This window comes from Nelumbo lutea, chromosome 1 (assembly GCF_056320005.1).
Source record: "Nelumbo lutea isolate HS-2025 chromosome 1, American lotus-T2T, whole genome shotgun sequence".
Classification (NCBI taxonomy): domain Eukaryota; kingdom Viridiplantae; phylum Streptophyta; class Magnoliopsida; order Proteales; family Nelumbonaceae; genus Nelumbo; species Nelumbo lutea.
In genome coordinates, this window is record NC_142684.1 from 94,505,682 (window position 1) to 94,566,629 (window position 60,948).

Consider the following 60,948-nt stretch of genomic DNA (forward strand, 5'->3'; position numbering starts at 1 on the left):
TGTACTACTTTGCAATGAAACGAGCAAGAGAAAAGATAAAAGTAAATTTTGGTAGGATAGATAGAAAATATATGTCAATTTTGAAAAATTTTGACAAGCATTGGAATAATATGATGCAACATCCCTTTGCACCTTGTCAGTTTTTTCCTCAATCTAGCCCTCTTTTATAAAGTTAAAGCTGAAGATAAAACATTAGTTGGTGAGTAACATTGAAATTCAAAGATAAGATCTCCTATCAAATGGAAGAATATAAGCATGTTCATGGTGGATTTTGTAAGGAAATGGAAATTAGACAACATGAAACAAAAAAACCATGTAATATCTACATTTAGAATCTTATTGTTAACTCATTATTGTTATCTTTGAATTTGTATTCTCTAATTTAATTTTTTCTCTATTTGTCATGTGTACTTTGTAGTTGATTGGTGGCATGCTTAATGATATTTCACACTAAACCTTAGGCGTATTGCATTATGCATTTTAGGTTTTATGTGCACACCTTTTGATTATGAGTATAACTGGAGTACCTTTGAGATTGTAAGTAACTTTATTATTAATTGATTTATAATTATAAAAGTTAACATATTTTATTTTTGTTTGTTATGAATGTAGATTCATACCAAATAAAAAGAGGCTTAATGATATTGTCTTTGTTTAATATAATCAAAGTCTTTGTGAGAAGCTCTTGACAAGACGTACAAACCCAGACAATTTGATCCCATTTGCTTCGATGATATTGATGAGAATAGTGAATGGTTGACTAGAAGAGAGCCATCAAATGAGTTAGTTCATAAAAGTGGTAGTTTCACATGAAATGAAGTGGATGAAGCATTAGGAGCAACTGAAGCCATTGAGGGATCAAATAGGCCAAGGAGAAGTGCATATACAATTTATACACATGCAAGTAGAAGTGGAGCTAGAAGTGGTCGTGGGAGAAGCGATGGTAGGAGGAAGCCACTGAGGGATGATTTCACATGGAAGAAAGTGGATGAAGCATTAGGAGCAACTAAAGCCATTAAGGGATCAAATAGGTTGAGGAGAAGAGCATATACAGTTTATACAGATGCAAGTAGAAGCGGGGATAGAGGTGGTCGTGCAAGAAGCGATGGTAGGGGACAAGACAAAGGAAAATGTGTTGAGCAAGAAGAATAAGATGAAGGCTCAATGTGGGATAGAAACATTGAGGATAATGAAGATGAAGTTGTATAACTTGATGGGGAAGGTGATGAAGATAATAGGGATGAGTTTGATGTTTGTGTTATTGATCATGATTTTGGTGGATTTAGTGGAGGGGTTGTGGGTTCTATCTTGTTACCTAGATACTCAAATTAGTTAGATACTTTTCTTTATTGATCATCTATAAACTTCATGTTTTGTTATCCTTTTGTGGAGAATTGGATAAGTGCCATATTTTTTTTTGTTATGGTTTTATTCATTGCTTGATTTGGTTCCTACTTCCTATTTACTTCCTTTTGAATTCTTAGAATAGATAAATTTCAGTTAAGGTATGTGTTTGATTTGATTCCTACATAATTCCTTTTATTCTTTGTTCATTTGTTGTAAATTTGCAATGCTTTTTGTTTAATTTATTGTTGATTTTTTCGGTGTTAAAGGCAAAGTGAGAAAAGAGAGCACTCAACAAGGACACTACTCAACTTTCACCTCAAATTCAAAGGTATGTCTTTATGAATTAAAAAAATATATATATTTTTAGTATTTATTAGTTTAGTTGTTTAGTGTAGTTGGTTTGGACTCCTTTTTATTGAAAATAATATATTTAAATGTTGAACATGAAGTCATAAATACATGCTAAATTAATAATATTTTATGTTTTTAGCTTTTTATATGAGATTTATACTTGTTTGAATGATTTATAGTGTTAATAGTTAGTGTACATGCATTCTAGTTAGCACACAAAACCAATAAAATAGCTTAGAAAAACATAGGAAAAGTAAAAACTCAAGAAAATTAACATTTTAAAATTCCTGGCCTAGGCGACACCTGGGCGCCTTGTGGTCACCTAGGCTAGGCGCCTTGACAACTCTATTTTTTCACTACAAGTATTTATGTATATGCATATTTATTTATCTATTTATCAATTTATACGTGTATGCACATATATTTTATGTCAAAATTTTTTATTTGATGGACAATTTTTTCTAGAACATGATAATTATGTTCTTTTACACATGATGATGTTAATATTAAACTAGCATGAACCCTTATGATGTGTTTGATTTGAATGATATATATCTCCCTACTTTTCTCTTCCTTTCCTTACATTTTCCTTCAAACCAAACATAGCCTTAGAGTCTAGGAAATAATTGCATTTGAAAAAAAAAAATATTAAAGTTAGGCTAACCCGAGACTAACCCCAATCTAACCTGAGCCTGACCTGAACCCAACCCAAAGTTTTGGTGTTGGATTAAGGTTAGAGTTGGGGATACAACAACTTGGATTGGGCCAGTTAAAGTTGATCACCCCAATGCAACCTAACCCGGACGGACATGCACCCCAATAAATATACTTCGGGCACTATCATTCAATTTGAGCATTTAGACTTTTTAATTCTTTAAAAAGGTTTTATCAGAACTTTGTATAATACTTAAGTTGTCCTCATTTTCACTTCAAAAAATGTCAACTTTCAACTTTAAGGGATATTTTTATCCAAATAACTCAGTTACCAACTTACCATTCAATACAGGTTGAATAATTGCACTTGCTGTCATTTAATTTCAATATTTAAAGAGATTTGTATCAAATATGTGTAGTTTTCAAATATGCATGTGCCTATTTAAAACCTACAATATTTCCAATCAAGGATGTTTAGTTAATTTCACTCATTGAATAATACACAGAACAGATATAATTCTAAACCATATTGAAAAATTCTACCTTTTCACTCATTGAATATACTCTAAAGGGGGTTCTTAATCTAAATTCGAGTTATTCTCAAAAAAAAAAAAAAACGAAAGATCGAAATTCGAGTTCAAACCTCAGAGCGTAAAAGATACGAAACAATATTATTTAGATGTTCAAACCTCAAAGAGAAAAGGAGAACGCTAAACCAAACTGGGTAACAACCAAAGTAACCACTGATGAGCTGAGAGCGGATACTCAGGACACTTAAATTTCCTACAAAATTTCAAGAAGCGCAGCTTCGACAGCCCAATTAAAACGATCGAACTCTTAACTGAAACATACGGAAAGGGCATCCGCCGTGTAGTAGCTCCAATTAAGAAGACACAGATTATTTCGATAAGTCGAATAGTGTTGGGGTGTTTGACAGTGGACAGGAAGTTGAGCTCGCAATTCAGGCAGTCCTTAAGGTGTCTGGTGAGTTTGGAGAGGTAGACCTGTTTCAACGCCACTTCTTCGCCGGTGAATCGGTGCTGGGCTTTCCAAACGATGGACAGAGGCCCTTCTCCAATTCTGCCTCTCACAATATAATCTTCAACTGCCACGATTTCAGACAGGTTTGCTGAAATTTCATCCTCCATTCTTCATTCTTCAGCTTCACAACATAGCTCGAAACGGTGGACACTGCAACTGCTGGGCATGATCTGTTGGTAGGTCCCCACTCCCCACTCCTCTTCAGTGGGTCCACTTGATGTCTATAGTTCTAGACTTTTAGTTCTTTCTCGTGGATACTGTTTGGGTGATGATAGGGACACCGGGGTCTAGAATATTGTCACGGTCGACCCAACGATCCATATGGGTTTAGAGGTCGGAGGGTCCGAGTGTGTAAGATGTTGAACCCAACGATCCACATGGTTCAAAGTGTTACTTAGATACACACGGAAATCATTTTTTTTTTCAAAATTTGATTTTTGAGAAATTAAAAAAGGATGGGGTTTCAGGGCCCAAAACATACAATACAATACGTCCAATATGAAACATATCATATCGATTTTTTTGAACCTTGCCAATATAATCCAAACCGGCCATCGGCATGGGTTGAGGACCTGAGCCCTGAGGTAATCTTCATTGCCTCAGCTTGGGCTTTTTTCCCTCCTTTTTGATGGGCACCCGTTGGAGATCAAGGATGGCTTACCCAACTTCAACTGTTCCCGTGTAATGGACTAACCTTTCAATTAGCCATGTTTCACAGAATTAGATCAGGCAATTGGGTCGGGTCAGGTCAAGGTAATTTCTTGGGTAAAGTCGGGTCATATCACTTCTTAGTTTGACTCGGTAGATAAAGGACCCTAACCCTTTATTTATTGATTTATTTATTTTGGGTCGGATCTCATTGGATTGGTTGGTTAGGTTTGTACAAAACTAGTTAGGACCCAGGTGATGGAAGGGATTTATTAATAAGTAGAAGATGGAGTTATATGACATTTTCAATTAAATAGTAAACTCAATTCAAGTATTGTTTTTTGGGGTTATGTCTAGTTTATCCAATTACAATTTAAGTTGTTCTTATTAGTGAGAGTGGTCAATTTCCTATTCTCTAAATAAATTTGTATTATTTTAGGTAAAATTATAAATAACTCCTCTTATAACAACTCTATAAACCACTTTTGTGTTTTGACCCTAATAAAAGCTTCTCCTATGGTTTTGAGGAAAAAAAAAGTGCTATCTTCTTTCCCTTGGCTTTTCGGTAATGAAGAAATTGAAGTTAACAAAGTACCATTACCATCGTTAATGCATTATCATACATAATTTAAACTTTCAGCTTTACCCATTACTGATTTATTTTGCCAAACAACTATTTCAAGGAATAATTCTCCTTACTTTTCTTGGACAAAGTAAGATAAAAAGGCTGAAGTGAAGTAAAATTAATGCATTACATCAACATTGTTTACTTGGAATGTTGGCGAAAGGAAGGTATTTGCACTTTTTTTCAAAACAACATGGGAGGTTTTTGTTAAGGTCAAAACACCAGGGAATTTCATAGGATTGTTAGAAAACTCAACGTGGTTTTTATAATTTTCCTTATTTTTAAATGAAATTTAAATTGATTTTAAAATAATTAAGCTATATTTAAAATTAATATTTTTATTAATTTTTAAATTAGTAAAAATTGAATTTATTTAAGTATATTAAGTTTGTATTAAATTTAAATTCCTCATGAAATTTAATTAACTATATAAATATTTATTTTTAGTGGAACTTAAGTTGGTTTTAAATTAATAAAATGTAATTATAAAACTAATAATTGTTTGATAATTTTGTATTAGTTTTATATTAATTTTAAATTGTCATTAGTTTTTAATTTATCTCAATCATTTTATTGATTAAATTCTTTTTATTATATTAGTAAAAATATTTTTTTTGATAACAATAATTATACTGAATTATTTTTATTTTGGTTAATTAATTTTTATTATTTTTCAAATGGAATATAAATGGATTATATTTTTAAATGGAAGTAGATTATTTAGCACAATAATATATCATTGAATATCTCAATTTCAATAGAATTAATCTTTATTAATAATTTTAGTTTAATGCAAGTATATCTAATATATATAAAATTAGAGTTAAATTAAAATGGATATATATAAAATTATAGTTAAATATATCTAATGTGTTTTATGCAATTTAATGAAGTAATGGAGATGAGAGAGAATTAGTGGCATGAGTTATTGGAGAGAGTTCGTGGCATAATTAATGAGGATAGATTATTAAAAGAGTTAATGGAAAAGAGGAGAGAGAGAGAGAGAGAGAGAGAGAGTTAATGGTGTATTAATGATTAGGGTTGTTCATAAGAAGACCCAACCCGACCAAACTGACCAATCTGGACTGACCCAACCTGAATCGGCCGGATTTTCTTCAGCACCGGTCGGTTTCGGATTGTAAAAAATCATAAACCAATGGTTCAGGTCGGTTTTGGTTTTCATTTGTAAAAACCGAAACTGACCCAAACTGAACTGACTTAGTAGTTAGTTCCTAGTTAGTATTTACAACCTACCTAGTTCCTACTTAACTAAGTTGTCTCTGTCCTAATTACAACCTAACTTAATTTCTAGTCTTCTAGTTAGGAATGACATTAATGGCAAGTATTGTAAGACAATTAGACAATGATTGTTTTTGGAAAAGTTTAAAGAAAAGAATCAAAGGATCATAGTTTTTATGGTCTTTTACACCAAATAGGCAACTAATTACAATTAGAATTAGGTTTCCTTTTTTACTTAGATTAGAAGGTTTCTTAAAATATACAAATTTCAGTCTTCTTTCTCTAATACAGTTTGACTTTCTATTTTCTTGATAACTTATATTCTAACTTGGTCCACCCCCTACCAATTTCAGTCTTTTTTCTCTAATAGAATTAGGTGTCATTTTTTACATCAAATTTTAGTCTTCTTTCTCCAATCTACCAATTTATTACCATGGTTGAACTTAGAGCCGAAACCGACCCAAACCAACCCAACCCAACTCAAACCGACTAGGTTGGTTTTGCTTAACACGGGGTTGGTTTCGATTTCAAATTCAGGTAACCCGACCAGGTCGGGTCGATTGAAAAAATCTCAGTAAACCGACCCAACCCGACCCGTGAACAACCCTATTAATGATGAGTGTTAAAAGTCTTAAAGGTGATTGATCACTTGAGTTATTTTGTTCCATTTTTGAATTAGAAAATTCGAAAATGTTAGCTTGGCAAATTCCATTTTAATACATAGATATAGATTACCCTACAATTTATCAAACTTTCCTCAAGTGATGTTACCCATCCTGGCATAGTCTTTTTTTTTTCCTTTCTTTTACATTAGATAGTACATATCATGTTTTAAAAAACCAGACCAGAAATGAAACCATTTTGGCCACTGATTTTCGGGTCAAATTGTCTGGCCATCCGGTCCAAAGCTCGGATGGAGGGTTTTGGGGTCCAAAACTGGACCTAGAGTCATGACCGGTGTACTCAGGTCAACCAGTCCGACTGTCTGGTCTGATCCGGTTTCTAAAACCATGGCACAGATGATGAAGGACTCATGGTTGGGGATCCATCGAGCAGGATGCACTTGAGATTCACTAGCCAAACAAAGAGTATGTAGTTCTGCAGGTGATCCTTTTGGAAGTATACCAAATGACCATTTCAACTAATGGGCCAATATTGGCAACGATTCCCGGTCCAATCTTTCAACCTTTCAATTCAGAACATATAAGAATGACTTTTGGGCTGAAACAATTGGGCCAGAATAGGGCTCTTGGTGAAGAGAACACTTTAGACCCAGACTAGGGCTCTTGGTCCAATAGTTTGGACTTCCTACTAACCTCTTCCTCCTCTCCTCTCCACTAACCCACTCAAATCAGGCCACCTGTCCCTATTTGTCCAATCTCTCAACAAATGTCCAACAAACGTTAACTAAATTATTTTTTAGTTCCCTAATTATTACAATTGCAGAAAAGCTTCAATGCATGCTGATTATTACAAAAACAAACTAGCAGAGGGACAAAAGCATACCTGGAATGAAATTGTTGACCTGTTGACCCATTGACTTAGTTCCTGGCCAAAAACGGTTGAACTGGTCAATGATCCATTGACCTAAGTGGTTGAATCATCGATTCGTTGACCTGTTCAATGGTTTTGGCTGTTTTTTCTAATTGGAAACCATCCAGGCAATTAGTTCTGTTTTATCCTAATCTCGGTCCTTTATATATAAGATTGCCAGCTCCAATATCTCATCCCTGGCAAACACTACCAATCCACGAAATGCATTAATTGTTAACTTTAAGACTGGAATTATATCGAAAATATACTGAAGTTTAGGTCTGTATTCAATTAATCCACTTCTGCCACCCCAATAGCTCGGATCAATATTGAGCAATGACTCTTCAACATCCTAAAATGCATCTTGAGGATGCGATAATGTGGTACATAATCTTGTATAATTTGCTACCTATAGTTGAGTTTCCATTGATTTGGGCCCGGGCTTTTGGGATGGATGCCTATTCAAATTTTGACAAGTAGTCTAACTTGAGGTCCTGAACTCGCCCAAATTGCATCCTTATTCTTCATCATCTGATCTTTGTAACTCTAATGATGAATAGAACCTTGGCGCAACCCAGAAATAAAAACTTTTTGATGATATGGTGGGTTCAAAGGATGGTTTTAAAAAATGATTAGGAAACGAAACTGTTCTGGCCACTAGTTTTTGGGTTGACGGTTCAACCATATGGTTTTAACAGATGGCCCATTCTAACAATAAAAAAAAGCAGCAAAAAATCGTTGAATGAGTCAATGGGTTGATGGTTCGACTACCCGGGTCAATGGGTCATTGATCGATTCAACGGTTTTTGGTCATGAACCAGATTTGGGGTAAAACGGAACCCATTGCCTCGACAGTTCCTGGGCCAAGTGGTCTAACCGTCTAGGTCAACGATGGTTCGAAAACCATGGTTCAAAGTATTTATACCTAGAATGCAAATTTTGTGTTTCATGCATTTTCAGTGCACAATATATCAAGTTTTTTCATATTTTTCTCTTTATAATGTGTCAAAATTAGGTAAGATAGGATAAAAACTAATTATTAAACATTTAATTTACTTGGGAAAAAATCCACTTGAATAGCCTAATGGAAGGCTTAGAAATTGATAATTTGAACCATGATTTTTAAAAACTGAACCGGAAATGAAACCGTTTTAACCACTGGTTCCCTTACAGAAAAATGGCCAAAGGTGGCAGTTTAGAGCCGGTGGTCTTTTTGACCGCCACTATAAACATATCTAAGGCACCTACATTCGTTTTAAAAATTGGCGCGACGGTTTTATTAGTTTACAATCGATGAATTTTTTTATAAACTAGAATTAAATCGGTTTAACCTTGGACTGGTATGGAGAAACACAGGGAGGGAAAATTTTCTTTCTCCCCCGCACGAATTTCCCCTCCCTCTTTGACCAAAAAAAAAGAATTCCCATTCTTCACGAGCAAGACATAAGTTCTCAGTCCATAGAGAACCTTATATGATTTTCTGGTCATTCGTTCGAGCAACAGAAGAGAAGAGAAGAGAAGAGAAGAAAAAAGAGAAGAGAAAGTAACATTCATTCGAGCAAGAGAAGAGGCGACCTCTGTTAGTTCGAGTTAGGGTTTCCCTTTGTGCTTGAGAACAGGGAAATTTCTGGATGCTATCTGATGGTGCACATTTCGGTAGCTCCCGGCTGGCAGGTGACTCGGATGCCTGGCTGAATGGTTCCTACCTGGAAGGTGGCTTGGACGCCTAGCTGAATGGTGATGAGCTGGAGAGGTGGCTCTGATGCCTAACTGAATGGTGACGAGCTGGAGAGGTGGCTCTGATGTCTAGCTGAGTGGTGACGAGCTAGAGAGGTGGCTCTGATGTCTAGCTGAGTGGTGACGAGCTGGAGAGGTGGCTTTGATGTGACCTGCAAGGACACAGTGTCAGAGTGCCCGGGTTGCTTTACCCGGGGTGGGCACTCCATTGCTTAAGTTAGCGAATTAGAGATTTTAAGATAGCTAAATGTGAAAGAGTTGAAGAGTTGCGAGAACTAAATTGCGCATCTCTCCCCTAGAGTTGGAGGTAAGGCATTTATATAGGCATTGTTTGGCGTGAGCATCATGCAACATGAAGGAAGATTTGGCCCGACCTCTCTATTACGTGACACATGGCAGAAACAACAGCTCGGAAAAAGGGGCCAAGCCTAGGCGGGAACAAGGGGACACAAGCGGACTGAACTCCCTACCGGGGGCCCGAACTGACCCACCTTGTAACAGCTCGGGATACACTTCGCCGAACTGACCCACCTTGTAACAGCTCGGGATACACTTTGCCGAACTGACCCACCTTGTAACAGCTCGGGATACACTTCGCTGAACTGACCCCCCTTGTAACAGCTCGGGATACACTTCGCCGAACTGACCCACCTTGTAACAGCTCGGGATACACTTCGCCGAACTGACCCACCTTGTAACAGCTCGGGATACACTTCGCCGAACTGACCTGTCCTATGGATACCTCCGAGCTCAAGACCACCTCGCTCAGCACTTCGCATCACTTGGCACCAAAACCAAACAAGTCGTACCACGCCTGACTTGGGATCTGACGTTTGGCGGCAGCACCCTAAACGGCCACCTACCACCGCCACTGACACCGCCATCTCCAGTTAGATCACGGTTAGGTAGTGACAGCTCTGTCTCAGCAAAAAGGACGACGGCCGAATTGACAAGCACAAGGGTAATCATACTTGACCTGACAAGGGCCCCGGGACGAGTGCACGAAGTGACTATAAGAGACCCTGCCCCCCGACAACAGAGGGATGCAAACTTTGCGCTATCTGGTATTACCTTGCTTTTGAAGGATTCTAACTTGAGCTTCGGAGCCTCTACACCAGGTTCCCCCGGGAGCTTCTCCATCTCTGTTTCAGGTTCCCTGCTACCCCGTTCGGAAGCAAGGCAGCAGACAGCTAAGACCGGCCAGATCGCGCTCCATCAATTGGCGTCGCCTGTGGGAACCGCTTCAAAAAGCCTCCCTCCAAACTTCGATAACCCCTTTTCTTCAAAAAAAAAAAACCTAACACTCATGGCCTCCTCCAGCAACACCGGACGTGGCACGAAGACAAACGCCACCGGGGAGCAACTTCAAGTCCCCGTAGTGTGCGTTGGACAGTTCACCATCCCCCTTTCGGCGGATGGGATCCCCAGCTTGAACGCGCCACAAGCAATGGCACCCGTAAGCCCTCCTACCACAAGCATCCCCTTTCCTCTCCCCATTGAGACAACCTTCACTGAACTGACTGCCGTCCCCCTGGCAGCTAGCCAAAACCGGTTGGAGGACCTGATGCAGTGCATGCGGGCAATGTAAGCCCAAATGCAATAGTTCCAGCAGCACCTGCTTCACCAGCACCAAGTGCTGCACAACATCTCCCAGTATCACTATCAACAGCAGTTCCCCCAACTGCCACTGAACCAACCACTACTTCCGCCTCGCCACCCCGCTCCGAGGCCGGTCAAGGCCTCCCTGCAGGATGGGCGCCCCCACCAGGCGAAGGCCTCCCAGCCCCAGAACCACCCCAACAGCCAAGCCTCATCCCCAGGCCGAAGAGAGAAAAATGTCATCCCCGCCTCGCAACCCGCGGGCGGGTCGGGAACCTCGCTCGCGAGGTCGGCACCCCGACGCTCCAAGCCCGAGCTCCCGCTCACCAAAAACCAATTCAGCGCCCTGGCGGCAGACTACCAGCATTCCAGGCCCATCGAGCTCGGTAACACGGAGGCCAGCAGCGCCAGTACAAGGCCCGCTCAACGGCAAAGGCGCCGGCGAAGTCACCGAACCACCACGTGTGCCTTGTCGGAATTCAGAGGCAAAGACATGAGCTCGGACGAGGTAGGGGCTGCCCCGGCTCTCTCCGTTCCTTCCCCCCTCGCATCGGAACTCCTGGCGGTCCCCTTACCCAGAGACTTCAAGCTCCCACCTCTAGACAAGTACGACGGGTCCTTCGACCCCAACGACCACGTTGACGCCTTTCAGTCCCAAATGCACCTCGCCAGGGCCAGCGAATCGTGCATGTGCGTGGCCTTTACCACCACCCTCAGGGGGGTAGCCCGCACTTGGTACAGGAACCTAGCCCCCGGGTCGATAAAGTGTTGGGCCCAGTTCGTGCAAGTCTTCACCACACACTTCGTCACTAGCCAACGGTGCCCCAGAACAGAGGAAAGCATCTTCGTCACTAGCCAACCCGGTGAATAGAAAAAACCCGACCCGGGAGCCGAAGCCGAACCAGTCATTCTGGGCCCCATAGCAGTTCGGACGGATTACACGCCATTAAACACGAGGCGGACGGAGATCTTAATGACGATCAAAGACGCCCCGTACGTTAAGTGGCCACCTCGCCTAAAGGGAAATCCGAACGAGAGAAATAAGAATTTGTATTGTAGTTTCCATAGAGACCATGGTCATAGCACCGAATAGTGTAATAACCTCTGGGACGAGATAGAGGGGCTCATCCGTCACTGATACTTGAGAAACTTTGTACAACACAACAATAACAATAAAGCAGGTCGACAAGGGGAGCACGAAAAGGATGCCCCCGAGTCTAGCAATAGACCTGCCGAACCGTTGCAGAAGCAGCCTCCGGAAGAGAGGCCAGTTCGGGGAACCATCCATGTAATAGTGGGAGGTTCGGTGGTAGCGGGGTGTACCTCGGCAGTAGCCCGGACTTCAGTTCGTGAAGCGGCCCTCGAAGAACGAAACCCCCCAAAGAGACCAAAGACCGAAGAACCAATCTTTTTCACGGAGGACGACGCTCGAGGAGTCCACTACCCCCATGATGACGCGCTTGTCATTAAACTAAGGATCAGCGACTTCGAGGTCAGGTGCGTACTCGTAGATTCGGGCAGCTCAGCGGACATCCTCTTCAAATCAGCATTTGACCAACTGCAGTTACAGAGGAGCGAGCTGAAGCCCGCGAACACTCCCCTGGTGGGTTTCAGCGGAGAGGAAGTCAGGCCCCTTGGAAAAGTAACTGTCCCTGTGGAAGTCGGCACATGGCCTTGTGCGGTCAGACTCAACCATGATTTCCTGGTAGTCACGACCCCCTCCCCATACAATGCCATAATAGGGCAGCCGATTACGCATATCCTACGGGCGGCGGTCTCCACCTACTATTTGGCCATGAAGTTCCCTATGGACTTCGGTGTAGGGGTAGCGCGGGGCGACCAGCTCGAGTCCCGCAAGTGCTATGTTGCCGCCCTGAAGGGAAAAACCAAGGCGGCCGACGACCTCGAACTAGAGTGGCTTGCAGAGCAAGGTGAGGAACGAGCTTCGCCCACGGAGGAAACTATTGCAATCCCGACTTTAGCTACGGACCCAACTCGCACACTAAGCATCGGAGCTTCCATCGAAGACCCCCTACGAGCCGAACTGGTGAGTTTTTTACTTCAAAATTTAGATATTTTTGCCTGGTTCGCGGCCGACATGCCCGACATTAGCCCCGGACTGATAACTCACAAACTTAATACTGACCCTGTAGTCAGACCCGTTAGACAGAAGAAACGCAACTTAGCCCCAGAACACTGGAGAGCGGTCGACGAGGAGGTCGAGAAGCTCATCGCAGCAAACTTCGGCGCGGTATTGAGGCCAACCCGGACAAAATAAAAGCCATTCTAGATATGAAACCACCTCGGAAAGTAAAAGAGGTTCAGAGGCTAAACGGCCGCATAGCCGCTCTAAGCTGCTTCTTGTCTAAGTCAGCAGACCACTGCCTACCCTTCTTCAAGGCAATCAAAGGCAAAGGGTTCGAGTGGACCCAGGACTGCCAGTTCGCGTTCGACGAACTAAAAGGTTACCTCGCTAGTGTGCCAACCTTAGCCCGGCCCGAGGTGGGCGAGGTCTTAGAACTGTACCTCTCGGCGAGCGACGAGGCAGTCAGTTCGGTACTGATAAAAGAAACCAACCGGGTCCAACGACCCATCTATTATGTTAGTAAAATTTTGCAGGGAGCAGAGGCAAGGTACCCGGAGATAGAAAAACTAGCATACGCCCTAGTAATAGCAGCTCAGAAACTCTGCCCATACTTCCAGGCTCACATCGTCATCGTCCTAACTGACAAACCTCTTAGACAAGTTTTACTCAAACCTGAGGTTCCTGGTCGACTGACGAAATGGGCCATCGAACTCAGCGAGTATGACCTCCAGTACAAACCGAGAACCGCTATCAAGGCCCAAGCTTTGGCAGATTTTATCGCCGAGTGCACTTTCAGCCACGAAGCCCCACAGGTCGAGCCCGAGGTCCCCAGTTCGGGCGAACCCGGAGCTCCTGAGCCCATAGAGTCCGAACCCCATGAAGTAGCAGCCAGTGTGGCATCTCTCCTGGTCAGGCGAAGCGCGAACTGGGATGAGGAGCCCTGGATCCTTCACGTGGACGGTTCCTCGAACTGGCAAGGCAGCGGAGCTGGAATAGTATTGTGCGGCCCGGGTGGCACAAAATTATAATACGCACTACGCTTTGAGTTCACGGCATCCAACAACGAGGCAGAGTACGAAGCACTGATCGCCGGGCTGGACCTAGCGCGAAAGGTAAAGGCAAGACACTTGGTCATCTGCAGTGATTCTCTGCTCATGGTGAACCAAGTTTCCGGTGAGTACGAAGCACGCGATCTCTCCATGATCGCATATTTGGCCAAAGTAAAAGAAGCCCTGCTCAACTTCCGGTCACACATCATTAGGCAAATCCCGAGGTCAGAAAACATTGAGGCCGACGCCCTGTCCCGGTTAGCCAGTACAAGTCACAACAATATGAGAATTGTGTACATAGAGGACTTACCTCGGCCTAGTATTCTCGGGGGGACAGAGGAGGTCGCTCCCGTCTTAGAGGCAGAGTCGAGCTGGATCGATCCACTCGCGAGCTTCTTGATAGACGAAACCCTCCCTGCAGAACGCAATGCGGCCAAGAGGGTGCAGCGCCAGGCGGCCAAATATGTCATAATAGACGAACGGTTATACCGACGGTCGTACACGCTCCCCTATTTGCGTTGCCTGCGACCTGCCAAAGCCGAGTTCATACTTCGTGACACTCATGAAGGCCTGTGCGGCGGACACTTGGGGGGCAGAGCACTCGCCCAAAAGGCACTTCGACAAGGATACTACTGGCCAACGATGAAGGAAAAAGCTGTCGAGCTCGTCAGAAAATGCGACAAGTGTCAGAAGCACGCTAATATCCAGCATCAACCTGCCTCCGACCTCAAATACCTCGCCAGCCTGTGGCCCTTTGCACAATGGGGCATCGACCTCCTAGGGCCATTCCCACCAGCAACAGGCGGAAGAAAATTCTTAGTTGTTGCAATAGATTACTTTACGAAGTGGATAGAAGCTGAACCTCTAGCAACTGTTACGGCTCGAAACATATAGAACTTCTTTTGGAAGAACATAGTATGTCGGTTCGGGTTACCTCGGGTACTAATCTCCGACAACGGCAAACAGTTCGAGGATATCAAGTTCCAAGAGTGGTGCTAGAACATGGGGATTCGGCAAAATTTCACGTCAGTCGCGCACCCGCAAGCAAATGGTCAGACGGAAGTAATGAACAGAGCCATCTTGCGCGGACTGAAAGCACGTCTGGATCGAGCTAAGGGATTGTGGACCGAAGAGCTACCAAGTGTCTTATGGGCTCACCGAACTACCAAAAAAGCAGACACGGGAGAAACCCCCTTCAACCTCACCTACGGCACTGAAGCAGTGATCCCGACGGAAATCGAAATACCAACGTTGCGATTAGAAACATACGACGATTGGACGAACGGAGACGAGTTACGTACCAACCTTGACCTACTGGACGAGGTAAGGGACCTCACGCACATCCGAACAGCGGCATACCAGCAGCAGGTAGCTCGCTACTACAATAGCAGAGTAAAGCAACGAAGCTTCCGAGTCGGCGACCTGGTCCTTCGTAAGATTATGGTGCCCGAACCCGGCATGGGCAAGCTTGGACCTAATTGAGAAGGGCCCTATAAAGTAAAAAGAGCGCTCGAGGGTGCATACGAACTCGAAACCTTGGAAGGCAAACGAGTACCTCGAGCGTGGAACATCGTGAACTTAAGGCGATACTACCTATAAACCACCAAGCGAAGTGGACGAAATCAGGCCCTATGTGCCACGAGGCAAGCCAAGAGGAACTTCGGGGTAGACAAACAAAGAAGAGAATATTATCAGCTTGGCAAAAAATCAGTTCGCGGCATAAAAGACTGCGGAAATTTAATAACCCGGACAATGGCAGACAAAGAAACAGTTTGGGGAAGATGAGCAAGGGGAAAAAGACATACTCCATTGCAAGAAACAGTACATTGGCAAAAAAAAATAAAAATTTACATGCCCGGAGCCCCTTCTTCGCCATCGGAAGGCACTTCAACAACACCCGAAGGCCCTGCCTCTCCTTCAGAGTCCGGCTCGCCATCGACAGCATTGGCCATCTCCTGAGTTATATGCGAAGTGGATATGGCACTTACATTGAAGTCGGGGTACGTATTCCGGATCATCCACCGACTCAACTTGAACTCTCTCCTGTAAGAGTCCACCATCAGATCATCAAAACGCGGAGAGGCAATGTAGTCTTCAACTGCCTTCTTCTTGGCGTCTTCAATGCCTTGGGAAAAAATCTGTGCTCTCTCCCTAATGTCCTCTTGAAGATATTCGACTTGATGCTGCAAATCCAACTTCAAGTCCTCCATATGCTTGACAACTACCCCCATGGCCTTGGCGTCACGCTGAGACCTCGCCTGCCTGGCCATTGCGACGCGAGCAGCCTCTTCAGCAGCGTAAGCAGCCGCCTCAGCAGCCCGGGTATTTGCCTTTGCAGCATGGAAAGCTTCTTCAGCAGCATGAGCGGTAGCCTCAGCAGCCGCCAAGGCATGAATTGAAGAATTCACCTACCAAAAGAAACAAGTGAGCAAATAACAGCAGAAGCGACAGAATAAAAAAGGAAGACAGAATCTAACTTACCACCATGGCATGTGTTACGGCGCGGCAAGCAACCTGATTCAAGGGAAGATCGGTCCATGCCGCGACCTCCTTAGGGAAAGTAGTGTCCCTACTCTTCTGAAGAGCGTAGTTCGGCGACAACACACTCCTAAACTCCCCTTGAGCTCCCGAGCCCGAGGGCCCAACCCGCGTATGAGCAGACCCAGAGTGAGCAGGAGCACTTGAGTATGCAGGAGCGCCCGTATGAGTGGTCTCAGCGTAAGGCGCCCTGGCAGTTTCGTGCACCGGTGGAGTCACTTTGGGCTCCCTGGGCAGATCCTCCGGCGTATGGTCTGGGGCTTGGGGCTCCTCATCTAGGGGCAGCTCGGTACGAGTTCGCTTGGCGACCCGCTTCCTCCTTTTCATACCTTGGAACAAACGCCCCCCACGAGTTCTCTCCGCGTCCATGACACCTGTAGAAACGAATTCGACATCAGAAAAAATGAAAAGAACAGAGCAAGCAAGAACCGCATAGCTAGAAACCTACCCGAACTCAAGCCGGCTGCAATAAGCTTGGCCTCCGTTAAGTAGTGGTGGCACTTTAAGCCTTGCCGCGCCCATTGCCGGAGGCCCTTAACCGTCTCTTTATCGAGAGTCATGCCTAAATCGGGAGCGGCCTCACCCCACCCGGTCTGAAAAGGCCATCCTTGTGCACTTTGCACACCGAAGCAGTCCCGCTTCCACGCCGGGACCTTGTTAGGAAGATCGTGCAGAAGCTTAAAACCCTGGCGAGGGGTAAGGTAATACGCCCGTCTCCCCCCAGGAAGAGAACCCGCCTGTCTCTTGAGCATCAAGATAGAGGAGAATATCTCTAAGTCCAAGGGGAAGTTCTGCTCGCAAAAAAGGGAAACTGTCCCCACCAGGTTCCTAATAGAGTTTGGATGAAGCTGGCCAATTGTGACACCGAAGTGGTTTATGACTTCGACGAGAAGGGGATGGAAAGGAAGTCGCAACCCTGCAGCGAGCTGCTCTCGAAAAATCACGATCTCGTCAGGACCGTGTTCCCAAGGAAAGCTACCCGAAGGAATAAAATATGTGTACCCCCCAAGGAAGATTGTAAGACAAAAGTATGGATTGAAGCCCCTCAGGCGTCAAGGTCGAAGGACCAAACCTGTCTAGCATCTGACCTCGGCGGGAGGTAGACGCCAAACTGCCCAAAGCGACTCGGCCTATTGGTTCATAGTCCTCAAGCTCCACCTCAGGATCACTGAGGGAGTCTGGGGACATAGCTCGGTTGGTGGAACCTACGTCGGCCCTACTTGAAGAATCGTCTGAGCTATCAAAGCTAGACATTGGGGAAAAGATGGATTCAAGAAAGTACTCACCGAAAAGTTTGAAGAACAAGCCAAAGAACCGTGAAGACTGTATAACCAGCCTTGACACGAGCTGGAAAAGACTTGGACGCGAGCTGAAATGTTGGACGCGAACTCAGTAGACAAACCGCAGAAGTGACAAACCAACCGGGGTCCCCCACTATTTATAGCTACAGTAACCAAGAATCGACCGTGCAGACCGAAGACGATCTGACGGCCCACGTTCTTACCGACCGCACAACCCTTTAAGGTCGAGACGTGATTGGCGTACGTCTTTCCGAAAAAAGCGAAACATCAGCGCACGTCTTTTTGAAACCGACGTCACTTCGACACACGTCTTTTCCAAAACTGACGCGCCACACGTCTCCCTGACAGTCGCCCGCGCACGTACAGCAGTGGCGCGCCTTTTTGAAATGACCCGCTGTCACGTCCCAACGGCACAAATTGGTTTGAAATTTAAAACGCACGCTGTCACAACCACCAGCGTTCTTGAGTAAGCACATTTCTAGCCTTCTCGGAAACCGAAAGAACCCTAGCAAAAGCATCTCGTGCAGTGAAGGTTCGAAGGATGGGACAAATCCACTTGCTACCTCGCGAAAACTCCCTGCACCATGGCAAGACCCCCGGCGCAAGGAGTCGGGGGCAATTGATGAAGGAAGATTTGGCCCGACCTCTCTATTACGTGACACGTGGCAGAAACAACAGCTTGGCAAAAGGGGCCAAGCCTAGGCGGGAACAAGGGGACACGAGTGGACTGAACTCCCTATCGGGGGCCCGAACTGACCCATCTTGTAACAGCTCGGGATACACTTCGCCGAACTGACCTTGTAACAGCTCGGGTTATACTTCGCCAAACTAACCTTGTAACGGCTCGGGATACACTTCGCCGAACTGACCCACCTCCTAATTGTTAGACAGTTTTTGTATGCCCTTAGCTTCAATCTGATTTGATGTGCTTTTGTTATTTAGTGGAAATAAATAAAGTGCATGTTTGATTCATGTTGTTTGGTTTAATTCTGTGTAAAACCCTAAAACTGGACCTTTATAGAGACTCGTGTTAGTTTTAAATGTTCACAGCCGTTGGATAAGTCTAGGGAGATTTATCCCGCCAAGGCTGATACTGGTGTGCCACCAAGTGTTGGGATGGCCTGTCTCAGCCACCAGGGTAAGACCCGAGGCACATGCAGTATGGGATTACTTGAATCCTTGAACCGGACCAGATTTCCAGTATTGCCCTGGACCTTGGAGATAGATGGGCAAAACTGGAAAGTTACACCTAACCCCTAGACTCGATTATGACATTTCACTAGGTGTTGGATCAGGCTGCCTTTGATATGCCAATCAGTGAGATCCTTAGCGGGGATCAAAACCTGGGTATGTTGGGGCAGTTTGAGAATTCATCTGAGTGGGTGATCATAGTGACAGAATCAGCCACTTTGTCGGACAAAGGGTAATGATCGGGAATGCACTCTCTTTGATGGAAACCAAACTGCCGGCAGTTGATTTCAATCGTTGGAATTTTGTTTTGCAAAATTAATATATTTATATATATATGTACGGTTTCAAATTGTTTGCAAATGGTTTTAATTACCGGGATCCATGTGAGAGGAGAGTGCGGCACTGTTCCTTGCATCCGAGGGAGAGGTCCTCTCTTGTCGGGCAGTGCTTGATCATTAAGGGCTGAGAGGTTAAGTGTAAGACCAATGAGGATAATACCTGATGGGCTAATCTTGCACCTGCCCACAGTCCCTGGGTTTTTATAAGATGGCTTGGCCCAGGGACCACTTAATGTAAGTGTTGGGCCCATAGGGTCCATATGATGCACTCAAGGGGTTCATTTAGTTTTTCAGTGAATTCGGCTGGGCCTTGTATTAAAGGCTGGGCCGAACCCATGTGGCTGGTGTGTAGATCAATGCTTGGGTCCCACGCCATACAAAGAAGCCCAACTGGGCAGCAGATTGGAAAGTAATTAGACACTGAACACTTAATGGGCCAGAAGGCCATTTTGAGGTGGGCTAATATGATCACCCATCCTTGGGGCGAATCTGAGATTAATGTTAGTAAAAGGATTGGGCCTTTAGCCTTATCCACTCTTGGAGACCAAATTCAAATTAGATTTGAATCTGGTAACCTTTTGATAAGATCAGGAGTAAGCTAACTTTATCTGCAGATAGGACTAAGATTATCCCCTATCCAAATACTGATTTGGATTGAGATAACTCCTAATTAGGAGGATTCTTAATCAAGAAGAAAGGAGGAGAAACCCTAACCAAGAAGGAAAAATATCAGATTTCGAACCACCTTGAAGAGATATAGGATATCTCCGGCGAATTGAGATAGTCTCTCAATCTCATTCATACTCCAGAAAAAGAAAAAAAGGCAGTTTACCCTTTTCGCCTTTTAGAGTTCTCCTCCTACCGTCGCCATCTGTTTTTGCAACATTAGATCTTTGCAGAAAAAGAAAGTCTAGAAATCTGTTCTTGACATTAGTCTTGCAACAAAGACTAAAAGGTTCAGTGTTTAGTGTTTCCAAAGGATTCTTGTGAAGGATCCAGTGTGTAGGGCGCACCCTACTGGTTCTGTTCCATCCACAGCTGTGTCATCTTCAGTAGGAACGGATCTTGGCGCATTCTTTGGGCGTGAACACTAACTTTGGGAGATACTGCTTCTCCGGATCAGGTATATTCCTCCCATTTATCTTTTGGTACAGATCTGGTTTGATTATGGTTCAAGTAGGATCCTTGAATATTGTGTTCTAAACTTAGGGAATATGATTCTCAGTTGGGAGAAGGTAGGAAAATTTTTGAAATTCTTCCACCCATTCCGCAACCTTTATGGTGTCCATTAGATGGATCCTACCATTCTTTCAGTGGTATCAGAGCCACAGGTTCGAATCTTGAACCAAAGGAAAATCAGATCTGACCCTGTGCAGATGGATAGAAGGTGTTCTTTCAAGATTTGCGCAGATTGTTTTCTTTATTTCAAGAAACTGTTTTTTGTTAAGGGCGATTAATCTGAAATTAATTTTTATTAAATCCAAAATTTATTTAGAATTGTTCTTTATTTATTTTGGTTTAATGGACTGTTCGAACCTGGAGATCACAGTGCAGATTTGGCGCAGATAGTCTGTGCACCCTTTTTCTTTCTATTTATTTACATTCGGTTTGTAAATAATTTTTTTTATTTTAGACTGAATGTATAGGATTTGATCAAGAATGTAATTAATAGAGATAGGATTTCTGTTATTTTTCTTGATTAAAGAAGAAGGAAGAAGAAGGCGGCGCTGGAGATTTGTAGTTGGAGAAATCGCTTTCTGCGATTTGCAGTTTGTGAAACTGCAACCCTTGTGTTTAACCTCTGTTTTGCAGGTGGTGCGAACAGTCCATAGTTTGATTTGTGATTGTTTGAAATCAAAATTATTAATTTCAGATCTTTCATGAATTAATTCTTGAGTTGAAAATCAGTTTTGGATCCTCTCGGACTAGATTGGACCAAAACTGTTTGGACCGAATCTGGGGTTCGATAGGGACTGTTTTTCAGTCTGTATTTCTCACACTTGCTGTTCCAAATCTGATGTTCAATTACAAGGATTAATTCGGCCCACCTGTAAAGCCCAGTTTTAAAGGGTTAAAACTGCAAAAGACCCATTACTGTGAGATAAGCTGTATGGGCCAAACTGCTATCTGCGATTCAGCCCATACACCTAGTAGTCATTAATTGTTAATGACTTAGATTTTAAATGGGCTATTCAATGGGCTTTACAGCAGTTAATTGATTGGATCAATTTCTCCTTTACATGTGATGTTTGGATGTTTGATGTGCTGCGACCATGGGCCATAAGTACTTGGCCCATGAAGACTCGTTAGTGGCTCTTGCGCACACCATGGCTAAATGCACATCATTGCCATAGTGTCCTTCAAGGTCATTGGATGACCCTTCTTTGCTTGGTGGGCCCCACAACCCTGAAAAGGGATGCGTACGGAACCCCTAGCCGATTAAGGCCCACTAGAAATCTGACTTTATGAAAGTCAGTGGGAGCCACTCTGGTTTGACCTAAATTAAAACTAGGGCGTTTTTGTTCCCTCTAGCAAATATGAATGCATGTGATAGGGAGACCCATATGATGGACTCTCTAAAGGCCTTCCGTCATTAGCACAATGATGGGTCCTTCAGTAATGAGGAAACGCACCATAAAATTGGGCTATCCATTTGCTGTTGGATCTATTAGAGTGTTTCATAAGATGATAGGGGCGTCATAGACCGATGTGGGAGGGGCTTCACCAGAAAATGGGAACTCTCTCACGGTACCTTGGTGTAACCTGAATATGATGGGTGTGCACTCACTGGACAGAAAGGTTTACCAGAAAATGGCTCTGAACCTTGTCTGACAGAGGCCAAAAGGAAACTCATTTGATGAGTGGATATGATCCGTCACAGAAAGGTGGTGGGGTTATGCAGCTGAAACAGTTGGCTTCACGCACCCCATGTGATTTCCCACATTTCCAGAGACATTTCGTCGTCTCCGTCACTGAGAAAGGAGGGAAATCTCAGAGATGAACAAATGGGAATGGAACATAGATTAAAAGCCATATCTATGTAGGTAACATGAATCAAACTAAGGTTGTGGACTAATGATTTTGCTATTTTATCAGAAAATGGAAAACGGTCAATTTGCTAAGCTTCTAGACGATAACAAGCTTAAGGGCCCAAACTATGCCGACTGGTACAAAAATCTTATGCTGGTCCTAACTTCTGAAAAGTTAGACAAGGTGGTGAAAAATCCTGCCCCGGAACGTCCGGGTGATAGGGCTTCTGAGGCCCGTAGGAGGGACTACCAAGAGTGGGAGGATAAGAACTCCCTAGCCCGCTGCTTTGTCATTGCCTCATTAGACAACTCAATACAGAGGCAGTTCGATCAGATCGAACTAGCCAAGGACATATTGGACAGTCTAAGAACAATGTATGAAGAGCAGAACCGTTCTACTCGACAGAAGGTCCTGAAATTGTTCATGACCGCGCAGATGACCAAAGGGCAGAAAGTTCATGACCATTGTCTTCGGATGATGGGATACATTAACGAACTTGAAGCTCTTGGATCCGGGCTAGATCTTGGCATGCAAGTGGATGCCATCCTCAATTCTTGGCCCTCTTCCTTCAATGCGTTCACAATGAACTACAATATGAATAAGCTGAATGTCAGCGTCCAGGAACTCAGCAATATATTGTAGAGAGCCGAGGATCTACTCATGAAGGATGAGCCTATGGTTATGCTTGCTGAAGCTAACAAATCGGGCAAGAAAAAGAGAAAGGCAAAGAAGCCTCAGAAGAAGGCTGCCAAACCTAAGAAGCAGAAGAAGAACAAGGCATCTGATGTCTGTCACTTCTGCAAGCAGACCGGCCACTGGAAGAGGAATTGTCCTGCCTACCTGGAATCTAAGAAAGGTAACATCGAAACTTGTGTCATAGAAACTAACATGTTAGTTACTTCTGTGTCCTGGTGTGTTGACTCCGGGGCTTCAACTCATGCGTGTAACTCACTGCAGGGGTTCAAAGTTAGTAGAAGGTTGAGTGAAGGTGAAGTGACATTATTCTTGGGAACAACTGCAAGTGTTGCAGCAGCGGCAATAGGAACCGTAGAATTAGTTTTTAAAGAAGGAATGCTTGTACTTAAAGATTGTCTTTATGTACAGAACTTGAGAAGAAATTTAATTTCTGTTTCAAAACTGTGTGCTGATGGTTATTCTGTCTTCTTTAGTAATATGATTACTATTAAACGGAATAATAAATTCATCGCATGCGGGGAACAAGAGAACGGTCTCTATGTTCTACATCCTTCTCTGGAAACTAACTTAACCGAAACTACGTTGGTCAAAAATCCCAAGAAAATGAATCGTGATACAGTAAGTCCCACGTGCCTCTGGCATTACCGACTTGGCCATATCGGTATTGACTGAATCACAAGGCTGGTAAAGGATGGTCCTTTGGATTTTCTAACTGTAGAAAATCTTCCCACTTGTGAACCTTGCCTTCAAGGTAAGATGTCTAAGCGGCCATTTGACGGTAAGCCTGAAAGATCTGAAGGCACACTTGACCTAATACATACTGATGTATGTGGTCCCCTGAGTGTTAGGACAATCAACACGTGTACTTCATCACCTTTACAAATGATTTTTCATGATATGGTTACGTGTACCTAATGAGACATAAGTCTGAATCATTTGAAAAGTTCAAAGAGTTCAGACAGGAAGTCGAGAAACAGTTAGGGAGAGAAATTAAGGCCCTTCGATCAGATTGAGGTGGCGAGTATCTCTCTGACGAATTCAGGGACTACTTAAAGGCCAATGGGATAGTGTCACAATTAGCTCCTCCTGCTACACCTCAACTCAACGGTGTTTCAGAGAGGAGGAATAGGACCTTGTTAGACATGGTCCGGTCACTTCTCGTACGCTCACAATTACCCACATCCTTTTGGGGATACGCATTAGAGACTGCTATCTATGTGCTGAATCGGGTTCCAACCAAATCAGTTCCGAAAACTCCATATGAACTTTGGATCGGAAGGAAGCCAAGTGTAAGACACTTGAAGATTTGGGGTTGTCCTGTACACGTTAAAAGAACAAGTGCGGACAAGTTGGAATCTAAAACCAGTCGTTGCCTGTTTATAGGCTACCCAAAGGATTCGGTGGGTTATCTATTCTATGACCTGAGTGAGCAGAAAGTGTTCTGCAGTCGAAACGCCCAATTCTTAGAATCCGATTACATCCTGGACACCCATCGTCAGGAAATAGTTCTTGATGAGGAGAGCTCAGGAGCAGTGGGAGATGTCCCACAAATTCCAGGTAATGACCAACCTAGAAGAACCACCCGGGTATCCAGACCACTAGTCCGATATGGTTATGACCAGGATAGTTACCTGGTGGAAACCTTGACTAGTGAAGAGGATCCCGTGACTTACGCGGAAGCTATGTTAGACATAGACTCCCAGAAGTGGGTGGAGGCCATGAGAGCTGAAATGGACTCAATGGAGACCAATGGAGTCTGGACTCTAGTGGATCCGCCCCCTGGGGTAAAAGCAATTGGTTGCAAATGGATCTACAAGAGGAAGAAGGGCCCCGATGGCAGGATTGAGACCTTTAAAGCTCGCTTGGTGGCGAAAGGGTATACTCAGAAAGAAGGCATCGACTATGAGGAAACCTTTTCGCCCGTGGCCATGCTTAAATCCATTAGGATCCTGCTAGCTGTAGCAGCGTACCATGACTACGAGATTTGGCAAATGGATGTCAAAACCGCGTTCCTGAATGGAGATCTTAGTGAAGATATCTACATGCAGCAGCCGCAAGGCTTCATTGCTGCTGGTCAGGAACACATGGTATGTAAACTTAATAGATCCATATATGGACTTAAGCAGGCTTCTAGGAGTTGGAACATCCGTTTTGATTCTGCAGTCAAAACGTTTGATTTTGAGCAGAATCCAGATGAGCCCTGTGTTTACAGGAAGTCCAGTGGGGATAAGATCACCTTTTTGGTGTTGTACGTGGATGATATCCTACTCATTGGGAATGATGTAGGAATGTTGACTTCGGTCAAGGTATGGCTATCACAACAGTTCTCCATGAAAGATCTTGGAGAAGCTTCATACATACTGGGTCTTCGACTCTATAGAGATAGATCGAAGCGGATAATTGGATTATCCCAGGCTGCTTATATTGACAAAATTGTCAAGAGGTACGGCATGGAGAACTCCAAGAAAGGAAACTTTCCTTTCAGGCACGGAGTCACTCTCTCCAAGAAGATGTCTCCCAAGACTTCTGAGGAGATTGAGAGCATGAGAGACGTTCCCTATGCCTCAGCCGTAGGGAGCATCATGTATGCCATGCTGTGCACTCGCCTGGACATTGCTCAGGCGGTGAGTGTGGTAAGCAGATTCCAGGCAAACCCAGGGCAGGAGCATTGGATTGTTGTGTAGAATATACTCAAATACCTTCGAAGGACAAAAGAGTTTTGTCTGGTATTCGATGGTAGTTCACTGCAAGTTCTAGGGTATACCGATGTCGATTTCCAGTCGGATCCAGATGATAGAAAGTCTACATCTGGGTATGTTTTCACGATAGGATCGTGTGCTGTTTGCTGGAAAAGCAGCAAACAGGGGTCCACTGCAGACTCCACAACCGATGCCGAGTACATTGCCGCAAGTGAAGCTGCCAAGGAAGCCATGTCGATGAAGAAGTTCATACACGAATTGGGAGCGATTCCATCCAGCACATCTCCCATCCCGTTGTTGTGTGACAACAATGGAACGATCGCCCAGGCTAAAGAGCCTCGGGCTCACTCGAAGTCAAAGCACATCGAGAGAAAGTACCATGTACTGCGGGAGATCGTTGGTAGAGGGGACGTCCTGATTCAGAAGGTAGCATCAGCGGATAATGTGGCAGACCCATTGACTAAGCCACTGACACAGAAGGTGTTTGAGAAACACGTGGAAAGTATGGGACTCCGGCTTGTACCAGATTGGACCTAAGTGCAAGTGGGAGCTGTTAGACAGTTTTTGTATGCCCTTAGCTTCAATCTGATTTGATGTGCTTTTGTTATTTAGTGGAAATAAATAAAGTGCATGTTTGATTCATGTTGTTTGGTTTAATTCTGTGTAAAACCCTAAAACTGGACCTTTATAGAGACTCGTGTTAGTTTTAAATGTTCACAGCCGTTGGATAAGTCTGGGGAGATTTATCCTGCCAAGGCTGATACTGTGTGCCACCAAGTGTTGGGATGGCCTGTCTCAGCCACCAGGGTAAGACCCGAGGCACATGCAGTATGGGATTACTTGAATCCTTGAACCGGACCAGATTTCCAGTATTGCCCTGGACCTTGGAGATAGATGGGCAAAACTGGAACGTTACACCTGAACCCTAGACTCGATTATGACATTTCACTAGGTGTTGGATCAGGCTGCCTTTGATATGCCAATCAGTGAGATCCTTAGCGGGGATCAAAACCTGGGTATGTTGGGGCAGTTTGAGAATTCATCTGAGTGGGTGATCATAGTGATAGAATCAGCCACTTTGTCGGACAAAGGGTAATGATCGGGAATGCACTCTCTCTGATGGAAACCAAACTGTCGGCAGTTGATTTCAATCGTTGGAATTTTGTTTTGCAAAATTAATATATTTATATATATATGTACGGTTTCAAATTGTTTGCAAATGGTTTTAATTCTCGGGATCCATGTGAGAGGAGAGTGCGGCACTGTTCCTTGCAGCCGAGGGAGAGGTCCTCTATTGTTGGGCAGTGCTTGATCATTAAGGGCTGAGAGGTTAAGTGTAAGACCAATGAGGATAATACCTGATGGGCTAATCTTGCACTTGCCCACAGTCCCTGGGTTTTTATAAGATGGCTTGGCCCAGGGACCACTTAATGTAAGTGTTGGGTCCATAGGGTCCATATGATGGACTCAAGGGGTTCATTGAGTTTTTCAGTGAATTCGGCTGGGCCTTGTATTAAAGGCTGGGCCGAACCCATGTGGCTGGTGTGTAGATCAATGCTTGGGTCCCACGCCATACAAAGAAGCCCAACTGGGCAGCAGATTGGAAAGTAATTAGACACTGAACACTTGATGGGCCAGAAGCCCATTTCGAGGTGGGCTGATATGATCACCCATCCTTGGGGCGAATCTGAGATTAATGTTAGTAAAAGGATTGGGCCTTTAGCCTTATCCACTCTTGGAGACCAAATTCAAAATTAGATTTGAATCTGGTAACCTCCTGATAAGATCAGGAGTAAGCTAACTTTATCTGCAGATAGGATTAAGATTATCCCCAATCCAAATACTGATTTGGGTTGGGATAACTCCTAATTAGGAGGATTCTTAATCAAGAAGAAAGGAGAAGAAACCCTAACCAAGAAGGAAAAATATTAGATTTCGAACCACCTTGAAGAGATATAGGATATCTCCTGCGAATTGAGATAGTCTCTTAATCTCATTCATACTCCAGAAAAAGAAAAAAAGGCAGTTCACCCTTTTCGCCTTTTAGAGTTCTCCTCCTGCCGCCGCCATCTGTTTTTGCAAGTTTAGATCTTTGCAGAAAAAGAAAGTCAAGAAATTTGTTCTTGACATTAGTCTTGCAACAAAGACTAAAAGGATTCAGTGTTTAGTGTTTCCAAAGGATTCTTGTGAAGGATCCAGTGTGTAGGACGCACCCTACTGGTTCTGTTCCATCCACAGCTGTGTCATATTCAGCAGGAACGGATCTTGGAGCATTCTTTGGGCGTGAACACTAATTTTGGGAGATACTGCTTCTCCGGATCAGGTATATTCTTCCCATTTATCTTTTGGTACAGATCTGGTTTGATTATGGTTCAAGTAGGATCCTTGAATATTGTATTCTAAACTTAGGGAATATGATTCCTAGTTGGAAGAAGGTAGGAAAATTTTTGAAATTCGCCCACCCATTCCGCAACCTTTATGGCGTCCATTAGATGGATCCTACCATTCTTTCACTAATCTGATTAGAAGTCTCTTGATCCAAATCTTTAGGAAGGGATATACCATATATGGAATCCACACAAAAAGATTCTCCGATGCAGGTGTTCAGCACCCAAAGAGTGTACCAAATCCTCCCTCCATTGAAGATGATACAACTTACGATGATGCAGGATCAACAGGTAGTTCTTCACCAAGAACCTTTGATTCTTCAACAATAATTGAATGGGCACAACTTCAGAATTGGTTCTTCTAGAAAGAAACAATATCAAGATCAAATCTTGATCAGTTTCAAGAATTGGGGATCGAACAGGGTAGGGCGACAAGAGCAGGGAGAAAAAGGACTGAAGGCAAAAATAGTTAAACTAAATTGTATTCTGTGTTGTATGTGTATATTTTAAGATCCGCGCTACTCTCTATTTATATTTTCAAAGAGAGATGACCTCCTAATCTGATTAGGAGTCTCTTGATCCAAATCTTTATTTGGATCTAAATTCTTTAAGTGATAAGGATAATCCCCTATCTTATCTACAGATAAAGATAAGGTTATTCCTAATCAAATTAGGGGTTCCTTGATCCAAATCTCTATTTGGTATGGACTCTTTAAGTAGATACAAGTTAACCTCTTATCCTTATCTGCTGATCCCAAATTTTTCCCCTATTTAATTAATCCAATTAACCCAGTTCGAAATGGGCTTTAGGCCCATTAAGCTTTCAAGCTCACTTCTTTCTAATGTTGGCTAGCTTGGCTCTCTTTGTATGGTGTGTGATCCTATCATTGATCTACACATCAATCACATGGGTTCAGCCTAGCCTCTGTTACAAGGCCTGACCAAATTTTCTACTAAATACAGTGAACCCCTGAGTCCATCACTATGGGCTCTTAATGGGCCCAACATTTACATTAAATGGTCCTTGGGTCCAACCATCTTATGGATGCCCAAGGACTATGGGCAGATGCAAGATTAGCCCATCAGGTAAACCCTCAATGATCTTACACTTAACCTCTCAGCCTTTAATGATTAAATATTGCCCAACAAGAGAGAACTTCTCCCTCGGCTGCAAGGTATAGTGCTGCATTCTCTACTCACATGGATCCCAGGAATTAAAACATTTTGCAAATAATTTGTGAAACCATAATATATAAGTATATTTCTATATAAATATATTTTGCAAAACCAAATTTCAAACACATTTGAAATTCACTGCCGACAGTTTAGGTTTCCATTAGAGAGAGTGCATTTCCCCGATCATTCATTTTGTCCGACAAAGGGGCTGATCCTGTCACTATGATCACCCACTCAGATGAATTCTTGGACTGTCCCAACATACCTAGGTTTTGACCCCTTCTAAGGATCTCACTGATTGGCATATTGAAGACTGCCCAATCTGACACATAGTGCAATACCATAATCGAGTCTAGGGGTCAGGTGTAACATTTCAATTTTGCCCATCTATCTCCAAGGTCTAGGGCAATATTGGAATTTGGTCCGGTTCATTGTTTCAAGAAAACCCACACTGCATGTACCTCAGGTCTCACCCTAGAAGCTGAGACAAGCTACTCCAACCAACTTGGCGGTACATCAGTGTCAGCCATGGCAAGATAAATCTCCCTAGATTTATCCAACGGCTATGAAGATTCTAAACTAACATGAGTCTCTTATATGTCTAGTTTAAGGGTATTATACATAAACACACCACAATAACATAAGTCAAATATGTACTTTATTCATTTACAATAAATGTCATAATGTACATCATGCTGATTGGAGTTAAGGGCATACATTGTCTAACAAATACCAACCACCTTCCTCATGAATGACACAGGGGGAGGGGTCCCCCCCTTTCTTTTCTAACCACCAAGGGCATGGCCCGAGGAGAGATCAACGGTACGGATGAAGCACCTCTGGTAACCATGGAAGACCAATTGATGTGACCGATGATGCACGCACAAAGCATAAAAAATTGAGGTGACGCCCCCGACAGGCAACGATTACGACCATTAATTGCGCTTGTTCGACCCTTAGTGACAGTCCAACCACCGACGTGGATCCTCGGCTGGGTTGCTCAAGAACGTTGGCCCAACCGGAATGCCCAATACCAACTTGAACCGAGCCCCGACACTAGACAAGGCTACACGACCATGCAATAGTCTGACCGAGCATTCCACCTCCTCGACAGCAAAACTGGGGGAATGGTTTAGGAACCAAAATTTTGGATCTTATTTAAGTTCTGCAACCGATGATCAGAGGGCTCCTTGGCAATGACCATCATTGCGCGGACAAGACAACAGCTTGGAAGTTCCTCGGCAATGACCAACACTATGCAGACAAGACAATAGCTCAGAAGTTCCTCGGCGACCAACACTACGCGGACAACACGCATGCTTGGAAGTTCTTCAGCCGAGCAACGAACCAAGAGAAACTCATCCCTTGACTTCGGAATTGGGGGAGTGGTGTTGGGGTCATGGCTGGGAGAGCCTAGAGAGACATGTGGCAGTCCAGTCATCGCCTGATCATGTCGGGATAGCTCGGCCACGCTGGCATAGCCCAACCAAGCTATGTTACTATTGTGGTCCCCTGCCTTATCCCTCCAGCCATGTCAGCTACACGCCACGTGGATGAGCCCGACTGCGGATAAGGGTGGGAAGATAACTCTGTTGGGGAGTAGGACTCTACCCCGATAACTTCGGCGGAGAGCTCTATCTTCATCATCCCAGAACCCTAATCCGACTAGGAGACGGACCCTCAACTATAAAAAGGTACTCCATGCTCAAGGTAGGGGATTCAATTCCAACTTCTAGCACCCATACTATTACTTTGCTCGGACCAGCACTCTCATTGCTCGGACCAACCATTCACCGCCCTCTCATTGACTTGAGCATTGGAATGTCTACCCAATGACAACTCCTCTGGCCTCTGACTTCTTCTCTTGATCACAGGTTACATAGTACAACACCATCCTTGTAAGCTTGGCATCACCCAATTAGCATGACTTATCTGGTTGCTCTCCTCAATTCATGCACTACAACTAATTGAGCAACATCAGGTTTTATGCTTGAATATTTATATTTATCAGTTTCATTGATTGATGGGTTTGAATGGTTGGAGTCAACTGAGTTATATCAGTTCAGATGTTTATATTTACCAGTTGCAATGATTTATGGGTTAATGTGAATCGGTTCAAAGGTTTATTGTGTAGGTATTGAAAGTTTTAATGCTTAATCGGTTTTATTGGTTTATCAGTTCTAATGTTTCCTCTTCTAGTATTTCCTCTTCAGTTCTAATGTTTATCAGTTTTAATGCTTAATCGGTTTTACTGATTTATCAATTCTAATGTTTATCAGTTCTATTGCAATGATTTATCAGTTCTAATGTTTCCTCTTCTAGTGATTTTTTTTTCATGATTTTATGAACATTAGGGATGATACTGTTAGAACATATCTCTGAACATGCTAAAGTGACAATTTGAAGTTTGACCAGTTTGAGTTTTCTGGGATGACCCACTAGTTTCTAGTTAATCCCTCTCTTTTATGAAGCTGAACTCTGCATTCTCACAAAGAGAACTTTTCCTTCTTTTCCCTTCCTATTCCTACCTTTTTCTTTCAAACCAAACATACACTAGTTTCTAGTCCTAGGCTGACCTTCTAGTTTCTAGTAATCCCTCTCTTTTATGAAACTGAACTCTACATTTTCACAAAGAAAACTTTTCCTTCCTTTCCCTTCCTACTCCTACATTTTTCTTTCAAACCAAACACACTGGTTTCTAGTCCTTGGCTGACCAACTAGTTTGTAGTAATTCCTCTCTTTTATGAAACTGACCCACTAGTTTCCCAACCTTTTATGAAATTAAGCTCTGCATGTGAAATTATAAAATAAGTGATTTTCATACAGGTATTTTTGCTCTATTTGGTTGCATGTAAAAGGGTCATGGTTTCAAAAAGTAATCAATGGTAGTTGTAAGAAAATGATACTTATTCTAATTATTTCTTGTAAAAGGGTCATGGTTTCAAATCATTTGCTTGCCTTCATTTCATGTGTATCGAAACACTGCCTTGAAACTTCTTGTGAATTGGAAATATGTAAAAGAATTGGTTGCATAGGGCCATGTAAGCAATGATGTAGGTGTAGGATATCATGTAAGCAATGATGTAGGTGTAGTATATCATGTAAGCACTGATGCAAGCTATAGATAATGCTGGTTAGTTGAGACTAGAAGGATGGTGAGTACCATAAAGCATATCTGATGGTGGTCTTCATCTATGTTTTCCAACAATTAAGTTGAGAATGAGAAGAAAACATTGGCTATACAGCTCAAGTGTTTAGCTAATCTAGATTTGTATCATATTTGGAGATAAAGGACTCCTTATGTCAAGCATGCGGAGAGTGGGAAGTTGCCTCAAACTGAACTCATATATGCTGCAATCATGGTTGCAACATTTTATTGTGATTAGCATCAATAGAATAAAGATACCATTCCCTTTAAGGGCGGTTCTTTGACGATTTCTGCATAGCTCATGAGCTAGGGATTTCCAACTTGATAATACAAAGTGATTCAACAACCACCATTCCCATTCCCATGTATTCATTATGTTAGATGACAGTAAAATGTGGGACATGCTAGTACTCAAGATGTCAATGGATCAGGCTTAGTCTAGTTTTAACTCGACCCAAACCCAAGCCCAAGGCACCCTAACTGGAACTGGTATATTATACATTGGATAATCACCCCTTGGAACCTACCACCTTATTACATGGTCACCTCATTCTTTGAAAAATTAATGATGTTGTACCATCAAGTATCAACTATACAGGATGACTAGTTATCAAAAAACACGAAATTTAAAATGATTTTAGCTCATTAATGATTTGATTATTGTATAAATGACCAGTAGAGAGTAGTGTAGTCAATACCACAACATTTGATGATACACCCATTATTAATGCAAATTGGATTCTTGCGCAAGAAAATATTTTCATAGATTTACTAGTGATGCAGGTCCAGAGTGGAAGAATGGTTTTGGGGTGTATGAAACCAAATGCTTGGGAGGTTCAACAAAGTTCTTTTGCACAAGTTGGGTTGAAGTTCAACACCAAATCTTTCAGTAACAAAATACAAGATCTAAAAAATAAGTATAAGGAGTTTAAAAAATTGAAGTTCGGAAAACAAGATTTGGCTAGGACGAAGAGAAGCATATGGTTGTAGCCTCCCCAGAGGCATGGGAGAATTATTTATGGTATTTGCTAAATGTATATATGGTTGTAAATGTATATGTTGATAGGTGTCCCCTTATCTTTTTTAGGCTAACCCCAAGGTGAAAAGGTTTCATAATATGGGTTGTCCAAAGTATAACAAACTTGAAATTATATTTGGGGGTACTACACCTATAGGAAGGTTTTCTGCATCTCTAGCACGTGGCATAGAGTCTCCACCACGGATGAGGGGCATGTCAATAATGATCCACCTATTGAAGAAGTTCAACAACCACCATCGGGCATTGTTGCTTCACTCAATATTGATGAGGATCAAGTTTCTATTGCAACCACCAAGAAAAATGCACGTAGGAAGAGGCCATTTGAATTTTCTGAGGCAATTGCTGAACAAAATATATCAGTAGACAAGAGACTTGAGAAGTTGGTGGATGCAATTAATGGAATGAATAGAAAGTCAGAGAATCATGCCTTTATAAGCAATGTTTTAGTAGAGTTGAATATTATTGAAGGGCTGGATCATAATGACTACCTGAAACTTTATGAAATTTTTAAGAAGGCAGATGCAAGAGGGTGGTTTATGAACATGCCTATTAATCTTAGAAAGAATTGGGTGTTGGGTGTCCTTAATTGTTAGACTATTGAATGTCGTGTTCTACTTTTTTATGAAAACTCTTTCTTTTATTGTTTTAGGTGCACATTTTTTTTAGAATTGTTATGACTTCTTAAACTACTTCACAAGTGTAGGATTGAACAATGGTTTTAGTAGTTATGATTCATATGGTACTAGATGATTTTGTGGATTGTTTGTTGAATATTATTGAATGGTTTAATGAATATCTAGTTTGGTGCTTGTTATTAGTGTTACTGTATAGATTGATAATATGAATGATATTAGGGTTCAAGAATAACCTAGTTCCAATAAGATGAAGTGAAAACTTGAAATCTTTATTCCCTCTATACTATGGCTGCAAATTTGATTTGAATTTATGAAATGCAAGTTTACAATTAATCAAATCTTAGGTTAAAAATTATAGAAGTTAAAGGCAGAATGAATCTTATATTTATATGTTATTGTTGTGTTAGATTCACAATGGTTGATAGTCTAAACACGAGGGTAATGGTGCAAGCAATTTGGCTGTTGTTGTAAATGATGAAGAACGATGAAGGATGTCAAATGTTCCCATTGCAAAGAAACTTGAGAAGGAAGATGAGATATATCTCTCCAAGACACTTTACCACAATGACATTTTGACCAGGTCAGAGTGGTTGAAAAATGTCATCTGCAATGAAGGTAATAGGTGTTTGTAATGTTTAGAATGCCCCTGGAAGCATTTGTTAGTCTAGTTGGTCCATTGAGACAGTGAGGACTTAAATATTTGTTGTTGTGCTTTTTGGAAATTTCACAAATCATTTGTTAGGGCACTTAAACAATGTTATTGTGATGTGAAGTTTAATTGTTTTATTGTTTAGTCATGGCTACAAATGGTGTGTCCATATGGGCATGGACGTACGATATTGTGGATGGCAAAAACCACAAAAAAAAAAAAAAAAACGAAAGATGGTTTTATAAATGTCCAACCGGCGAGGTATAAATTTAACACCCAAAGAACCATACTGATCAATATTTGTTACTAACATGGATTGAAAATTATTAACAACAATCTTTTATTTCAGTCACATGAATATGATTTCATGTAGGTAGATAACTACACCTCAGAATAACCCGAAGTCCGCATCATTGAACAGCATAATATTGCTTGTGAAGTAGGATAGATACCAGTAGCAGTATGGTTAGTATGCCACTAACATGAATTGGTGTATTCCTTTTTCGTCTTGGATATGCTTTGTAGTTGCTTACTACTAAGGTATGTGAAATTAAAATTAAGGTTATTATGCTACTAACATATACGTAAATTTTGAAAGTATAACTGGGGCCTATCAATGGTATGTACATGTGGAGTCCACTTTATCAAATATGTGGGGCCCATAGTGTATGGTATCCAAGTGTAGACATGTATGTGGGGCCCATAGTGTATGGTATCCAAGTGTAGACATGTATGTGGGGCCCGCTTTTGGAAAATAAATTTGGGCTCACTATTATAAACACATGGTGACCACAAATATGGCGTATAAGTATGGACTTGTATGAGTGGCCCAATGCTGAAAATTTGTGGGCCCACATTATGCATTTTGCATATTATAAAATGTATATGGGTCTCACATTATGTATTGTGCATATGCTAAAATGTATGTGGGCCCACATTATGTATTTTGCATATTATAAAATATAAGTAGGACCCACATTACGTATTACGCATACTATGAAATGTATGTGAGGCCCACATTATGTATTATGGATATGTTGAAATGTATGTGACTATGTGAGGCCCACAACTGTGAATTGTACATTTAAACATGTATGTAGGCCCCACATGTATTAAACGAAAGGTTTATTGGCCCACAAACTGAAAGGAATGGTATGATCCATCGTATGGACGCCAAAAGGGTTGCGAAATGGGTGGGCGAATTTAAAAAATTTCCTACCTTCCTTCCAACTGGGAATCACATTCCCTAATTTTAGAATCAAAATTCAAGGATCCTACTTGAACCAAACCAAACCAAACCAGATTTGAACCAAAAGACAAGGGAGGGATTATACCTGATCCAGAAAAGCAGTATCTCCCAAAGTTGGTATTCACGCCCAAAGAAGATCCCAAGATCAGCTCCCACTGAAGATGACACAGTGATGATGGAGCCAAACCAGCAGTATTCGTCCCATGAACCAAGCTCTTTTGAAGAACTCGATAAAAGACTGTGAGCACCAATCAAGAACCTTTCTTGATCTTCTCTAACTGAGAACTCAAACTATCAGAAAAGGGAGGCGACGATTGTTGGAGGAGAATGTTAGAGAAGAAGATGGTGAACTGCTATATTCTTCTCTAGGGTTACCTGAGATCTTATCTCAAGAATGCAGAGTTATCTACTAAAACTCCTAGGGTTCAAATTCAAGTAAGTTCGAATTGGGGTTTTCCTCATCTTTCTTAATGATTAAGAAAACTCCTAATCATATCAGGAGTTGCCCTTACCCAAATCTGTATTTGGATTATGACTCTTCTTAATCTTATCTGTAGATTAGATCAGCTTTTGGGCTTAACCTAATCTCAGATCCGCCCCCATGAGTGACTGATCAAATCAGCCCAAATCGAAATGGGCTTTAGGCCCAATATGTATTAAGTGTTCATTTGTCTTCCAAACTGCTGCCCAGTTGGGCTTCTTTTATGGCGTGGGACCCAATCATTGATCTACACATCAGTCACATGGGTTCGGCCCATCCTCTGTTACAAGGCCTAGCTGAATTCACTAGAAAGTCCAGTGAACCCCTTAAGCCCATCACATGGACCCTATGGACCCAATACTTACACTAAGTGGTCCCTAGGCCAAGCCATCTTATAAAAACCCATGGACTATGGGCAGATGCAAGATTAGCCCATCAGGTATTATCCTAAATGGCCTTACACTCAACCTCTCAGCCCATAATGATCAAACATTGCCCGACAAGAGAGGACATCTCCCTCGACTGCAAGAATCAGTGCTACACTCTCTACTCACATGTATCCCGAGAATTAAAACCATTTGCAAACATTTTGATACCATACATTTCTATATATCATATATATAAATTTTACAAAACAAATTCCAACGATTGAAATCAACTGTCGACAGTTTGGTTTCCATCAGAAAGAGTGCATCCCCGATCATTACCTTTGTCCGACAAAGGGGCTAATCCCATCACTATGATCACCCACTCAAATGAATTCTCAGATTGTCCCAACATACTCAGGTTTTGACCCCCGCTAAGGATTTCACTAATTGGCATATCAAAGACAGCCCAATCCGCTATCTAGTGCAATACCATAATCGGGTCTGGGGGTCAGTGTAACTTTATAGTTTTGCTCATCAATTTCTAAGGTCCAGGGCAATACCGGAAATCTAGTCCAGTTCAAGGGTTCAAGTAATCCTACACCGCGTGTGCCTTGGGTCTCACCCTGGCGGTTGAAACAAGCCACCCCGACAATTGGCAGCAAACTAGTGTCAGCCTTGGTAGGATAAATCTCCACAGACTTATCCAACGGCTGTGAATATTTAAAACCAACACAAGTCTCATTTAGTGTCAAGTTTTGGAGTCTTACACAGAATCATACCACACAACATAAATCAAATATGTATTTTGTTTATTTACATTAAATATCAAAAATACATCAAAACTAATTGAAGCTAAAGGCATACAAAAAATGTCCCATACAAACAAGACATTCACATATATATAAAACATATTTTTCTCAAACAATCTTCCAAGTTTTATGGTTTTTCCGAAAATCTATGAAAACTATTTCCAAGATCTATTTAGAAAACCTATCATTTATTTTAATTCTTAGGTCTTACAACACATCTTCTAAAAAAGAGTTGCGAAACAGACACTTAATTTGCTTATTTTAATAGGTTTCTTGTAGAAAAAAAGGCAATATCAAAAAAAGGCAGTAATACTGTTCATCGTCTTCTTTGCCTCTCTATTCATGCGAAGAAATGTGTGAGATGGTTCCACTCTACTTTTCCATGGACCTTATCTGCAATAACACGTATTTGGTTTATATTTTGGCACGAATGATGAATCAACCGTACCACCACCTTCCTTGGGTCGAAGCATTTCGTGTTTGTCTGGAACTGCCATCAAATTTGGAACTGGGCGAGCCATGCCGATAGGGCTCTTCAATCCGTAGAGTGTGTGCTTCATGCGCCAAGGGAAGAAGGGTGCAAGTCCACACGCCTTGACAGGTGTATACGATCGTGCCAGTGTACTTCGGGGATGAATAAATCTTTCTGTTTGCGGCACTTGAATATCACTGATCAACCCATCATCATCATCACTTGAGAAATGGTAGGCAGAAGAAGGAGCCTTCTTATGCATTTTCTTCTTTGAAGAAATTGAGTAAGAAGAAGCCAAGGCATCTGCTGCCGGGAGAAAACGGCGTATTATGAAACTTGGTGAGTGATTTCCTCTAGACTCCACCATCTCTAAACCTTCATGCTCCAATCCACACACCCCAAGGTTCATGCTATCAACAATATCTATGGACTCTGATAACGAGAAATTGTCGTCTATTACATCTGATGACAAAACCTCATCGTCGTCGGCGTCGGTACCATCATCACAGTCCGTTGAATTATCATCTTCATCATCGTTGTTGTCGTCGACAAGTTTATCGTCATCATCGCAGGCAACTTTCGCCGGAGGACGCCATCGACCCGCTGGGAGATTGGGAGGTGGTGGGCTCTCAGCAAGGAGGCCGCTTTTCTCAATGTCATTGGGCATTCCAGGAGATCTCTCCCATGAAAATGGGATCCTTTTACTTATATCGCGAGCAATTCCTCGGGGATCTGCATTTGCATTTTTATCTGCATCGATGGAATCAGCTGCGGCAAGACGCCTTGTTGATAGAAGCGGTGCCTTGAAGTTCAAGCTGCGGCCATGACATCTCTCATTCGAACTCTCTTAATCCATAGCATAGAGATCAGAACTGTGAGTCGGCAGAAACAAGTCAATGGCACCACCAACCATCCACTGAATTTGTTCTGACCATTCATTTGGGTAGCTGTGGCTCGCAGCGACAGATGAAGATTGACTAATTAACATCTTTTCTTCCTTATGGATTTATCGAAAAACAATTAACACGAATACTCCATGAAACATAAAATTAGAGTGTAACCATCTTTCACTTTCTTTGTATGAAAACAGACTCTGAGAAGACGATGAACAGTATTCCTGTTGATTTATAAAAATATTATTTTTATAAATATTAAATTTTATTAATATCATTTATAAAAATATTATTTTTTTATTAATATTCAAAACAAAAAGTTGCCCTTATCCGCAAGAAATCCTATCATTCATTAATTTTCGGAGAGGCTCGTGACAAACAACGGAAAATAAGTCCAGTAGCAGCTGTTGAGTCACTAATCACACCACAGTGCCTACCGCCCTATTTTATAGGTTGAAACTTTGTCCTGCTTGGATCTTTCTCAGGTTTCAGGCGGGATACATTGCCCAGCTGCATGGCTATTTGAATGTTTAGTCTCTCCTTGTCGGGATGCAGCTATATTAAAAAATGGAGGTCAAATCAAATGATACTTGGCATTTGCTTGCAGTTGCGGATTTGTCTTATCTGGGACCGCAGGAAGAGCAGACACTTCAGACATTAATGGAGGTCAATGTCTCTAGCTGAATCTTGGTGAGCTAGCTAGAGTAGGTTTGAGTAAAAGGAATGAAAACGGTAGAGATGAAGAGATATGTAGTTACTGCTATATATGTCCTTGTTAGAAAGGTTAAAATTTTTTATTTAAGTAATTGTCAATCCCTGAATGCATTGTGGGCCACCAGAATTAAGTTCTCTGTAGATGGTGTTGAATTGAGTCAATAAGCTTTCTACTTTTGTAGAGTATTTCTCTTGATTGAAGTTTGTGTGATGAGCCTCTTAATTTTGAAATTTATGATTTCAGGCATGAAAATTAATCCCAGTATAAGCTTCATTCGTTTATGGATCTAAGTTGATAGTTCAAGGACCATTTTTATCGCCTATCTTTTGAAAAGAGAGAGAAATAGAAAATTGAGAGGAAGTTTTAATTTTAGGGAATTTCACCATTTTTGTTAGGAAATTTCTTTCAATTTTTTATCTTTTATTTTTTATCAAACCAAATATAGCCTTGGGAGAGATCAGATTCAGTGGACTTGATTTTCTATATGGGTACATGTCTAAGGGTCTGTTTGGGAGGGTTTAGCTTCATATATATAGCTGTTTTTGACTTTTTGTTCAGCTGCCTTAAAAAAGCCACTTAAAAAGGCTTGTCAGAAAGCCACCTAAATCGCTGTTCAACCAAGTTATTGAAATAGCTTATTTAGAACACCTTGCCATTTCCTGACGTTAACAACAGCTAAACTAGTTGTTAATGTTATTTATGCAGCTGAATCAGACCAAAGCTTATCTTCAGCTAAGCCCTTCCAATTTGAGGCAGCAAATTACTTTGTTTTAGGCTTTTCAGGTGGGCCCACCTTCAAATCCAAAACTATAAACTTTCCAAACCAGCACTAACAAGGTAGAAACATTTTGAAGCTCCGTTTATGGCGAAATCAAGGGAGTAAATCTAGTCTTTTAAGTGATTATATATGTGTAGATGATCTAAATCTTATATTAAAGTAAGTCTATGTTTGGCAGTTCTCAGAAAACGGTACTGTTGATGTGTGGTTTGGAGCACCATTTTTTCAGAAAATAGTGCATTTATTTTTGCTTGGAATTATTGATGCTAGGTAGGATGTTTCCTGGAGCAATAACAATTTTTTCTGTTTGGTACAATTGCTCTAGGAAACATTTTCAGCACTGATACCCATTATCCAGTGCCACATCAGTGCTATATTACCGTCCTATTGGCAGCAACAAGCTGCAGCTCCAAGAAACGCCAAATTTGACATTGCTCCAAGCCATAGCTTCCCAATTTCTAAGGCATGATTTGGAGTACCATTTTTTTATGAAAAAACAGTTTCAAATAAATACTAGTTTCCTAAAACACCATTTTTCCGATGTGGTGCTGATGTGGCACCATTGCTCCAGGAAACGGTAGCGTTGCCAAACAGCCACTAAGTCAACATATGTCCGTAATTACTGCCTGTCCTGGCATTGATGTCTCCCCAAGTCTGGAGTAGATTAATATTTTGTCAAGGGCTAAAGGCTCCCTAATCCATCACTTTAGTTAGGGGAATCTTAAACTTAAAAAATCAAAGAAAGCCTCACCTATCAACAACAGAAAAGTTATCAAGGAATAGAATATTAGATTACTAGTGGGGACTTGTGCAATGCACAAAATTTATCAAGAAAAGTGAAATAACCAAAATGTATAACTAATGAATGAATGCAATGTTGTTTAAAATAATTAAATCTTTATTTTAATAATTTGTTATAAAAATGTTTTACTAATTTAGTAACTTAGTATTTTGAATTAATTATATTAATATTTTTAACAAAAAAATAAACTATTGCTAATTACTTAATAAAATAATTATTTTTCCATATTATTTGTTAGTGTTATATTTTATTTATCTTACTTTATTAATGATTAAATGTTTCAATTGTTTTATAAATATCACTTAAATATTTAAAATACTTAAATATCAGTAAATATATAAAATTAGGCTATAGTCATAATTAAATTAATTTAAGCCCAAACTTAAGGTTTAAGACTTTGGATCAATCCTCATCCTGACCCAATCCACCCAAGTTGTATGCATCGTAACATTCATAATTGGATTGAACCAAATTAAGTGTAACCCATGCATGCATTATTTTGGGGAGTTTTTAACTAATTTTAGATAATAATGAAGCTAAAGTAGCTATGAAGGATGGACTTCTCCCATTGTGTAGCCCAATGAACCAAAAAAATAAAAATCTTGGGCTAAATTTTGATATGCATTAGTAGTTTTTAAGATTGCTTGGCATAGCCCAGTCTACACCTTAAGTGTAATAATACTTGTCTGGGCCTACAGGCTTGCCTATGTTAATTATAAAACTATGATTTTTTACAAATTAAAAAATCTTTTTTACATTTCTATATATATTAATATAAAATTTGTTATCTAAATATTATATAATAATATCCACCATATGTGCATATAATTTCTATGTTGAGTTTAATACGGGTTGTTTAGCTTGGGCCCTATCTGCTAGGACCATCATTGAACTTTGAAAGTTCAATACTCAATTAGACTTTGAATATGATTATCCTAAATTTGGATGTTAGAATTTGCATCTGGTTAATAATTCAATTGGATGTGGATTTAATCCCATCCAATTTGATTAAAATCCACATCTAATAAAAAATTATTATTTTGTATATGTAGTATAGTTATTGTATACACATATATATTAACATATGCAAAATCCAACAATAATAATAATAATAATAATAATAATAATAATAATAATAATAATAATAATAATAAGGTGTGGATGCAAATTTAGAAATTTCATAATTGGATGTTGATGTGTATGTAATTGGATTTGATTTGAATATTATCTGTTTACAATCCTAATACTTACATTACGTGCGGGCTTGGTGCATCTTTGAGTTAGACCTAACTAAAAAAAAAAGTTGCTTTAGCATGTAAATTTATAGATCTAATCAGGTTAGGGTAAGTTATAAATGAATTGTTACTTTTTATTATTAATTTTAATTACCCTATCAATACTAATTTTTATTAATTTTACAACCCTACTACCCACATTATTTGCTTGAGCTCAAGGTTGGGCTAAGTTATAAATGGTCATCCCTAAGTAGGAGTCTTATGAAGTAATTAATTATTATTATTAATTTTAAGTTATCATAACTTTTTATTATTAATTTTAATTATCTTATTAATATTAATTTTATTCAAGTAGAATTAAATTGTATTTTAGTTTTTTAATATATGAACTGCTAATCTTTATTAATATCTTAACTTTTAATATTTTTATTTAGTAATTTTTATTAATTATAGTTATTAAGTTTCAAATTATATTATTATTATTATTATTATTATTATTATTATTATTATTATTATTATTATTTATATATTTATTATGTAGATAACCTACAATCGTTTTCGAAAATGGGTTAATATAGACCTATTTAACTTGTCTTCTTTCTCTTAGTGATAAAATGGGTTCTATATTTTAAATTTTCATTAAAATTTATATGTCTCTTGTGTAGTATAGGCACTATGCATAGTATAGGTCTCAGCTCATAAAATTATTAATTTTAATAATAATATTAATTAATTAATTAAAAATATATTAATGCATAGTTATCTAATAAAATAAAAAGAATAAACAAAACAAAATACAGCATTAGAACATGGGTTCTGTTTCCAATTTATTAAGCCCATGTTTTAATCTACTTATATCATTTGGTTTATTAATATTTTACTTTATTTTTTTTGTATTACTATTCCCCCCCCCTACACTCTCTCTCTCTTAAATGTCTTTTTTAAATGTAATAATAACATGCATTAAAATAAGAGGCTTTGGAAAACTCAAAGGTCTCTCTCTCTCTCTAATTATAATAATGTAATGCTTTATTGAGACAATGATTACTTTTTTATTTATATTTTAAAACAAAAGAAAATAGGAAAAATACAGAAAATTAAGAAAATAGATAAATAACTTCTCTCAAAGGAGAGACACTGACATGGACCATTCAAATAGGAGGGTGCAAGTGAGGGTGTAAAACTTTTGTTTGATTAAATTACCTTGAATTTTGAATTTGGTCCCTATTCAATATTAAGGACAAAAATGTAATTTGAATGACCAATTTTCTTGTCATTAAAGTTCCTCTCATTAAGTCTTATATTTAAGGTACTAACTCCCATTAACATTCATCGAATCCTATTCTTGACTAGAATACCTCTACTTTTGAACTTTATCTCTCTGACACAAAATATAATTTGAACTATTACATTTCTCCCCATGCAATTCCTTCTCATTAAGTTTTATATTTAGGATATTAACTCCCGTTCTTTCATTAATTGGATCTTATATTTAAGCTATTCATTTTACAAATAAATAAATATTCAAATTCTATCAATATATAATTATAAAATACATGCTTTTAAAATTTAAACAAAAATGAAACCATTTTTCCATCATGGTGGCAAATAAAAAACTCAACCATCCAGGTCAAATGTGCTAATCCATGATGTCATAATAAAATAAAATATTTTAAAATAAAATAAAAAATATAAAAAAATGGGCACATCTCTAATGTTATATATATAAAGAAGTCTAAGTGTGATAAATAATAATTATTAGTGAAATATAAATTAAAAAAATCCAAAAATAAAAATTATTTTGTTTAGTGATTGATCAATAATTCAACCTTTTGAATCAAAACCTTTGATAACATAATTAAATAAAAAAATGGAAAAATATAAAAATACAAAATCATTACGTAATAATACAAAAATTTTGTAAATAACATCTAGTCACCTATATAATATTCTATAGTAATCATATTAATGAAAATAAGTGTAATAAATAATAGTTGCTTTATTGATGTTGGAAATAAAATATAAAACTTAAAACCAACCAAAAAATAAAATGATTTCTTGGTGGTGGGTCAAATGTTCAACCTTTTAGGTTATATGTGCCAACCCTTGACCTCATAATTAAATAATAAATGTTAAAAAGGAAAAAATGCAAAAATATATGAAAAGAGATTGAAGTTATGTAAAAAAAAATTGGACACATCTCTAATATTTATATTAACTATATTAAAAATTAAACATGATAAAACAAGAATTGTTTTTAACCTTTTACTGATGATGTAAATAAAATACAAAAGTCAAAATTAACCCAAAAGTGAAATTTTTTCCTATTTGGTGGTAGATAAAAAATTCAACATTTGAGGTCAATTGTGTGAACCTGTGAAGTTATAATTAAATAATACTTAAAAAATGTAAAAACATAAAAATAAAAAGAAAATATATAAATTATGTAGAAAGCATTTGCACATATCTCTAATATTTTATATTAATGAGTCATATTAAAGAAAAATAAGTGTGACAGTATAGACATAGAAATATAAAAAAAATTATTGAAAATTTTGGAAATATATTATATACTATCACCATCATCATCATCAAAATTTGTCATGTACAAAACACGTACGCACTTACTAATATTACAAAAAAAAAATAAATAAATAAAAGGAGCCCTCCAAAACTGAACCACTCAAGCTTTAAAATAATGGGAGAAATGGTGAACAAAATGAAATAGTTTGAATTTTTCAAGTGTTAAAAAGTTTTGAATATGGAAAAGAGAAAAGGAAATTAAAACAACCAATTCAGACTAAGAAATATTCAAAGCAATAACTCTCTATGCTTGCTGTTATTCATAATGGATATATAGCAGTAGCAGAGCTTGCTGGGGATGAATCTAGTCCTCTGACCACAATACTACCAGTTCACATTGGTGGATTTTTTTTTTTTTTTCAAACATGTTGGTCCACGCTCCTTAATTGTAAGTAAAAAATTTATGCCCGAATAAATATTTAATTTTCCCAAAATATTATTCCATATCTCATTGGAGGAGGGTGGCTAGACAATTGGCAATTCCTTTGGCTGAGAAACTGAAAGTAATTCAGGGAGCCCTAGAAGTTCACTACTGGATCATGTCTAGGGGTGTCAATTGGACTAGATTTGGTCCAATCCGGTCTAATCCAGTGTGAATCCATTACAAATGGACCTAATCCAATCCATTCCAATGAATATTTTGGATCATTTTGCATCGGTCCAGAGACTGTTCAATCTGTTCAAATTCCTGTTAATTTAGATTGATTTCAACTCAAAGCTAGACCATTGATACCCATATTCTTATCTTCTATCAATGGAACAGAATTCTCATTCTAATATAAATTTATTATGAACGGACCAGGTATAATCCAATATGTCATATTAATCCATCCTATCCATCCAAATTTAATATATCTTATTCGTCTGTTCAATCCGTGCAAACGGATTTTGATTTAGAGGGAGTCCGACCCAAAACTGGTCCATTAACATCCTAATCATGTCTGATTTAGACTGCGTCATATTTCTCTCTCTCTCTTCAAATCAGCCTCCCTAAAGGACAGCCTGCCCAAGTATTGAGTCATTAATTCAGACTCAGTGTCTGAGTGTATGGCTTCTGGGTATCACCGGTCCATGGGCAGCCGCACTCGGATAACCACTCACGTTTAGAATTGTTTTATCATTCTTTGCAGCATACGAGCATGCAATACCAGACAGCTTGGCCTCGAACGACTCTAAATACGAGGCGATTAAGGCAATCATTAAGGAGTTAGGAGAAGGTGAGCAATTCTGTGCAGCAGCTGAAAGCTGATCACTGATGAGTGATGACACTCTTTTACATAAAGACATGTTCAACCCACCAATATTTTTCTTTATTTTCCTTGTTTTCCCAACCCTTCTTTATGGGTTACTCTTTTGTTTCCACCAAGCAATCTGCTTCTATCCCATACCATACCATCCTATTGATTCAAAGTTGAAATGATGACCAGTCTTTTGACGCCTGGACTGGACTGATTAGTAGGGTCGACCGGGTGTGCCCTATTATGAAAAGGGATTTGCTGCATGTGAATTCGCCGGTTTAATTTGGCTCAGCTAATTGGGCAGATTGTCAAATGATTCTAATTCTAAAACCTGTTTGTCAAACCTTGTGGAATCGATTGGCATCTCTCTACTGCTTTATCTTTATCTTTAGACCATAATGCAACAAGGTGGCATTTGGATTGTGGAAGTGAATTTTGATTTCAGTAGTTGAAACTTATCAGCTAGGTTCTTAGGAATCCAAACCCTAATCCCCATGTCATTTCAAAGTCCAGTCGAATGGTTTATTAGTGCATGGTCCAACCGTTGGCTTGGTTTAGTCCAATTCCGGGACATTACCAAGCAGTCAAGGCTCTCATTTTATATGATTTCTGTCTGCACTCATCCTAGTGAATTATTTTATCTCCATCTCCCTCCCCCACTTCACATGGCCTCTTTCTACTCACCAATCAATCACTTTCCCTTAAATCTCCGCATTCAGCGCTTCTAAAATCAAACATCAACAGACAACAACCTCGGCTTCAATCTCATCAAATAAACTAAACAATGTCATAATTAATTAGTTAGTCCTCCTCAATCTCAACCTCAGTGACTTCACTGGTTCAAACTAACATAATTGATTAATTGTTAAATTGAACAACTCTTACTTACTACAGAACCTATTTGTCAGTGCAGGTCTCCACTACCCAAATATTTCAATGGTCAGAAAGATTTATACATTCATAAGATTTACTGGTAGTGTGATCAAAGTGTTGCCATTATTAGATTGAAAATTAAAATTACTTCAGTTGAGGCTACCCTCGACCCGACCCGACCCGCCAATTATAGACGGGTGAGGATATGATTCCCAAACACACGATACTAGCACATGATACTAGCAGAAGGCACATGCAATTTAGCACATGTGGGTTAGTGGGTACGTAGTCTCCAATTTTCTTTATTATTAGAAGGTGTATGATCAGCTCAATATAATAATAGAATGGCAATGGTTGGCTATAAATATTGGAATCCTTCTCTGTAGAGGATGTTTGAATTTTCTCAATTTATTATCAACCCATTTTAGATTTAGCCCTTCATCTTCCGAATTACCCGGATTTGTTTTAAATGGATCCGACTTACTGACACCTCAAGAAATTAAAATAATATTAACTTGACCTTACATGTAAATACAGTGTCGGTGAGTACTAAAAGTCTAAAATGATGTTTATATTGATTTAATCTCTTTTCTAATGAGCATGCATTGATACCCTGCTACTCCATGATGCATGCATGAAAGTGTAAGGGTAATATGCTTTTGGTTGTAAATCAGACATGGCACACATGTGGGCCTAAGTGGACATATTGATATACAGTGTCACATTTAATGAAGGCGTGATACTCTTACTTTGATTTGCTTGATTGAAGGAAGAAGAAAAGAAATGCAGAAGACTGTTAGCAGCAGTAAAACCTATACCTGACAGAAATATCTGCAACTGTGAAAAACACCCATACATTGCAATCAATGCTCTCTACACTTTATCCCATCTCTGTGACTCTGATTATCATCTTGTCTTTAGGAGAAATGTGAGTCTCATCTCCTCTCCATTTGAGTGGATGAAGAAATGAAAGCTGGCCTCAGTACTGTCAAAGGTAAAGCCCAGTTGGGTATTTACCTCTCCATCCATGTATAATTTTTCTGTAGCCATTAATGTTGAAAGTTACCCTGTTTTACTCTTTACCTACTCTGCTTTCGTACACAATACTCCATCATTTGCCATGTCTGGTCCATGCAGAGGACAAACTGCAGAAAACCATTACCACATTCTACAGAAAATTAATCTCTTCTAATTCATTAGATCACATTGTTAAATTTAGTCTTGTTATGGGGTCTAGAGTAGTTAGGTGGTGGATGAATCTATGTTTGAAGGGGTTGTGTGATGCTAGAGTTAGAAATTTTCTTTTATGTTGTCTATTTAATCCATGATTTTTTTATCTGTTTTTTAGCACAAATCAAGTTCCAAGTGGAGGTGTAGTGGTCTTTACTAAGAAGCAATAATTCAATAAATTAGTGATAAAATCAGAAGGTTCAGGAACTTGACGCTTCAAATTACAAAAGGAAAAAGAAAAAGAGATAAAGGAAAAGGGCGGGAAGAAAAGAAAAAGGAGCAAGGGTTCACTGCCATGAACCGGGCCCACGGCGGGAATTCAGCAGGGAAAAAGCTAGAATGAAGGATATGGGGAATATGCCCACCCCAATTCGGATCGGGGGAATTTCATCTCAAACCCAGATTGTTTGATAAGCATTTCAAAAATCAAAATGCCGTTTAGTGAGGCTGGGTTGTTGGGTTCAGTCTAGATGTACCAACCAGTCATCCCCCAGCTCTGGGTTTTGTCCGAGATGTGCCTACCGCCATATTCAATCTGGCTGATAAAAAGCATTTACAGAGAGAGAGAGAACAGAATGCTTGGGACCCTAAAAAAATATATATGAATGTAAAAGACTTTTTTGTACTTGAATAATTGCATCATCACATAAAGGAAATCCAGAGTTGTTTTGTTATTTCTTGCTGAGCTTGCAGCCTGCAGCCTCTTATGTCTTCTGAGGGGTTAACAACAATTGTGGAAAAGAAAAAGAAAAGCCAAAGTCAATAAAGACATTAAATATTAAAGTCATTCAAAGTATGATTTGTTTTTTCTACAGAGAAAGTTCCATCCTTCGTGGGTTTAATGGGTTTTTACTACCTTATATTTTGAGGGTTATGAGGTAAATTACTAAGCTATATAAAGGGGTGAGACCTGTGAAGGGTTCCACAGACGACACAGCCTAAACCCATTTGTGAAAGATGGGAAGGAAAGGAAGCAGGAGTGCCTCAATGGCCTCCTACTTAGCAACTCTTCTAGCGGTGATGCTTTCCTTGATAAGCTTGCCGGTAGAGACCACGGCCACTTACCCCTACTCATCTCCACCACCTCCACCACCTAAGAAATATCCTCCTCCGCCACCTCCTCCTTATCACTACAAATCACCACCACCTCCTCCTCCTTACCACTATCACTCTTCTCCACCACCACCTACACATCCCCACCACCCATCCCCTCCTTACCATTACAAATCTCCTCCACCACCACCTAAACATCCTCATCACCCACACCCTCCTTACCATTACAAATCTCCTCCACCACCACCAACACATCCTCATCCTCATCCCCATCCCCATCCTTACAAGTACAAGTCCCCACCACCTCCCCCTCACCCAGTCTACAAATACAAGTCTCCACCACCACCACCACCTCACCCAGTTTACAAGTACAAATCACCACCACCACCTCCACCTCACCCAGTCTACAAATACAAGTCTCCGCCACCACCACCACCTCACCCAGTTTACAAGTACAAATCACCACCACCACCTCCACCTCACCCAGTCTACAAATACAAGTCTCCGCCACCACCACCACCACCTCACCCAGTTTACAAGTACAAATCACCACCACCTCCTCCTCCTCACCCAACGTACAAGTATAAGTCTCCTCCACCACCAAGCCACCCACACCCACACCCACATCCTCACCCACATCCCTACAAGTACAAGTCGCCACCACCTCCACCTCACCCAGTCTACAAATACAAGTCTCCACCACCACCGCCACCTCACCCTGTGTACAAGTACAAATCCCCACCACCACCTCCTCCCGTCTACTCGCCTCCTTCACCTCACCCAGTTTACAAGTATAAGTCTCCTCCTCCACCACATAAGCACCCACATCCACATCCCTACAAGTATAAGTCTCCGCCACCACCTCCACCTCACCCAGTGTACAAATACAAGTCTCCTCCACCACCTCCACCACACCCAGTATACAAGTACAAGTCTCCCCCACCACCTCCACCACACCCAGTATATAAATACAAGTCTCCACCTCCACCACCACCGGTGCACAAGCCACCAACTCCCTACGTGTATGCTTCACCTCCTCCTCCACACCACTACTGATGAAAAGAGTATTTTGAGGAACGGTAAGCATATTATATTTTTCTTTAAGCCACTCCAACGCCAAAATCTTTCAACACATCATAGATTGCAAATGGGTTAATTAGATACAATGCCTTGCATTTTTTCTGCATTTTCTTTTCTCCGTGACAGATTTCTGTTTCTGCCAATTGCAGGAAAGGAGGTCTTTCTACAATGGATAAAATGGAATAAAAAGGAGGAAGCAAATCTTTTCTGTGAGGGAAGTAAGGCGAGTCTCCCAGTGTTGTTTTTTCTTTTTCTGAGATGGTGTAAAATAATCAATCAGAAAAAAGAAGGAAAAGGGAGAAAGCTTCAGTATCTCTTGTAATATTAGTGTAGTGCAGTTTGTGCGAAGGACTATCCATATATATGTGTCGTTTTCGATCCTTCAGCGAATGAAGAGATTGATTTGTTAGAGTTCCCAGAAAGCTCGAGTTGTGTTTACAGTATTTCTGATTTGCTTCTTTAATTTAATCTACCCAACTTGAATAAATGATCAGGAGGTCAAGAAATCACTTGAAAGGATGTATATCTACGTGGGTTTGCATCTAAATGATTTGTGAAAATTTTACAGTAATAACATGTGAAGCAGTGCTCTCTGGAAGTGCAAAAGTATCGTACAATCTATGACAGCCATTAATAAAAACAGATCATTTGGTATTCATGAAACAGTTAGGAACATTCAACTCAAGACATTGTTCTGTTGATCAGAAATGCAGATGGTTTTAATTGTATACATGTATGATAGAGCACACAAACTATTGAAGAATTAGACAGAAGCTGATCCTGACTTCCTGATCGGATCATTCCTCAAAAAAAAAAATAATAATTGTAACAGGGTAAAGCACTGATTTGTTATTAACATAGTTTCATATTATGTAGGGCCACCTAGCTGAAGAAAAAGGGTACGTTGTTCCCAATGTAGGGAACATAACTCTATACACTGTTGTCACTATTCCTCTTAATTTTTCTCTAAGGCTAGACAGAAATTACATGGTTATACCCATCTTGATTAATTACATGAAGGCAACACTGGTTAAAGTGGTTAATCAAGAAAAGAAAAAGAGGTGTGTGGGTATGAATTTTCTTTATATTTTGCAAAGGTGGCTTTGAACATTGAAGCTAAAGCGACAAATAAACAAATAAAGATAGTACAGTGGTTTTCCTTTGGTAGTGATCGATGGTAGGACTATGATTTACAGGCAAGTTTCTTCTAAACAAAAGTTGTTAGGTTCACGTGTGAAATTTCACGGGAAACCTAAGCTCTCAAACTTTGAATGAAAAGTAAATATTGGGTTGTCATCCACACTTTCTACTAATGCTACTTTCCTCGATCACATTTTCTTCTTGCATTTGGTCGGAAATATATATAGGTTAATAATTGTGAAAATGTGGATTAATTAAATATATATTATAATTTAATTACTTCCATTTCATTGCGTTTTTCTTTCATTCTGATCAATTTCGAGTTTGAATAAAATTCGCTTAGATTGAAATTGATTTGATTTAGATGAGACTTATGCTGTGTTTGGTTTGATAGAAAATAAGAGAGAAATACAAATAGATATAAAATACAAGATTTTGTGCTCTATATATTTGTATTTGTACTCCTTCCAAACTAAAGCTGTGTTTGGTTGCAATGCAAATAAATTTGCACTGATGCAAAGCTATGACAATGCAAATGATTTGAGTGCAAATTTTGACCTATTTTTGTTTCAAATTTTAGTTTATTTTGTTTGATTGCAGTACAAATGAAGTAAATTAAGGCATGAAGCATAATAAAGTAAAATCCAAAACAAAACTAAACAAGATTTTGCATTTTTTACATTTGCACTCCCTTGCATTTGTATTAATGCAAATAAATTTGCATTACACAACCTAAAAATACATACAAAATAAAAGGTTTTGTACTCTACTTGCATTTGTATTTATAATTTTTCCAGTCTAAGGAATTTCACAACTTTGGTTCTCTTATTTTCTTGTGAAATCAAACACAGTTTCAAATTAAGTTACAACTCTTAGGGTCTGTTTGGTTTGCTGTTGAAATTAATCAGAATCAGAATTAAAATCCCTTGGAATCAGAATCAGAATGTCTATTCTGGCCCCCACCTGTGTGGTTTATATGAGAATTGAAATTGGAATCAAAATCAGCTGAATGGAAGTCACATTCGGAGGAAGGGAGGGAATGATCATTCCCTCAAACGGGGGAATGCCATTTCGCTAAAAATAGAAATTGGATTCCAATTCCACCAAGAATGGAAATTAAACCATTCCCATTCCGATTCCAAACCCTTGTTCCAATGAAACAAAGGGACCCTTAGTACTGAAAAATAAACCGCTCAAACGTAACAAATCCATTCTTTTATAAACAGATTTACAAATTTATCAATTGAGATCCTATCCAGTTCAATTGGATTGGATTTTTTTTTTAATACTTGATTCGATTTGGGTCAATTTGATGATCATTGGCTGGCAGTCATATACTTGGACCTAGGGCTCAATTCTCCAAAAGTGGGGCCAAAAGCCAGATAATTTAACTTGAATTCGAACAGTTAGGCATTAAGGGACACAACCACCTCATATACGAACTAGTAAATACGGATGGTATTGCTCAACAGTACCACTTTTTACTATCTATCTATCTATCTATCTATCTATCTATATATATATATATATATATATATATATATAAGGTATAAAGTATTGATATGTATCATTCAATACGTCTTTCTCATATGACCTTGCAGGGGGTGTTTCAGGTTGGCAAGTGATTTAGGGGGTATAAACCGGTCCCTTTGAATCATGTTAGAAAAAAAGTAAAATAAAAAAACAAAAAAAAAAGAGTATTGATACAGGCCGATATGCCCTACCAACATTAGGTTTAGCTAAATCTTAGATGAGCTCAAGTTCAACTAAAAACCTTGAAAATAAATATATTTTTATATTTTAAATTCATATTTTATAATATATATTATATTATATAAAATATAAAATATATTTATATAATATATATTATAAAATATATTTTCATATTCTATAATATATGGATGTATATATATATATATTAATTAAGCTAGGCTCGTAAGCTTTTGGTCAAGCTCATCCGAGATTCGAATTCAACTAAAACTGAACTCAAGCCTGAATTAAGCTACTCTGGAGCTCACATATGCTGCAACAGTAGTCACGCATGCAAATCCAATGAAATATTAATACATTATTTCTTAAATTAAAAAAAAAAAAAACAGTTGATGCGATGTTTTGGCTTTTCTTTCAAATTAAAAGCTGATGTGTTCTCATTTCATTGGTGGTGACATGTGATGCATCATAGTAGATATTAGGGCTGCAAGTCGGTTCGGGTTAGGTTGGGTTGAGGCCAATCCTAGCCCAACCTTAAGTTCTAAACCCCCAACTCGACCTACCCAACTCTAACCCTAACCCAAAGTCAACTTCGGGTTGGGCCTAACCCAACCTTCTTCCCATCATTTAAAACCTTGTAGAACTTCTTAATCTTAGATCTTAACTTTCATTACAGATATTAATTATATGTTTTATCATTATTTATTTATTAATGTTTTTATTGGTTCTTTAAGTACAAAATTCAAAAAACAAAAAGTGTTTAAAATGACTATAGTTTATTATGATGACTTATAATAGATCTTTTATGGGCAGCAAGCCATGGGTAGCAAACAACAAAGAGGAGATAAAGAATAAAATATTTTAGTATTTTCAATTAGGATTAAATGAAGTGATTATCTCAAATGAAATAAATGATAATGTGGTAGTGGCTATACAACCATTATGCACCTAAACAAATCAATGTATAAATCATATATATAATATATATTTATATATGATATACACTATAGAGTCAGGTTCGAGTTGCCCAACGGGTCAACCCTAACCCAACCGAAATAAAATAGGATTCATAAATTTCAACCATAACCTTAACCCGAACATCAACCCAACCCAACCCAACTCAACTCAACCCTAACCCACCCGGTCCAAATTGCAGCCTTAACAAAAGATATTTTTCTTGTGGAACACGTATATATTCACAGTATACATAAGCAAATTTTTCCTTTAATTGGGATAGCACTCCCTCCCATAGTCCCATACATGTTTCACTCCCTCCCAATTGTTGGTGCTTGATTGGAGGTCTGCAAGGGATCAAGTGTTGCAAATATGCATGGTAGCAATGTCAATCAATGCCAAGGGTGGTGCATCCCTCTTCAAGCTTCAATGTTATCATAAATGAGTTTAGATGGACTCCCCCACAGCACATCCCCTGAGCACCAAGGGATGTACTGTTAGTTATGCGTGCGAGATATTATTTCCTATACTCGGAGGAGATGTGCTGTGGAGCGCTTGTTGGGGCGCACAACCGACAACACACTGTGGGGACCCTATCCAGATGATGAGCTGCACTTGATCGCTGCTGCGTTGGAAACTGTTTTGCAAATAATAACACCCCACATTAGCCATTGATGCAAAGTATAAGAGATTGAATGGATGTAGGGCATATACACTTGATGTCTGGCATGGGGCGTCATTATTGGTTAAAACTTAAAACAGCACTAAACGCACTCATCAAGTGCAGCTCCTGACCATAAAAACACACATAAAAGACTGGGTATTGAACAGGAAAGGGGTACGTATTCTCTGAATGTTGGGAACAAAATTTGATTGTCGTCTATGTTCTACAGTACTCCATACATCATAGTTTTTAAAACCGACCCGGTGATCAAATCAGTTAGGGTCTGGTTATTGGGTCAAACGGTCTGACCATTTGAACTGAATACTTGATTCATTTTGATAGAGAAATAAAAAAAATCAAAATTGGTCAAAATCGTTCGAACGATTCAAACAATTAATCACCCGATTCAACAATTCGCTTACCAAAATCAATGGTTTTGGTTAGAAATCCAATTTTTTGGAAAAACAGAATCAATTAAAAAATCAATTCCCAATTTTTTCAGCCCAACCGTCCGATCTGATTTTGAAAACCATGCCATACATTGTTGGATCCTACCAACATCACATGCGCTACATATTATATTGTATGTTGTTCAGCTCTAGCTCCTATTCCTATATTAAAAGCTTTAAGTAGTTATACCTTGTACCTTTATGCCTTCCGCTCTTCTTTATCTTAGTAGCACTTTATGCATGTTGGGTTCAACTAGAAGAGCACCAAAGATGTGACCACTCGATTTGCTTTTCTTTCCTCCAATTCCTATTTTAACCAATAAATTGCATGCATGAAAGTCTTTACACATGCATATAAAAGATGGAGAAAAAATTCCGGATGAACGAAAGACAAAATCATGCACATCAAGTTGGACAATCTTTCACGAGTGAACATGTCAGTGTTCCATATGCACAAGCTGTGGGTCCCGATTTTGAATTAGTTATAAGTTGTGGTGGGGTCCAAGCAATTACATCAAAGGTCATGATTCATGGTTCTAGCCTTGTGCTAAAAGCATGTCATAACAAAAGTAAACAAAAATCCGCACTCTTCTAACTCAAGGAATTGGATAAAGAACTTGATTGAAAGAATATATTCCACTACAGGAATTGATTCCCATTTCGATCTGATATCCTTTAACGTGAATGATTTGCTTCATGCAGTGAAAGTGGCCATATATATATGAAAAAGATAATTTACGCAGAGTGGAAGGAGCGGGTCTCGTGAACAAATGGGAGCGTAAAATAATCAAGCATATAAACGGCAAAAATGAAGAGAGTGAAGAGACATTTCACCATAAAGATTTCAATCAGCCCCACACTGACACACACAAGATAAAGTGATAAACCCAACAGCCAGCTTCCGAGAAACAATGAAATTTTTTGAGGGACGCCCAGAATGAAAATGTTTGTCTATTGACTTTTGGGCATTCTCTGTGAGTAGAGAGATCTTAATTAGTGAATCAGCTAAATCTGGAAAGGTGGAGGAATCCTTGTTCAAAAGAATATAAACAAGGACATGAGAAGAAAAATAAAGAAATAATCTAAGTCTAAACGACATAAAAACAAATGAGTGATCTCTGATCTCTGAAATCTTTCATGGCCAAGAACATTTTGAGGAAAAACAAAAAGAGGACAAGAAATAAAAAAGTAAGAGCTAGGTTTGGAATTATTGGTGTATAGTGATGTATAGTGAATACAGCTAAGGCATCTCCTCTATTGATTTGCATCATTACATGGTCGGGTCAGGGTCATTGTCTAAGGAACTGCAGAACAAGCTACTGAGATTTCGGGTCTTGCCCTCTGGATATCTATAAATTTATCGATTTTGACTTGTAAAAAACAGAAGAGGACAAGAAGCAGCAGGAAGGTGGGATTGTTCTATGCTCACGGAGGCAACGGTCACAGTCACAGTCACAGGCGCCTAGCGGGACTCTACATAACCTAAACAAGAAAATAGCAAAGAAAGAAGATTTTTTTAAACTGAACTCCATCTTATGTCTGCGTTTTGCATTGTGGGATGGGATACGAAACCTGCAGATTACATGTTTGATGTTAAACCCAAGTGCCCAGAACCCTGAAGAACAAGAGCAGGGAAGGTAGTAGTAGCTCTATAGTAATCCAAAAGGGTGTAAAGTGTAAACTGCCAAGTTGGTCAGGTCTGGGGGAGTCTGAACTCCAGACTCCAGACTGTTCAGACTTGACCCAGCTATCCCTTGCTCCTGAAAAGTTAATCAAGTAAAGCTGTAAAGTTACCAAAACTTTTGGTTTTGGGTATGCATGTTAGCAGTCGGCTCATCTCAGCTCAGCTGCACGGCAGCTATGCACCAAACAAGCATCTTAAGGCTGTGACAGAGAGTCACAAGCAGTGTTTCAAGAACTGAACCGGGTGTCATCGACAGAAAAGCTGGCCAATGGCAGGTTTGGAGGTTAGCCCAATCAAAGAATCAAAATCCTCAAAAACTCGATCCTGGTAATCTTATAAGGGTAACTTTTGACCAACTTGTGGAGTGCTTGTTGTAGGGAATACTTTATGATGTTTGGCGTTAGGTTCAGTTTAGATTTTTGTTCTCAATGGGTCAGGTCTAATATATACAACAGAACCGAACTGACTGAACTTTGTCGGTTTGGTTCTAAGTTTATGTTCAATTAAACATTGGATTGGGGCCAATTCTTGCTATTCTGAACCGATTATACATAGCTGATAATATATTAAGGCCTTTTTGATAGTCTTGTTAATTTTGTTATACTTGATGTCCAAAAGGGTAAATTTAATAGATTGTATATAAGTTTAATTAAAACACTTGTTACATCAAAAGTAAAGCTTTAAATTCTTATTAACATAGGTAATCATAAATCCCAAGCATAATCGGGTCAGACCCATTTGTCCCAATTAATACATGTCATATATATATTTGTGATGGTTTTGAGTCTGTCATATGGAACTGATTATTATTGTTTTGGAACTGGTACAGCCTATTCTTAATCACACCCATTTCATTTATTACTGGGAGAACGAGGGTTCAGCCCAAAATTAGAATTTTTAAGCTCAAAGTATAGTTGAGATAGGTGTTAATTCGGAATTGATGTCAATTGACAAGCAGCATCAAAACTATAAGGGAATTCACTAAACAACTTTGTAAAACTATTTGAAAACTTCACCTTTGACTTTGAGGCCAAGACATGGGTAGAGATTTTTCTTTTCTTTGGGGTGAAGCAATTGAAATAGGGTTACAATTTGCAAATGGTATCTATTTACCCCAATATAAATTCAAATTTGATCCAATTAATCAATTTATAATTGGATATATATATATATATATACTAAAAATTTATATCTTATTTATTAGTAAAGTTGGTATTAATGTTCTCTTTATTAGAGTCAATGGGTCAAATATCTTAAATTTATTTTCAATATGTTTTGATATATATATATATATATATATGCTCTCTCCGTGCAGTAAATGGAATCTACTTGTGCGAGTAGATTCCCACATGAGAGCACCCCTATTCTATTAATTACAATAACAGTAATTACTATTATAAATTACTGTTATTTAAATTACAATTATTATTATAATAGTTATTAATTACTGTTATTAATTACAATTATAAATAACAGTAATTAATTATTATAACAGTAATTACTGATTATTACAGTAATTAATTACTGTAATTTAATAATTACTGTTATTACAGTAATTTATAAGCAAAAAATTACGGAACCATTCTGGCCATCGGTTTTTGGGTCAACGATTCAATCATCTGGTTCAAACGAACGGTCCGTTCTGACAACAAAAACTATAAGCAAAAATTTGAGCTTGTGAGGTCCATTAAATAGTATCGTACGTGTTATGTCATCCGAGCATGTGACTCATACGACTCGAAAACGAAACCATTCTGACCACTAGTTTTTGGGTCAATGGTTCAAACGGATGACCCATTCTGACAATAAAAAATTACAAGCAAAAAATTACAGAACCATTTTGGCCATCGGTTTTTGGGTCAACAGTTTGATCATTCAATTCGAACGAATGACCCATTCTGATAATAAAAATTATAGGCAAAAAATTGAGTGTGTGAAGTCCATTAAGCAGTACCACACATGTTATGTCATTCAAGCATGTGACTCATACAACTTGAAAATGGAACTATTCTAGCCACCGGTTTTCGAGTTGACAATTCAACCATTTGGTTTGAACGAATGGCCCATTCTGGCAATAGAAATTAAAAAAATAAAAAAAAAGACCAAAAACTATTGAATGGGTCAATGGGTTAATGGTTCGACCACTCGGGTCAATGGGTCATTGACTAATTCAACGGTTTTTTGCTAGGGATCGGGATTGGGGTAAAACAGAACTGGTTGCCTAGACGGTATCTAATTAAAAAAAAAAAAACAGATGACCCGTTTTGATAAAAAAAAAATTACAAGCAAAAAATTAAGTGTATGAGGTCCATTAAGTAGTGCCATACGTGTTATGCCATTCGAGCATGTGACTCATACGACCTGAAGACAGAACTGTTTTGGCCACTAGTTTTCGGGTCGACGGTTCGAGAACGGATGGCCTGTTTTGACAACAAAAATAAAAAAAAAAAAGACCAAAACTATTTAACGGGTCAACGGTTCGACCACCTAGGTCAATGGGTGGATTCAACGATTTTTGACTAGGGACCGAGATTAGGATAAAATGGAACCAATTGCTTGGATGGTTCTCAATGAAAAAAGTAAAAAAAATGGCCAAAAACCATTGAACGGATCAATGAATCGAAGGTTTGACTGCTCAAATCAATGAATCATTAACTGATTTAACAGTTTTTGGCCAAAGACCGAATAAACGGATCAACAGGTCTGCGGTTCCATTCCGGTCCCTCCGAAGCAGGGTCCCTCCGCTAGTTTTTAATTTATTTTATTACTAATATATAATATTTTGATCAACTCTAGTTTAATTTATTAATACTATTTAATATCCCAATTATAATTTGGATTCTATTTGAATCCGGCGGATAAGATTCGATCTGATCTGTTTTCTGCTTGCAGTCCTAAATCTAAGAACTGAACAAACTAGTTTACTAGTATTTCTTTTGTTTTTGAGCCAATTCAAATAAAAAAAAAAGGTTACATGGGCTTTGCCCTGACCGAGGCCGAACTCGATGGACATATACAAAACAGTGGAACCCATGAAGGGATATATAGACAAAAGTTTACCCATTTTTTAGGGTTCTTGCGCCTTTATCATTGTCAGCTGCTATAAATGAGAGACAGAGAGAGAGGCCTCTATGGATTGTAAAACTGGGTTGGGTCTACCTAACAAGAATCTGTTTAATCCGGTTTTTGCTGTTCCCTGCTGGACACTGATTATGTAAGTAATCAGATACAAGGGTTTAATTTTCTTGTAATTTTTGTTATTTTCTTATGTTCGAAAGGATAAATTTTATAGAGAATACTACCGGGAATCCATGTCATGTATAAAGTTTGTCAAGAAAAAGTGGAATAACAGAAACTGATAACAAGAAGGAATGTAATGTTTCTTAAACTAATTAATTTTTATTTTAGTAATTTGTTATAAAAATAATTTGGTAATTTAGTATTTTTTATTGATTATATTAATAATTTTTAACAAAAATAACAAATTATTGCTAATTACTTAATAAAATAATTAATTTTTTCATATTATCTGATAGTGTTTTATTTTTTTATTTTACTTAATTAATGATTAGATGTTACAATATTTTGTAAATATTATTTAAATATTTAAAATGCTAACATTAGGTTGTAGCCATAATTAAATCAATGTATAAACTAACTTTCTTAATCATAATTAAATTAATTTAAGCCCAAGCTCAAGGTTTAAGACTTTGGGTTGGGCTTGGGTTGATTGACAATTTGACTCAACCTGC

The 60,948-nt window shown here is 39.5% G+C and overlaps 3 protein-coding genes across 3 annotated transcripts in view; 1 reads left to right on the forward strand and 2 right to left on the reverse strand.

Moving 5' to 3' along the window:
• The window catches only part of LOC148876222 (protein kinase family protein), a 15,330-nt gene extending 11,783 nt beyond the window's left edge, over positions 1–3,547 (reverse strand). The window contains 1 exon segment of the mRNA XM_088943722.1: positions 3,246–3,547. Coding sequence (XP_088799848.1) covers positions 3,246–3,500 — 255 coding nt within the window. The 5' untranslated portion in view covers positions 3,501–3,547.
• A 34,485-nt stretch (positions 3,548–38,032) lies between these two features.
• Positions 38,033–39,054, reverse strand: LOC148876223 (uncharacterized). The gene is made up of 2 exons (XM_088966709.1): positions 39,026–39,054; positions 38,033–38,930 (listed from the first exon to the last, which is right to left on the reverse strand). Exons 1-2 carry the CDS (start codon positions 39,052–39,054, stop codon positions 38,033–38,035), a joined length of 927 nt encoding a protein of 308 aa, XP_088822835.1.
• Positions 39,055–49,335: 10,281 nt separating this feature from the next.
• On the forward strand, positions 49,336–51,017 carry LOC148876224 (uncharacterized). The gene is made up of 2 exons (XM_088966348.1): positions 49,336–50,594; positions 50,745–51,017. Exon 1 carries the CDS (start codon positions 49,420–49,422, stop codon positions 50,569–50,571), a length of 1,152 nt encoding a protein of 383 aa, XP_088822474.1. The 5' UTR covers positions 49,336–49,419; the 3' UTR covers positions 50,572–50,594; positions 50,745–51,017.
• Positions 51,018–60,948: the final 9,931 nt, after the last annotated feature.

What these genes read in the sequence shown, in the direction of transcription:
- LOC148876223 (XM_088966709.1), bottom strand. Translation starts at nt 39,054, where the DNA reads ATGAATGGTCAGAACAAATTCAGTGGATG. An exon ending in CAGAACAAATTCAGTGGATG is followed by an intron (nt 38,931 to 39,025) that starts GTTGGTGGTGCC and finishes TCATGGCCGCAG; the next exon opens with CTTGAACTTCAAGGCACCGC.
- LOC148876224 (XM_088966348.1), top strand. Translation starts at nt 49,420, where the DNA reads ATGGGAAGGAAAGGAAGCAGGAGTGCCTCAATGGCCTCCTACTTAGCA.